The 63,784-nt window shown below is 43.8% G+C and overlaps 2 protein-coding genes and 1 pseudogene across 2 annotated transcripts; 2 read left to right on the forward strand and 1 right to left on the reverse strand.

Moving 5' to 3' along the window:
- Positions 1-11,701: 11,701 nt before the first annotated feature.
- LOC121853875 (LIM domain-binding protein 3-like) lies at positions 11,702-13,335 on the forward strand. Its single transcript, XM_042348252.1, has 2 exons — positions 11,702-11,732; positions 12,221-13,335. Exons 1-2 carry the CDS (start codon positions 11,715-11,717, stop codon positions 13,097-13,099), a joined length of 897 nt encoding a protein of 298 aa, XP_042204186.1. The 5' UTR covers positions 11,702-11,714; the 3' UTR covers positions 13,100-13,335.
- Positions 13,336-18,539: 5,204 nt separating this feature from the next.
- LOC121853837 lies at positions 18,540-20,076 on the reverse strand (annotated as a pseudogene).
- Positions 20,077-32,552: 12,476 nt separating this feature from the next.
- Positions 32,553-34,432, forward strand: LOC121853805 (leucine-rich repeat extensin-like protein 3). Its single transcript, XM_042348178.1, has 2 exons — positions 32,553-32,596; positions 33,028-34,432. Exons 1-2 carry the CDS (start codon positions 32,579-32,581, stop codon positions 34,126-34,128), a joined length of 1,119 nt encoding a protein of 372 aa, XP_042204112.1. The 5' UTR covers positions 32,553-32,578; the 3' UTR covers positions 34,129-34,432.
- Positions 34,433-63,784: the final 29,352 nt, after the last annotated feature.

Consider the following 63,784-nt stretch of genomic DNA (forward strand, 5'->3'; position numbering starts at 1 on the left):
AAAAGTCCAGAAACATCATAGAAGAAAAGTGTCTTGAATGTGAAAATAATAGTTGCAAAGATAAAATTCAAAGATTCTTATGTTGTCTGAAAGTAAAATTATAATGGATATTTTGACAATTAAAACTAACTGCTAGCTACTGATGTTTTGGATGTCAATGATATATATCAATGATGTTAGAAATTAATTGAATTTTGGGGGCTGATATTGACTTGTCGTGTAATTTGTTTTGATGGATCTTTTCTTAAATATTTTCAATGCTGAGTTTGGATATGCTATTCATTTCTTAAGCAAATGCTTCGTTTAGTAACTTTAGTAGATAATTAGTCCCTAGACACTACTTCATCCTTATTGGCGGGTGAAATGGTATGGCAGCTCTCATCTACGTTCGATGTTGTCGTCCGCCATTGTTTCAGTGCAGCAATCAAACTGCTCGGCCTGAGCGTATCCTTATGTCAAACAAACTTAAATTGCACCATTTCAGTAATTTCTCTCTGCATAATATGGCATGGAGGAGGGACTGGCTAGGAAGTTTGGTAGGTTCCTTTGGTTAGGTTGGTGCCGTCTACTAACAATGTTTCAGCTGCTTGTGTTTCCTATCGACTAAGATTAGGTTAAGGTTGATTTAGAAATATCCTCATTTTAACAAATTTTTCAAACTACCCTGTACACTGCAAAACACAGTGGAGTTTAGGTACTACCGATAGTATTGGTTCAATTTAAATAAAGTAATTTAAAAGAGTGATTTAAAGAGCATTTTTAATTGGCAATTCTAACACATTAAGGCATCATAAACACCATAAATGCATATTTTCATGACTAGTAATAGTAAATGAGTGTACTGACCACAGTCATATGTGTTCGTTTTCTTGCTGTTTAAGTATGCCTGAGACGTCCGTTTTTCTGTCATGTATTTTCTGTTACATGTCACATGTATACCTGCTTCAGCTGAAACATTAAAATCCATTGAGAGAGTGTTGAAAGCTTCAACTGTATGCCTTTTGTAAAATTGTCAAGTAAGTTCATTGTAGAGTTTGCAAGGGTGAGTGAGCATCTTGTTTCTGCCTGGGGATCGTGCACAAAAGTCGTGTCCACTACCCAGCCACAGTGAGTTTTGAATATGCCAGTCTGAAGTTTCAAACAGCTGGGAGAAATGCTATTGTCGTAACAGATGTCGCACTGTAGTGTGTGTGGTGGGGTGGAGGTGGGGGCTGAATGAGACAGGTTTATTTATTATTTATACCACCATAATTTCAAGTTGCCTTTTAACTTCGTTTTTGTCTTACAGTTGTTTCTTTATGGTTATGAAAGAACAGGTGCAGTGCCTGGGTGCTTATTGCCGCTCAGGTCACAATGATACTAAAATGGAATATATTAAGGATAAAAGAAATGCAAGGATCAGGGTGAAGGGCCTTTCATTAAGGTTTTACTCAGCGACCAAGTCACAATTTTGTTGTTAGTCCGACAAAGAGATTATGGTATTTATTTATATTCCACCCACCCTTTGCTTAATAAATATTTGTGATAATATGCAATATTATATAATTATATACTTATGTTAAAAAGAGTGGTAAAGTTATCAGTATTGTAAAATAATATTCAGACTTAATCTGAGTTCCAATTCTTCCAAGTTCCAGTGTTTAAACATCCCACCACAATATAAGCTTTATATTTTGGAGTGTGCTCAGTTACTGTTAATATTGTGTGCTGAACATCATGAGCATTTCAATAATGGTAGCAATTGTAACTATATAATTATATTGTGTTATAAGACAACACATTCCACGTCGTGTCACACAGATCATTGTATACCACACAATACATAATTTGTGGCTGTTAAGTTACTTTGTTATGAATTTTCATGCCATATAGTTTAAGACATCATCATATGATGTGGATTTAAGATAACACTGTAGGTGAGTTAATATATATTAATTGTATTCACAAACAATAATAAAATCCAAACAATACACCAATACACACATCTTATTATTTTGTCCAGCCATCCATTGCATTCAGGACTTCATCAAGGCGATTAGAGGAGTCGACCAGCTTCAGGCACACCCTTGTCGTCGACGATACTCTCCCACACGTCAGAGCTTTGGCCTCTATTGCTGCACAGGTTCGCTGCTCCCCAATATCCCAATCACGTCATCGTGCCCAAATATGTTCAATCGGATTAATATCACATCCTAGTGTTGGCCAGTTGATGACCTCAATTTCAGGGTGATCCTGGAGGTCCTTCACTATGTTGCTGGTATGAATGGGACTGTTGTCATGAACCAGCCTGGTAGTGGGGGCTGGAACTGCCATAGCCCAGACTGTGGGAATTAGCACTTGCTTCAGGATGTCTACATACTGCTCACCAGTGAAACGGCCATTGATCTTGACCAGTTCACCTGGCCCATGTGCCCACATCCACCCCCAAAATGACACTGACACCTACCACTCACTGCGCAATGTTTTATGAATGAGTTTCTCAGTAGCGGTGTTGGGGGCCGCCAGCGCTGCCTTGCTTCGGCTCCCACTGACCTGAACACCGTTTCATCGGTAAATATAATGGTCTCCAGTATTCTTCTATGTGGGATATCCTTTCAATATACTGTCCGTAACTGGCAAGATTATCGCCCGAGTCCTCCTAAACAGACTTCTTCCTGAAGCGGAAAACTTCCTCCCAGAATCTCAATTTGGCTTTAGACCATCACGTCACCACTGACATGATCTTTGCTGCCCTCCAGATACAGAAAAATTGCAGAGAACAGAGTCGTGACCTGTATATGGCCTTCATCGACCTAACCAAGGTATTTGACGGTCAACAGGGAAACCCTCAGCAGACGCTCAGCCGTCTTGGCTGCCCACCAAAATTCATCACCACTGTGAAGCAACTCCATGATGTCATGAACGGCAGTGTCTTGCACAATGGCACCACAGTTGTAAATACGATACAAATCGACATGGGTACTACCTTATTGTACACTGCTTGAGGTATGGTTGGATAACAAGAGGGTAGGATTGTCTGTGTGTGCATCTACGTTCTTGAGTTGCTGGTGGAGGCTGTGGTAACCATGGCATAGGAACCGGGAGCCACACCCATCACGTGGTGGCGCCCTCCTCATGTGTTGCCTCGTCCATCAATGCTGACCTGAGCCACCACCGCACTTTTAAGCAAATAGATAGTCACCCTCCCTACCTCTTGTGTTACTTAGCTACAGGGTTGTATGTTCCGATACACGTGGCCTGTATCACTATATTATCCAATTATAGAGACTGATATAATACATAATTGGTCTTCCCTACTTATAGTGTAATTTTACATCATGCTCGTACATGAGCATATACCTTGTTTTTATAACTAAATACTCCTTACCTACAAGTAACCTATAGAAGTTTACACACTCACATTTGAGCCTCTTGCTTGTATATACTGTACAGTAGATATCAGTATACACATTGCTTTTACTATCGTATGTCTTGACTTAAAGATATACATGCTAGTTGTATGCTAGTGTCCAAGTACCATTAATTATATATATTTCCGCTCGTATACATAGTTAACTATGTATTTCTGTATACCTGGAGTCCTAGAGCAGTATGGAAGTACGAATACTCTTCTTGTTGTATCTATTTAGTTCCGGAGATGACATATTTTATCACCATTACTACGGTTATACGTGATTACTTGTAAGAAGTTTCACGCCCGTATTTTGGGAAGAGAATGACGAAGAAAACTAATAGGAATACCAAGACACAAGAAAACTAACTAATTAATGCAGATCACATACACTAAGTCCTTTAGCCACCCACTTTCAAATCATGACACCATTTGACAGCACCGAAACCCTGACCTGAGGAGAAGGTGTGGAAGTGCCCGTGTGAGAGGAAGACGCCGACCCCCAAGGGCACCTCTCTCCTGCAGAAGTAGGGGAAGATATGCACGGTATTTTTTAGAGTTGTAGTGGACTAAGACTTTAAATTTGTTTCTCGGTAACCTTGTTATGACAGGTACAGAGACGTCATGATGAAGGAAACACATCAAATATTTTTAACGAATATTAATATAATTTTATGTTGATGTGATGTATTACCGAGATTTGGCAACTAAGGTTTTTAAGCGCGTATTTTATTCAATTTAGTACACTCACTCGTCATTAACACTAATGAACTAAGAGAGATTCATTTCTCTGGTGACTCTGTTGAGAAAAGGCTTAAGAAATATTAGGAAAAGGAGACTTAGAAAATATAAAGAATTCTTAAGGGAATACAAAATAATAATACAAAGATATAACATAAAGATATATTTGCTTCATACAGGTACATTGAAACGATTATAAAAATAAATAAAATTATTAAAAAATTGAATGATCGAATAAAACACGGAAAATAGACATGCTAGATTACGCGAGGTGATAAACCGCACGGCAACCTCCGATCTGCGTCACCTGTTCACTACAAATGGCTGAGCATGAAATTGATTCCAGGTGATACAGGAAGAACACGCTGTAGATTAACGTGACTCATCCCAAGGTCAGGTCATCACTTGTATGTGACTGAAGCAACACGTTGCGATCGATCGATGTGAAATGGTGGGGGAGGGGATCTGAAGCATCTAGTTTGGAGAAAATTATGATCAAGAAAGAGAGTATTGGGACCTTCCTCTCCTTCACCCTGATCTTAATATTTAGAACTGCCTGAATCACTTGGTTATTTTTAGGAACTTTGTTTTTGTAGGGTGAAAGGAAGTCTCTTTAAGGAGTGAGAATAAATGGAATATTGTTAACATTTCCTTAAACTTTGTTGAAAATCGACAAATGAAACTGACAAAGAGAGAGTGAGTACAGTACCCTGTCGCGGTAAGCATTTTAATGAACATATTCTAAATCTAACAATTCCAAAAAATGAGGCGAAAGTCACCAGGTCAGACCATCGACAGTAAGGTTACTCCTGGCTGATCCAACTTACTAAGACTCTAACGATAATCTCCAGGATACAAGTCACAAAGGTTCACATAATGAATATTCTTCTTACCTGATGATGTTATGTTATGGATCTGACCCCAGGCCTTCAGGTATGTTTCTTGCCTTATTCACGCCGTGTCTCAACCTGCACTATATCATACACGTATAATATTCAGAATTACATCGTATTGGTCCAATTATTAAAACAAATACCCAAAATTTTACTAACTCCACTATTATAGTTAAGTGATGTATTGTACGACACATTAAATAATGTATAACATCCCAAAAGAAAGAGAATCGTGCTGTTTATTCATTACCTCTTGATCTCTTTCTTTAAAATACGGTCTCACTCATTCCTTAAAACACGGTCCACCTATTCCCTTAAAACACGGTCTCCACCATTCCTTAAAACACGGTCTCACCATTCCTTAAAACACGGTCTCACTCATTCCTTAGAACACGGTCTCACACATTCCTTAAAACATGGTCTCACCTATTCCTTAAAACACGGTCTCACTCATTCCTTAGACACGGTCTCACTCATTCCTTAAACACGGTCTCCTCATTCCTTAAAACACGGTCTCCTCATTCCTTAAAACACGGTCTCCTCTCATTCCTTAAACACGGTCTCACTCATTCCTTAAAACACGGTCTCACTCATTCCTTAAAACACGGTCTCACATTCCTTAAAACACGGTCTCACTCATTCCTTAAAACACGGTCTCCTCATTCCTTAAAACACGGTCTCCTCATTCCTTAAAACACGGTCTCACACATTCCTTAAAACATGGTCTCACTCATTCCTTAAACACGGTCTCCTCATTTCTTAAACACGGTCTCACTCATTCTTTAAAACACGGTCTCACTCATTCCTTAAAAACGGTCTCACTCATTCTTTAAAACACGGTCTCCTCATCCTTAAAACACGGTCTCCACTCATTTCCAGGTATATGAATCTATCGGCGGTTAACATCAGAATCTATAGTAATGAACATGTCTCCGTGTACACTCCTTGGTGTGGGTAGTCACGACTGCCGGGAGGCGTGCATTAAGGCAGGAGGAAGCGGTAAGGAGGGCAGGAGGGATAGGGGGTGGTGGTCGTGGACGAGGCGAAGAGATGACCGTGGGTGAGATTCAAGGAATGGAAGAAGAAGGAGGCGAAGATATGACCGTGGAGGAGACAGGAAGAGTGGAGGTGGACGAGCAAGATGGCCGTGGAGGTAGGGACGGGAGGAGGTGGAGGAGGCGAATAAATAGCAGTGGAAGAGACAAGGGAAGGGAGTGGAGGTGGCGAGAGACGGTCATGGAAGAGAAATAGGGTGGAGATGGAGGAAGAATGAAGTGGTGGTGGTGGTTGATCTACATTCTTGAGAACAACCAAAATGCCTAACAAAATGGAAAGATAAGATGGCAAGTAATGTAATTAGTGTTCCGGTATCGTAGTTTGACCTCACTAACTCGCCCACTACCAACACTGTGTGAAAACTGAACCTTGATATCTGCCAGGGAATATATTTGTTAGGCCATCCTAAAATAAATAGAGATGTTCCTTGATATTCTTCTTTCCTTCCTCCTCCCTCATGTGTGTCTTGATGAGGCAAACACTTGGCTGATAGTTATCCTCCTCCTCCTTATCATCATCATCATCATCATCACATGTTGTGACCATATTTTAACAGCATGATGAAGGAGCAATTACTGCTGATTAAATCTCATTCAACCAATCAAGGCCATTCAGGTGATGAAAATGTGACGACTCAAGCACCATAGTGTGTGTGTGTCAGGCTGGGTGTGTCACATTGCACTGGGTTCAAGGTTGTAGAGAGTGAATGTGATTATAATGTAGAATGACACTGCAATTCAAATAGAGTGACCTTATTTTAATGAGCAATGAATTTTGTTTTGTTTATTAGAAGAATGTGAACAGAGCTCAGATGTAGAATAATACTTAGTCTTAATACTGTATTCGTGAAGGTGAATAACACTGCTTTTAATGTAGAAGGAAGCCGCAATTGAATTAAGAACGTCAATGAACTGTTTATAGAGTTACAGTACATTATAATCTCCATGTTAAAGATAGTGGATATAAATTATCAGGTCAATATGCACACTATAATACACAAAGAGAAACACTCACACATAAATACAGAAACACGTACGTTTACACACACAAACTTCACACTGGTAAATAAACAAAGAAAAAACATAGACGTATGTACAGTACACTCAGTCCTACACACCAACACACACACACATACACGCAATCTTCTTGAGGCCTTGATAAACTATCTCTGTACAATAGGGGCGTAGTGAGAGAGACTGAACTGTCACACGCCCTGTAGATGAAAAATACTACTTTCCTGCGCCCACCATACCCACATTAGGCTATGCTCTCTAAAAGAAACCTCCTTCATACGCTCACTGACCCTGACCAAGACAATCCTCACCCTGAACCGCCCATCCTCTTGTACTACTGTAATGTTCATCGTCACTGTCATATTATTACCTAACCAATGGTGATGGCAGACCGCCTCAGTGTGTGTGTGTGTGAGTTGAATATAGGTGTTGAGTGTGTGGGTGTTAAGTGGTGTGGTATGTGTGTGTGTGTGTGTGTGTGTATGTGGATGGGTGGGCAGGTTTTGAGTGTTTGTATGTAGTGTGGGTCTGTGTTCAGTGTGTATATGTTGAATGTATGGCTTATATGGGTGTCGCGTGTGTCTTGGGTGTGAGATTGTGTTTAGTGTGAGATTATGTTGAGTGTGTCCATGTGTTGGGTTTGTGCGTGTTGAGTGTGTGGTTGTTGAGCGTATATCTACAGAATTGAGTGCAAGGTGTTGAGTACATGTATGTGTTGGTGTGTTGGTTTAATGCGTGGGTGTGTCAGTGCGTGAGTGTGTGTTTTGAAGCTCATTCCTCAAAGATCGGGTCAAAAACATCCTCCAAGATAAGGAAGGTCAACCTCACTCAGATACGTAATGAAACCGAATAATGATAATAAAGATGATACATCAAATAATAATAATAATAATAATAATAATAATAATAATAATAATAATAATAATAAAATTTTAGAGTGAATAAGATGTGATACTTAATTCATGTATTTTCCAGAAGTCATTGTAAAGGTTTCAATTAAACCACCGACATTTTATCATCACTACAAGCTTGGAGTTGTAATCAGAAGTTGCAGTTATTCAGAGGTCTATACTCTAAGGTTAAAGCAACAGATTACCAGACGTGTGAGGCGTTATGTAACATGGATGTAGTGCCTTTGGCTAGTTCACCAATATTGACACGTCCTTACTCCCTGACCACCACGCTGAGTTTGGCTAGTTATCTGGGTGTTGATTTACGTCGTCACTACCACACCACAACACCACACTATACCACAACACCACACCACTCTACACCCACAACACCACACTACATCACAGCACCACACTACGCCACAACGCAATACTACACCACAACACCATACTACATCTCAACACCACAACACCATACTTCACCTCAACACTGCGCTACACCTCAACACCACACACTACACCACAACACCACACCCCACCACAACACCATACTACCCAAAACACCACACTACACCATAGCACCACACCACAACACCACACTATACCACAACACCACACCACCACACTACACCACAACACCACACTACATCACAGCACCACACTACGCCACAACGCAATACTACACCACAACACCATACTACATCTCAACACCACAACACCATACTTCACCTCAACACTGCGCTACACCTCAACACCACACTACACCACAACACCACACCCCACCACAACACCATACTACACCAAAACACCACACTACACCATAGCACCACACAACACCACAATAATACACCACAGCACAACACTACACCACAATGCTACACGACAACACCATACTAAACCACAACACCACACTACAACACAACACCATACTACACCACAACACCACACTACACCACCACACCACACTACGCCACAACGCAATACTACACCACAGCACCATACTACATCTCAACACCACAACACCATACTACACCTCAACACTGCACTACACCTCAACACTTTACTACACCACAACACCACACTACACCACAACACCACACTACACTACAACACCACACTGCAACACCACAGTACACCACAACATCACACTACACCACAACATTACACTACACCACAACACCACACTACAACACCACACCACCACACCACACCACACCACAACACACACTACACCACAACACCACTACACGCCACAACGCAATACTACACCACAACACCACACTACACAACACCGCACTACACCACCACACCACAAAAACCACACCACACCACCACACTACACCACCACACCACACTACACCACAACACCACACTACACCACAATACCACAACACCACACTACACCACAACACCACACTACACTACACTACAGTACTCTGCACTACCACACTACACCACTACGGTGCACCACACCACCACAGTATTATTCCACCATCACTCCTGACCAGTTCTGATTGCCTTGCTTGGTCAGATTAGCTGGTCTTGCATGGCCATTGTCAGATGAAGTGAGAGAATTGTTTGGCCATTGTGAGTATGTAATGTAGTGTAATGTAATGTAATGTAATGTTATGTATGTATGTAGGCTATGTATGTATGTATGTATGTATGTATGTATGTATGTATGTATGTATGTATGTATGTATGTATGTATGTATGTATGTATGTATGTATGTATGTATGTGTTAACTTGTGTCTCAGTGTAGAGGGATTTTTTCAGGTCTAATTGCAGAACTATCACGCCGTTCACCCCCCTGCCCCACCCCTTGCCCTACCCTTCTGCTTCACCCCCTGCCTCACACCTCTGCCCCACCCCACTGCACCTTCCCTCCTGCCCTCTTATGGTTACTGCTGATTTAGTCTTGGCAGCCTTAAGCGTGTTCGTATTTACAAACATTCACTACTATACCACGGGCAAGATGTCTGGAAGCTTGTACTGTCGCCGCTAAATATGAGTTGGATCGCTATTTACGGTATTATTGAAATCTAGAGCATTGAGATCTCTACATTATACCGGGTGTAAACATGTTTGTGTGAATGTTGATCATCGGATGTGGAACTCTTCTTGAACGAATTATTGCGTCTTAATACCGGTTGCTTTTCCGAAATAGCCCCGTAGTGAATTAGTGAAAAGCTCTGATTTTGATATATTATTACGATGATATTTATGTATATACGTATACATATATATATTTATCAATCTTACCGCTGGTGAAAGGTTATTACTTTAAACCTTTCAGAGTCGAATTTTGAAGATTTTGTACAAATATTTACTGCATTTAATCATAATCATTCAAAATTCAGGGTCAGTGTCAAAAGTTTTTTCCTTCACTGAAGTGCACGTAAAAGTTTCACTGCAACTTTTGTTATTACCCTTTAACATATACTTTCCATTCATATCAGCATCATGTCACCCAAGGTACAGATTCTGAAACTCACTCTAAATATGCTTAATCAATTAAATATCGCAAGATCAAAGGTCATTCAGCTGACATTGAACTAGTGTCTTCAAGATGAATAAGTAGTCATCCTCATTATATTACAATTGAACAGATTAGACATAGGCGTTCATCAGTACCTGGCACCATATCCAGTCTCCTGAAGAAGCAGCGGCAGCAGGTGTGAGGTATTTGAACAGCAGGTATGGCTGGCTGACCGTACAAACCAAAGAGTGGTGTTCCTCCAGCTGGGCTTTGTTGTACGCGGTGTGGGTAGTGTCAATAAAAAAAATTTGCCGAGCGCTGTCGATTGTGTCTAAACAATTTTGGGGCGGATTTAGGGAGAGGGAAAAAACTACGAGTGTTGGAGGGAAAGATAAAGAGAGAAAGGTGCTAACAACTAAAATTGACAACAGAATCTGGTATGAAAGAGGTGAAGGCGAACTACTACAGCGGTAAACGTATAGATCATTAAGGAACATAATATGTGGCGTTCATACAACAGGATGATGGTTAGCGCTGCTGAGAGTGACTGTGTAGACCCTTTGTTAATTCTCGTTCTCTATTTAGTTATGTGTTGAAACAATTATTAATATTTTGTTCAATAAAACTGTTATTGAAAATGTTATCCGTTCATAACAAATGCTATTGTTTAAGGTTTGAGTTTTATCTTATATAATTATATGGATTCTGTGTACAGTAACAGCTTTCTCCTTATCCAATTGTCACTCTGACATTATTATCAAAGATTCTTACACGCGAAGCATACTTTAGCTGCTGGACACAGAAACGACAAGATATTGTAGTTTCCCCCGAGTCAATTCTCCACCAGTCCGGATATACTAACAGAATAACACCCAAGAATGCCCAATGGGTGTTGGGTGTGGTCATCTCTACCTTCTCCACTAAGAGCGAGGCCTTGGTCCTGAAAGTAAAGTTTCTTATGAATTATAACGCTAACAAATATGCTATCTAATAATATGATTTGAATCATCCATATAAGAAAAGGACTGCTATAATCTCTTCTGCGTTAATATTTTTGGTATCTGTCAGCTGTAAACTAACTGATGAAGAGAAACATCTTGTCGACAACACGGGTGGCGAGTCGGGTCACGCGGTAGCCCAGTCGGAGGGCGCTCAGGGTTGCCCAAGAAGAGATGGTGAAGGACAGCGGTATATAAGCCATGGAGTCGACCAGGATCCTTACAGTTCTTTCTCTGAACTCTCGAAGGAACATGAATCTCAAGGCACTGGTAATTAATTCACCCCTGTTGGTCGCAGGAAACTTAATCAAAACAGAAAGCAAAGTTTGGAATCTCGCTGCCTGAATAATAATTATTGCTTAAATGAAGTATTTTCGGTGAAATGTCATCATTTTGGGGGATTTAAAAGTTCTTGCTAATTTAGCATCCGAGATAAAATATGAATTTTTCCATAGAATCGTATCTTATTATTTATTATTGATCCTTTAATTTGAGAATGGTATATCTAAACAAAAAGAATAGCTTTTTAAAAAATAGTTTAGCCTCATCATTGGTCAGACATAAAAAACAAAATTACCTCATTTATCTCGCACTCTTTCTTCTTATTTTCTGCCTTCCAATTTTTATATATAAATATTTTTGCCTTCTCTAATTTGATTTGCCCAAATCACCGTTACCCACCTAATCTTACAATGAAGAAAAAACCCTCACAATACATAATCCAAAACTCGAGTAAATCGATCTTCATATGTGTACAGATCCTGCTGTCGGTGGTGGCGGCAGCTGCTGCTTCATCATCCAGCCACGTGAGAATCAGTCTGGGGAATGGTGGCAGCATCCAGTACAGCAACGGCCATGGGACGTCTCAACCTGCTGCTTCCTACCACCCAACAACACCCGCTCCTTCATACAAACCTACGCCAGCCCCATCATACACACCAGCCCCGTCTTACACACCTGCCCCGTCTTATACGCCTGCCCCGTCTTATACACCTGCCCCAACCTATCGCCCAAAGCCAGTCTACAACCCCGCCCCAACATATCGCCCTGCCCCATCCTACCGCCCCGCCCCATCCTACCACCCCTCCCCATCCTACCACCCCGCCCCGTCCTACAAGCACCCCGAGCCTGCCGTGCCCGCCTGTGCTGACCTGACCAACTCTACCTGGTGCCTCGAGGACGAGGAGTATCCAGAGTACGAGATCAAGCACGCCATCCAGTACCACTTGGACAAGTTCAACTCCCTGTACGCCGACGTGGCCGAACTTGACACGGAACTCTCTGTAGAGCGTCCCAACACCCTGGAAGAGGAGACTTACCTCTGTCCCTCAGAGACCTCCTACATCCGCCCCCTCCGTGCCCAGAACACCGACGGCAAGTGGCGCGTCATCGTCAACAACATTAATGTCCACTACAAGACCTTCACTCAGACCACCCGCGTAGAGGAGTGTCTCACTGCTGGTGAAGACTGTCCCAAAGTGCCTGTATGTTACGAGTCCAAGTGCCTGCAGAAGTCCATCTACCACCGCTTCCTCGTCTACGACTACTATGATCAGTACTTCCCCTTCGCCATTGAATCTTTCAAGCTGCCCGCCAGCTGTGCCTGTCTACTGGGCGCCTACACTATCGACCACTAAATGTTTTAAAATACGAGAGATATATTATCCGTATTTAATCTTAGTAAATAACGAATGTGACTGTTTTATACATGGAAAAATTCATATCATAACTCGTGTTCTGTGATACTCATTTGTCCCTGTGTGTGCAGCATGTCGGCGGTTCGTGAAGAAAGCAGTTCTCTAGTCATCCAACATCTCTCGCATCTGCACTCATAGTTTTTTATAAAATATAATAAATTTATATATGCATTTGACAGCTTGTTTTACCTCACACCATCCACATGTATCTAATTACTCTGAAATGTAACAAGACATACTTACATTTTATTAGTGGACCATGGAGGGGAGGGGAGCAAGTGGATGGGAAATAAATGATTTATTCTTAATGCTTGGGGTGCAGCGGCCTAGTGGATACAGCGTTAGCCTCCTTTCCTTCGAGTTGCTGGTTCGATTCCGGGGACTTCCAGTCTGCCAGGTAGTAAATGGGTAACTAACTTTTAAAGTTGATTGGCGTCGGCCACGCTGCCTTCTTACGTACCAAAGGCTTAAGGTAGCGGCACGCTGGGCACTTTTCTCCAATATGTTGCCCAATTTGCTGGCCGCTGGCCTGAGGGCCCAGCAAGCAGCAAGATTTCTGCTGTTGCGAGAAATGGACAACGGGTTGGCGGGGATCTTTGCTGGTCGGATTAGTGTTCAAATGAGCTTCATATAATGTCAAGTAAAAATTTAAATAAATGATGAAACAATAATAATTTAAAATATAACATATACACGGTGACATACATCTATTTATTCGTCACTGTAAACCTTCTTTAGCATTATTAAGTCATTATTCAGGATCTTCTTTGACCAGCCAGCCGCCGCCACTTTTAAAGAAACTTCACGATACACCCACTGTCTTTTCTTTAGCTTTTGCAGACGCCACACTTGCTTCGCCAGTTGAAAAAAATATAGCACAATCCTGCAAATTATCAACTGTAGTAGCGGGATCCATGGCGAACCTTGTCTAGGCGCTTTGTTGTTGTTTTCGTTGTGTTGAGTAGATGCGCCAACAAAACATCCCAGTGTGACGCAAAAGTTTCTGTTTTGCTGGCCGGTGGACCGTGTTTGCCAAACATGTTTGGAAGAAAGTGCCCAGTGTGCTGCATTCATTGTCCTTAATGGTCGGTCATGCCGATGGAACCGTCCCACTTTCACATTTCATTTAAATTGAATGAACAAATATATATGATAAGTCAGACACGCACTTTAGATTGTCTTTCTGGTACAAGTGAAAACACTGGGGATGACGGTTGTGTCGTTCAGGTGATATGACTGAAAATTTAGATAAAAGCAAAATAACAGGTGCCATTTGCTGTTACTGAAGATACTGCGGTAAGGATGTTTATAGAGAGACGAGCGAAACTGACCTATGATGTAATGAACCGTGTTTCCATGACGCTGGTTAGGAACAGTGTGTGTGAGTGTTCCATGATTCTCAGTGATGGGCTATAGACACCTGCTGTATAATACTAGTCAGACACTACTTGGTAATCTGATGATAAAGTTTAAGTATAGTTACGGCATTTGGTAGTGAACGACGCCTTAAATGAAACAGAAAGAGTTGACAATGTATGAACGAAATTTCTGTCAAAGTTATAGCAACAAAAAAATCTATCCCTGGGTTTTATGAGAAAATTGTTAGTACACAGAAATCAGCGTCTCTCTCTCTCTCTCTCTCTCTCGACAAAGTAGAGTGCAGTAAGGTAAGGGTGGTCATTGTATCCGACACCTGCTGTGGAACACTTCCCTTCACCCCTGTTTAAAGTGACCCTGAGTCTCTCCTCTCAGTATGTTGAACAAGTCATCTGTTTAACGAGCTACGTGTGAATCTCTCTCTCTCTCTCTCTCTCTCTCTCTCTCTCTCTCTCTCTCTCTCATTTTCATTGCAAACAGGGACGCTTTGTGTGTGTGTGTGTGTGTGTGTGTGTGTGTGTGTGTGTGATCTAGAGAGTGGAGGCTTGAATGGCCGTCTCGCTGGATTAGTATGATGGCTTTGGGAGAACTGATATCTGCATGAGCTAACGATGGTGGATGAGTGGACAGGTGAAAGGGTCGCTGAAGGAGAGGATGGGTGGGTGAGATGAGGGGGCGGGTGAAGGTGTGTAGGTGGAGGGGTGTATTGTTGGGTGAGGTGATAGGGCGGGTGAAGATGTGTAGGTGTATTGTTGGATGAGAGGATGGGCGGGTGAGGTGAGAGGACGGGTGAAGGTGTGTAGGTGGAGGGGTATATGGTTGGATGAGAGGATGGACGGGTGAGGTGAGAGGACGGGTGAAGGTGTGTAGGTGTATGGTTAGATGAGAGGATGAACGGGTGAGGTGTGGGTGCGGCTGAAGGTGTGTAGGTGGAGGCGTTGGATGAGATGAGGTTGCGAGTGAAGGTTTGTAGGTGGAGGGGGTGTATTGTTGGGTGAGGTGATAGGGCGGGTGAAGGTGTAAGTGGAGGGGTGGAAAGAATTTAAATCACTTCTTGGCCTGGCTGGGCTGGGTCAAGAAAGCGGGGGGGTGGTTGGGGAGGGATCCACCTCGCCTCATTTCACGGTGCTGGGCCTCAGATCACGAGCGACGGTCCGCCCTTCACATACCTCCAGCAGGGGATGAATATACACTTCACTGTAATAGCCTCATGTACTTGATGCTTCACAAGTTCCTTTACATTCTTTGTGATTATGTTTACGGCCATATATTTTTCATTGTAGGTATAATTGGTGGTTGTACAAGGTTAAATATGTGTAGAAGTTTCATTGGGGATGGTGTCTGTTGTGTTCGGTGTACATTACAAAGTCCAGTGGCTTCATTTTGTACAGTGAAGAGAGAATGACAGGCCACAAACTTGCTGTAGGTCTAGTGGTTATACCGTTGGGAAATTTTTGCTCTCTTCTCCCTTAGGTTGTTAGTTGTTCTGATCATTAACAAGATGGATGAAGGAAACTAGGTCAGGTTTGGTTTAGAAAAATACAACAACAAAGCACACACACACACACACACTCAAACACACTCACACACACTCAAACACATTCACACTCACACACACACACACACACACACACACACAGGAGACGTCTTTTTAACCATGTAAGATTCTTTAATTCTATGAGTGTACGTCAGAGGCATCAAGGTGACTCCAGATGTGTTATAATCCAGTCCAACGGATGTCGTCACTCAGAATACCCTTCATACAGTCCAACGGATGTCGTCACTCAGAATACCCTCCATACAGTCCAACAGATTTCGTCACTCAGAATACCCTTCATACAGTCCAACAGATGACGTCACTCAGAACTACACACTCACGAGGGACGATGAATGGTGTAACTTAAACAAAGTCACAAACTCTCAAAATGTTTTCCACTAAAATTCCAGCAACAATCTAAAATAACAACAATAACAATGCCCATCAGACGCTCCCGGGGTTATCATCTGAGCTGTTCTGATGGCGAGATATGTCCTAGAGTATTCTTTTTTTGGTGGCTCTATGACTGGTAAAAGACATTGTCATAAGATACTGAATCATTTCATTCTATCAGTGTTACATAAGAGGGTCGGTAGATGCAGCGTCTTTAAACAGGAGGAAACCCTTTGTATTGTTCTTGTGTACTCGTATAGTGGAGGTCTGGAGGAGGAGGGTAGTAAGAGCAGTTCCTCCTCTACCATCTCCTTACTTTTCACTTAACACTTAACACACACACTCCATCAGGCCGTCGGGTTAGCGTATAAAATATTAAGCTACGAGTGACGTAACAAGAAACAAACATAATTAATTCAAGTACGAAGTTGCTCCTTACTTTATTAGTCCCACCTAGTCCTGTTTTTATCAAAGCTATTTGTCTTTATACTAACTCCCTGTCTGTTCACGTTTACATTTTGGCATTGAATATCTCTTATTTGACTTTCATGTCCAGTGTTATGGTGTGATCTTACGGTAACTGTTGGGTTTATGGTAGATCTAACATTCGCCGAGTATAGAGAGATGTAAAGACTTTGATATAATGGTTTTAAGGTAACGCTGTAGCCAAATAGGCGGCATTTAGCACACGCAGTTTTTTCTCATACTTGTCTGTGATGATGTTGACGGATCCTGTGTGCAAGAGGAGCAGGCAAGTGGCCACTCAGGCTGAAGCAAACACTGAACTCACGGTGGTTGCTCACTCAGGTGTGGTCAGCAAACACACGCCGGTAAGCTGACGTCATCCTGTGTACCCTGCGTGACAGTTGGTAACAACGATGAAGATGACCTGCTCTAAGAGTGTGTTGCCATCTACTGTCATGTAAATGATGCCAAAATAGAAGAGGACAATGATCTCAGATATAAACATGGCACTTATGTTTATATGTGTTTTTTTCTGTCTCTCCCAGCCATACCTCCAGAACGGATGCAGTTAGAGTTCTGAAACTTTACACACATTGTACATGGTCCCCAAGGTTGTGTACCTTGGTATTACGGACCCCCGGGTAGTCCGGGCAAAATTGAAAAATCTTCCCGACTAACGTATCACCACGGCGATTACCTGAGGTAGTTTACACGTGTCAGGGACGGCAAACCGTGACAGTCAGAGTTATACATACAGTGTGTACCTCACACGACCGAAACCGGGTACTTTTTGCTAGTGTGTGTGTGTGTGTGTGTGTGTGTGTGCGCATCCCAGAAGTGTCAGTAAAGAGGAATTTGGGGGAATTTGTTGACAGTAGCCGACCCCCACCTTGGAGGGTGTAGTGTAGCCCTCTCATTAAAAACAAATCTATTTTTCTTGTCTATTTGTTATGTGCGACCACATTGTTTAATCACAGAGCTGAAATCTGGAATGGTAACTTTTTGCACGTGCACTTAATTTGGCTATGAGCGGACATAGATTATAATGGCTGTTCTTCCCATGAAGATCATCGTCATCATATTGAAACCGTTCGTGACAACTCCTGGGTGAACCATGGACTGTTGCCGGGGTAATGTGGCTACAACCATACTGTTTAACTAAGTCAAAAACAAATCCGGACAATGCCGAGTATCCCAGGTATTATTTCAGTAAATAACAGTGAAGCCTTGAGAGAGCTGCAGCAAGATACAGCACGGTTCGTGCCAAACTTCATAAGACTCATTAAGAACAATATTGTCTCTTCCAGGAATCCTCATGGGAACCTAAAGGAGAAGAACTCATCGTGAACTTCTTAATGTAGCTCCACCTCGCACTGTTCAGCGTCTGTCAGCATTTGGAAACAGGCTTAACGTACATGTTTACAAAACCATGAAAAGTAGGTCAGCAGCCGGTACACTTGTTCCCCAGTTACGTACTTACATATCTTTCATACAAAGAATACAAAGGAAATATTGAAAGGTGCCTCATTAGTAGATTATTGATAAACATTTTGTGTTTCAGTTTATTTAATCATTAATCTTGTTAGGAATAAGTGCAAATGCAAGAGTTGTTGGATGATTGACTACAGAACTGCTTTCTTCACGAGCCGCCGCCATGCTACACACACAGGGACTAACGAGCATCACAAAGTCATTATTCACAGTCTCGGACAAAAGTTCGCTCTCCGTGGTGAAACTGAATCACGGGAATTAGTCTCCAAACTTTACTTACCCTGACTGTTTTCTGGTGCAGGTGTTCTGCCTTATCTCATTTGGGATCGATGCTGCTTCATTTTGGGAGGGAGCAAACTTTTGACCCCGACTGTACAAAACACAAGCTATAAATACATAAGTACAACTATAAATACAAAGTAAATGTTATCGTCAATTACTTCCTGTCATTTATTCGTTACATACTTCTTAGTGGTCGATGGTGTAGGCGCCCAGCAGACAGGCACAGCTGGCGGGCAGCTTGAAGGTCTCGATGGCGAAAGGGGAAGTACTGATCATAGGGGTCGTAGACGAGGAAGCGGTGGTAGATGGACTTCTGCAGGCACTTGGACTCGTAACATACAGGCACTTTGGGACAGTCTTCACCGGCAGTGAGACACTCCTCTATGCGGGTGGTCTGAGTGAAGGTCTTGTAGTGGACATTAATGTTGTTGACGATGACGCGCCACTTGCTGTCGGTGTTCTGGGCACGGAGGGGGCGGATGTAGGAGGTCTCTGAGGGGCGGAGGTAAGTCTCCTCTTCCAGGGTGTTGGGACGCTCTACAGAGAGTTCCGCGTCAAGTTCGGCCACGTCGGCGTACAGAGAGTTGAACTTGTCCAAGTGGTACTGGATGGCGTGCTTGATCTCGTACTCTGGGTACTCCTCGTCCTCGAGGCACCAGGTAGAGTTGGTCAGGTCAGCACAGGCGGGCACGGCAGGCTCGGGGTACTTGTAGGACGGGGCGGGGTGGTTGGATGGGGCGGGGTTGTAGGATGGGGCGGGGTAGTAGACAGGCTTGGGATGGTAAGATGGGGCTGGATGGTAGGAGGTGACCATTGCTGTACTCAATATTCCCTCCATTGCCCAGGTTGACCTTAACATGGCTGGAGGAATCGGCGACTGCGACCCCCACCACAAACAACACAGTCTGTGAAAAACAGTATGGAACATTCTGCATTCCTTAATTTCTACTAAGAATCTAAGCATTATAATATCAGTAGTCGTAATAACAGCATGCAATATCAATTTACATCACAACTAACGAATACCGTAAAATGTAAAAAAAAATGATTGCGTTAATCGATAAAACAAAATCAGATATTTAATTTTCGTTGTATAAGGAAAAATACATATGTACAGCGTAAATATTTTTTATCAATCCTCTTAAATTTTTACTCAGACGATTTACATCTTTTGACATTTTTATCGTTAATATCCTCATAAACCCTAATTATCTTTATTGGTAAAGCTGAGCTGTTGTTCTTACTCGTCTGTGATCACTAATGTTGTCTCACAAGTGTTCTCAACTAAGTGAACACACACAACACTCACCAAAGCCCCGAGAGACATTACTGTTCCAGCTGTGGTCGTGTAATGTGGCTCTACTCGTGCCATCATGGCTATATACCCGTGTGTGTGTGTCCTGTGACCTCTCATCTGTAGCCTTGAGACGACACCTAAAGCCTATCTGATGGTACTTACTGTATGTCATCGGTGATGAAAGGCGGACACATCTTCGGCTCTTGTCCTTACACGACTGTGTGCCTCGTCTGGTGCTTCTGGTGTTGTTGGTGTATACAGATACTGTTTTTTTCTTAAGACACTTAATTTGTTCTGGAGTGCGTTTCCTGAGTGTGGTGACGGTAGTTACTTCATGTGGGTGGAGAGGGCAGGGCATGACCGCACCCATCTGGGAACTGCAGTAGGGCAAGGTACGCACGCTCGTACACACATCAGGTAGGTCCAGATACATATTAGAGCAGTAGAACAGGTCCAGAGTCTATTAGTAGGTAAGCGACTCGAGTTGTGTATGGTCCACATGGATGTCCACCACGCCCAGGTATGTGGGAGGACGGCGTCTTGGCCCTTCTCCCAGGCTGGCGTGGCCCCATGGTATGTCAGGACAGGTCATCTCATTAAGCCAAAGCCACGCCCTGTCCAGCCAGTACAACGCTCGTGTGGCATATCCTATTACTTTACTTATAAGGTGGCGCTCCCTAGGTGATGGAAACACTCTCTCTCTCTCTCTCTCTCTCTCTCTCTCTCTCTCTCTCTCTCTCTCTCTCTCTCTCTACTACTACTTACATGGATGAGTATAGTGATACCTATTATACTTGTTTAGTAAATGGAACACTTAATGAATGGATTTATATAATGCTTAAGAGAACAGGCTGATGATGGAAGAAGTAATAATACCTCTCACGGTGAAGTTCCTCGACAAATACTCCACTGTTTGCTGAGTCAGTCACCAGAACGTACTTAGTGTATGTAATAAATTTATTCGCGGAAGACAAGACTAAGAAATTTATATAATCTTTTAGTTGGAAATATTAGAGCAACAAGTCTTTCTCGCCTCAATATTGTGACTCTTCTTGTATTACTTTCTTTCTCTTCTACAATATTCTCTATCTCCGCTTCAATATTCTCTATCTCCGCTACAATATTCTCTATCTCCGCTTCAATATTCTCTATCTCCGCTACAATATTCTCTATCTCCGCTTCAATATTCTCTATCTCCGCTACAATATTCTCTATCTCCGCTTCAATATTCTCTCTACTCTTCAATATTCTCTATCTCCGCTTCAATATTCTCTATCTCGCTTCAATATTCTCTTCCTCACTTCTATTCTCTCTCTCCTCTTCAATATTCTCTATCTCCCTTCAATATTCTCTATCTCCGCTACAATATTCTCTATCTCCCTTCAATATTCTCTCTCTCCTCTTCAATATTCTCTATCTCCGCTTCAATATTCTCTATCTCCCTTCAATATTCTCTATTTCCTCTTCAATATTCTCTATCTCCGCTACAATATTCTATCTCCTCTTCAATATTCTCTATCTCCTTCAATACTCTCTTCTCCCATTCTCTATCTGCTACAATATTCTCTATCTCCGCTTCAATATTCTCTCTCTCCTCTTCAATATTCTCTATCTCCTTCAATATTCTCTATCTCCTTCAATATTCTCTCTCTCCTCTTCAATATTCTCTATCTCTCTTCAATATTCTCTATCTCCTTCTTCTTCTTCTCTCCTCTTCAATATTCTCTATCTCCCTTCAATATTCTCTATCTCCCTTCAATATTCTCTATCTCCTTCAATATTCTCTCTCTCCTCTTCAATATTCTCTATCTCCTCTTCAATATTCTTCTCCTTCAATGTTCTCTATCCCCTTCAATATTCTCTATCTCCGCTTCAATATTCTCTATCTCTGCAATATTCTCTCTCTCCTCTTCAATATTCTCTATCTCCGCTACTATTCTCTATCTCGCACAATATTCTCTATCTCTCCTCTTCAATATTCTCTATCTCCCTTCAATATTCTCTATCCCCTTCAATATTCTCTATCTCCTTCAATATTCTCTATCTCCGCTTCAATATTCTCTATTTCTCTTCAATATTCTCTATCTCCTTCAATATTCTCTATCTCCTTCAATATTCTCTATCCTCACTACAATATTCTCTATCTCCTTCAATATTCTCTCTCTCTCTTCTCTCCTTCTAATATTCTCTATCTCCGCTTCAATATTCTCTCTCTCCTCTTCAATATTCTCTATCTCACTTCAATGTTCTCTATCCCCTTCAATATTCTCTATCTCCGCTTCAATATTCTCTCTCTCTCTTCATTCTTCTATCTCCGCTACAATATTCTCTATCTCCTTCTAATATTCTCTATCTCCTCTTCAATATTCTCTATCCCCTTCAATATTCTCTATCCCTTCAATATTCTCTATCCCGCTTCAATATTCTCTATCTCGCTTCAATATTCTCTATCTAATGTTCTCCTATGCTTCAATATTCTCTATCTCGCTACAATATTCTCTATCTCGCTACAATATTCTCTATCTCCGCTTCAATATTCTCTATCTCCCTACAATATTCTCTCTCTCTTCTTCAATATTCTCTATCTCCGCTTCAATATTCTCTATCTCCCGCTAATATTCTCTATCTCCGCTTCAATATTCTCTCTCCTCTTCAATATTCTCTATCTCGCTCAATGTTCTCTCTATCCCTTCAATATTCTCTATCTCACTTACAATATTCTCTCTCTCTTCAATATTCTCTATCTCACTTTCAATATTCTCTATCTCGCTTTAATATTCTCTATCTTCACTACAATATTCTCTATCTCCTCTAATATTCTCTCTCTCCTTTCAATATTCTATCTCCATTCAATATTCTCTATCTCCGCTACAATATTCTTTATCTCGCTTTAATAATCTCTCTCCTCTTCATATTCTCTATCTCCTTCAATGTTCTCTATCCCCTTCAATATTCTCTATCTCTCTAATATTCTCTCTCTCCTCTTCAATATTCTCTATCTCCGCTACAATATTCTCTATCTCCTTCAATATTCTCTCTCTCTCTTCAATATTCTCTATCTCGCTTCAATATTCTCTCTCTCCTAATATTCTCTCTATCTCACAATATTCTCTATCTCCTTTCTAATATTCTCTATCTCACCTTCCACATATTCTCTATCTCCGCTGCAATATTCTCTATCTCCTTCATATTTCTCTCTCTTTTCAATATTCTCTTCTCACTTCAATATTCTCTCTCTCCTCTTCAATATTCTCTATCTCCGCTACAATATTCTCTCTCCTTTAATATTCTCTCTCTCTCTTCAATATTCTCTATCTCCTGTCAATATTCTCTATCTCGCTTCTAATATTCTCTATCCCCTTTAATATTCTCTCTCCTCTTCAATATTCTCTATCTCCGCTTCAATATTCTCCTATCTCCTTTAATATTCTCTATCTCCGCTTCAATATTCTCTCTCTCTCTTCAATATTCTATCTCTTTTCACAATATTCTCTATCCACTTCAATATTCTCTCTCTCCTCTTCAATATTCTCTATCTCCTTTAATATCTCTCTTAGCTTCAATATTCTCTATCTCCACTTCAATGTTCTCTATCTCGCTTCAATATTCTCTATCCCCTTCAATATTCTCTTCTCCTTCAATATTCTCTATCTCCGCTTCAATATTCTCTATCTCGCTTCAATATTCTCTATCTCCTCTTCAATATTCTCTATCTCCTTCAATATTCTCTATCCTTCAATATTCTCTATCTCCTTCATATTCTATATCTCCTTTTCAATATTCTCTATCTCCTTCAATATTCTCTATCTCCTCTTCAATATTCTCTATCTCCTTCAATATTCTCTCCCCTTCAATATTCTCTATCTCCCTTCAATATTCTCTATCCCCTTTCATATTCTCTCTCTCTTCAATATTCTCTATCTCCTTCAATATTCTCTATCCCCTTCAATATTCTCTATCTCCCTTCAATATTCTCTCTCTCTTCAATATTCTCTATCTCCGCTTCAATATTCTCTATCTCCTCTTCAATATTCTCTATCTCCTTCAATATTCTCTATCTCGCTTCAATATTCTCTATCTCCTCTTCACTTCTCTCCTTCTCCTCTTCAATATTCTCTGTTTTCTCTTCAGTACTCACTTCCTCCTCTTCAATACTCACTTCCTCCTCTCCCACTACTCCTCCTCTTCCTCCTCTCCCTACCCCCTCTCTTCATTCCTCCACCCACCACTACTCCTCCTCTTCCTCCTCTCCCTACTCCCTCCTCTTCCTCCCTCCCTCCTCTTCTCCTCCCCTACTCCTCCTCTTCACTCCTCCCACCCACCACTCCTCCTCTTCCTCCCTAACCACCCTACTCCTCCTCTTCCTCCTCCTCCCTGCTCCTCCTCTTCCTCCTCTCCCTCCTCCTCTTCACTCCTCTCCCTACTCCTCCTCTTCCTCCTCTCCACCACTACTCCTCCTCTTCACTCCTCTCCCCTCTCCTCCTCTTCCTCCTCCCCACCCCCTCCTCCTCTTCCTCCTCCCCTCCCTCCTCTTCCTCCTCTTCCCCTACTCCTCCTCTCCACTCTCTCCCTGCTCCTCCCTCTTCCTCCCTCTCCCTACTCCTCCTCTTCACTCCTCACCCACTCTCCTCCTCTTCCCTCCTCCACCCTACTCTCCTCCTCTTCCTCCCTCCACTACTCCTCTCTTCCTCCCTCCCCTACTCCTCCTCTTCCTCCTCATCCACTACTCCTCCTCTTCCTCCCTCCACTACTCCTCCTCTTCCTCCTCCTCCTACTCCTCCTCTTCCTCCTCTCCCTACTCCTCCTCTTCCTCTCCCCACCCTACTCCTCCTCTTCCTCCCCTCCCACCTACTCCTCCTCTTCCTCCCTCCCCTTTCTCCTCCCTCTTCCTCCTCCTCCCACCCTACTCCTCCTCCCTCCTCCACCACTACCCCTCCTCTTCCTCCTCTCCCACCTCCCCTCCTCTTCTCCCTCCCTACTCCTCCTCTTCCTCCTCACCCACCACTCCTCCTCTTCCTCCTCCCACCACCACCTACTCCTCCTCTTCCTCCCTCTCCCTACTCCTCCTCTTCTCCTCTCCCTACTCCTCATCTTCACTCCTCACCACTACTCCTCCTCTTCACTCTCTACCTACTCCTCCTCTTCCTCCCTCCCTCTCCTCCTCTTCCTCCTCCCTACTCCTCCTCTTCACCTCCTCACTACCTCTACTCCCTCCTCTTCCTCCTCACCACCTCTCCTCCTCTTCCTCCTCTCCCTACTCCTCCTCTTCATTCCTCCCACTACTCCTCCTCTTCCTCCCTCCCTCTCCTCCTCTTCCTCCTCACCTACTCCTCCTCTTCCTCCTCACCCTACTCTCCTCTTCCTCCTCCTCTCCTCCTCTTCACACCTCCACCCCTACTCCCCCTCTTCCTCCTCTCCCACTACTCCTCCTCCTCTCTTCTTCCTCCTCACCTACTCTCTCTTCCTCTCCACCACTACTCCTCCTCCCTCTTCTCCCACCTACTCCTCCCCTCTTCCTCCCCTCACCCCTACTCCTCCTCTTCACTCCACCACTACCCCTCCTCTTCCCTCCTCCCCTTTCTCTTCTCTTCCTCCTCACCCACCTCCTCCTCTTCCCTCCTCACCACTACTCCTCTCTTACTCCTCTCCCACTACTCCTCCTCTTCCTCCTCCCCACCTCCCCTCCTCTTCCTCCTCCCCACCCACTACTCCCTCCTCTTCCTCTCCCCTACTCCTCCTCTTCACTCCTCCACCCTACTCCTCCTCTTACTCTTCTCCCACTACCTCCTCTTCCTCCTCACCACTACTCCTCCTCTTCCTCCTCACCCTACTCCTCCTCTTCCTCCCTCCTCTCTCCTCCTCTTCCTCTTCTCCCTACCCCTCTCTTCCTCCCCTCACCCTTCTCCTCCTCTTCCTCCTCCCACCACTCTCCTCCTCTTCCTCTCCCCTACTCCTCCTCTTCCTCTTCTCCCTACCCCTCCCTCTTCCTCCTCACCCACCTACTCCTCCTCTTCCTCTTCTCCACCACCCCTCCTCTTCCTCCTCCCCTACTCCTCCTCTTCCTCCTCACCACTACTCCTCCTCTTCCTCCTCCCTACTCTCCTCCTCTTCCTCCTCTACCTACCCCTCCTCTTCCCCTCTCCACCCTACTGCTCCTCTTCACTCCTCACCCTACTCCTCCTCTTCCTCCTCCTCACCACTACTCCTCCTCTTCTCTCCTCCACCACCTACTCCTCCTCTTCCTCCTCACCACCTCTCCTCTCTTCCTCTCACCCACCTACTCCTCCTCTTCCTCCTCACCACTACTCCTCCTCTTCACTCCCTCACCTACTCCTCCTCTTCCTCCCTCACCCTCTCCTCCTCTTCCTCCTCACCCTACTCTCCTCTTCACTCTTCTCCACTACTCATCCTCTTCACTCTCCCCCTTTCTCCTCCTCTTCACTCTTCTCCCCTACCCCTCCTCTTCACTCCTCACCACTACTGCTCCTCTTCACTCGACGTCACTTCACCCAACATACCAGTCGGTAAATACTGTACATCATAAATATAGTTCGTTTAACAATAAAGCCCCGCTGTTAATTCACCGGTAAGTACAATGAATCATAAATGCATAAACTCGTAATATCAAGATTCTGTCGATATTCCCTTAAGGTTTCTGTAAGTCGGATTTAATACCGTCCCAGGAAGCACACCTAAAGCCTCTAGCACGTTCTGGGGTTGATGATATTGAGAGATTCGCTGGATGTAACGTTATTAGTTATCGATTTCATGGTATTCTGTACAAGGTAAACTTTTTTACAACTTGCTAGTAGTGTGTGTGTGTGTGTGTGTGTGTGTGTGTGTGTGTGCAGTTTCCTCCGTCATGTTGCCTCAAATAATCTGGTTAATCACAACCTGTTGACTGGCTGGGAACTGGATGAGTCTCCCTTCGTCAACCGTTTTTTTGTCTGCTCATCCTACCAGGTCAAGGTTACCGGTAGCGAGACAAGTCATCCCGGTAATGAACGTCCTAGTATTTTTATATTTTTTTGCCTCCTCCTGAACTATTAAAATGTATACAGCACTCCATATAGCTGGATGGTAATGTTCTGCTATGGTGAACAAGCCGGGAGGGAGGTAGTGAAGGAGGGCCGGGAGGGAGGAGTGAAGGAGGAGCCGGGAGGGAGGGTAGTGAAGGAGGAGCCGGGAGGAGGGTAGTGAAGGAGAACCGGGAGGAGGGTAGTGAAGGAGAGCCGGAAGGAGTGTGGTGAAGGAGGAAGCCGGGAGGAGGGTAGTGAAGGAGGAGCCGGGAGGAGGTGGGAAGGAGGAGCCGGGAGGAGGGTAGTGAAGGAGGAGCCGGCGGTGAGGGAGGAAGGAGGCCGAGGAGGGTGGTGAAGGAGGCGGAAGAGGTGGTGAGGAGGAGCCGGAAGGAGGTGTGAAGGAAGCCGGAAGAGTGTAGTGGAGGAGGAGCCAGGAGGAGGGTGGTGAAGGAGGGGTAGTGAAGGAGGAGCCGGGAGGAGGGGTGAGTGAAGGAGGAGCCGGAAGGGAGGGTAGTGAAGGAGGAGCCGGAGGGTGTGGTGAGCAACGGGAGGGTGGTGAGGAGGAGGAGGGAGGAGTGGTGAAGGAGGAGCCGGGAGGAGGGAGGAAGGGAAGGGAGCCGGGAGGAGGAGGAGTGAAGGAGGAGGCCGGAAGGGAGGGTAGTGAAGGAGGAGCCAGGGAGGGGAGGAGTAGTGAAGGAGGAGCCGGAGGAGTAGTGAAGGAGGAGCCGGAAGGGAGGGTAGTGAGGAGGAGCCGGAAGGGAGTGAGGAGGAGGAGGAGGAGGGGAGGAGGTGAGTGAGGAGGAAGGAGGAGGGTAGTGAAGGAGGAGCCGGAGGAGTGGAGGAGGCCGGAGGAGTAGTGAAGGAGGAGCCGGAAGGAGGAGTGAGTGAAGGAGGAGCCGGAAGGGAGGGTAGTGAAGGAGGAGCCGGAAGGAGGGTGTGAGGAGGAGCCGGAAGGGAGGAGGAGTGCAGTGAAGGAGGAGCCGGAAGGAGTGTAGTGAAGGAAGGAGGGCCGGAAGGGAGGGAGTGAAGGAGGAGGAGGAAGGAGGAGTGTGAGGAGGAGGAGGGGAGGAGGAAGGTAGGAGCCGGGAGGGAGTAGTGAAGGAGGACCGGGAGGGAGGAGGAGGAATGTTGAGGAGCCGGGAGGGAGGAAGGGTTGTGAAGGAGGAGCCGGGAGGGAGGGAGGGTAGTGAAGGAGGAGCCGGGAGTGTGTGTTGATCTTGTGGCTGGTGACACACGCTCTTCCTTCTTATACCGTCTGGAACATTTAGGACATTTTTTTTTTCATATTTAGAGGCAGGTAGATAGGTAGGTAGGTAGGTAGGTGGATGGACGGATGAACAGATGGAGAGAGAGAGAGAGAGAGCTCCATTTAGATTCAACATCACCCAAATGACGAGACAAAGGAAAAAAGTTTTAAGCTTGTACTCACCCTCTCACCCATACCTGACGACCACACAATATACGACCGCTACTATTCATCTCCTTCACTCGTCACAAGAACCTCTTATACCTGCCCTGTGGTTGGGGGTTTCTTGGTCTTCTTTATCTGTCTCTTGTTCCCTTAATAAGGCCGCGCCGCTCTTCCCCTATGTGAAATATTTACTTACCTATAGCTATTCACCTGACACTCGTAGTCCTAACAGAGGGTAGAGTATTCTGTCGCTCTGAACAGTGGCCACACAGAGGTAGTGGAACGAGAAGGTTTTACTCCTCTTGCTCTGCCCCCAGCCACACCTCCTGCCCTGCCGCCCCAACTCCTTTTGTTGACCATGGAGAAATACTCTCTCTCTCTCTCTCTCTCTCTCTCTCTCTCTCTCTCTCTCTCTCTCTCTCTCTCTCTCTCTCTCTCTCATATGTATATTTTTTTTAGTTTAACAAATTTATTGACAAAGCTTGTAGTACAGTTTGCCTTATATATAAACACTAAAACTGACACCAGGAAGATTTAATGTGAAAAAGATTGAATGTTTAGATGTTTAGTCTCTTTTTATTGTTAGCAAAGAGCTCTTCAAGTCTGCCGATGTGTCTCTTTCTATAAGCGAGTTTTTGTCTTCGTATTTCTCTCCTTATCCATTCATTATCTTTAATCTCTCCTCTCCCACACACACTACCATTTTTTTCCTTTATTCCTCGTGACTCCTCCACACTCCCCCTAACTACTGTATACTCTCACGCAACTCCGCAAACGCATACTTCATATTTCTACTCCCTTTCCACCTACTTCACACTCCTCACATACCTCCAGCTTTCACTCTCTTTCCATCCACTTCATGCTCCTTCTCCCTTGTATACCACTAACCTAACCTAACCTAACTTCCACTCTCTTCCCACCCACGTCTCCACCTTCCCAAAGCTTCCGACCCCATTCTCTTCTAAGCCACCCATTACACTCTTCCGCCCTCATTCCAAACCTCCACCTTCTACCCACTCTCCTCCACCCCTTCACACCACACACTCCTCTACCCTTCCCCAATAGATTATTCCCATGCCTTCATCCTTTTACTCTCTCCCTTCTTCACCTCGTCCTCTCACCCCTTCCTCCTCCCACACCCATCTTCCTCCTCCCACCCTCACCTCGACCTACCACCCTCACCATCTCCTCCTTCTCCCACCCACACCTTGTCCTCCCACCCTCACTACTGCTGCATCACGACGCCTCAGGGAAGATGCCTCGCCCCCTTCTCCCACCTCCCTTTCATCTCCCTGCCCTATTTCCTTAATTTCTCTTTTCATTCTCATTTTTGTCTCTTCTCTGTTTCATTCTCTCTTTTCTTCTTTTTATTACTCGTCTCCCCTTCTATCTATCACCCCTCTTCCCTCCTCATAAATGCCTCCTTCCTCTCTCTCTCATTCCTCTCTTCCTCTGTTCTCTCAATATTTCTCATTTCTCCCCCTCTCTCCTCTCCCTCTCTCCTTTCTACAAGAGAGGTCTTCGCCGAGGACACTGTTGTGGTTGCGTAAGGCACTAAACAGTCGTGGGCAGAAGTAGAGCGGTGGAGGATTAGCTCTTGTCAGCCACTCCCTCATGTGTCGGGTGTCCCTCACGACCTGTTGTTGTTACCCCAAGGTGTCTCCCTGCGTCCCCCCCCCCCTCCCCCACCCTCTGTGTTTATTACTTTTCCTTTTTTTTTTACTTGCATCCTCTTCGCCATTGATCGGCTCGTTAGCCTCTTGGATGGTCGGTCACGTCTCTTACGTACCGTTGACAAGTACTGGGCATGTACTGGCTACAGAATGCATCTGTATCCTGTACCTGCACCAGTGTTGGTCAAGTCTGGTCTTGAATGAGGTCACATTCGGTGCCGTCACGACACTGTGTCAGATCGTTCCAAGAGTTTATAATTATAAAATCGTTGTCGAAACTGCTGTTGTAATTACCTATTTGGCTACTGCTACTGCTATATGTCTCAAAGATCGAAAAACAACCACAACTCGATGTGGTTGTTTGGAAAATAACCAGAAAGCGAAATTTCACTAACCTAACCTTGATATAGTAGGCGGCATCAACAAACTGAGGCGTATATCATCTGTATTTATTGTGTATAAGGATCAACTCTATCTCTCTCTTGTTATTTTGGTAAGAGACGCTAATGTAAGAAGTTTTATCCCTTATTATTATATTAAAAAATTTCTCTTTCGCTCTTCCCTCCTGTCTTCTCTGTTTCTTCTTTCCTCTCTGTCTTTCTCTCTTCCTCTCTCAACTACAGTAAGTTTTCCTCTGTAAGATTAACGTTTGGGATTAAATTTTATTATAATGACTTCTTTTTTTATAACGGAAAATTATTTGATTTTCCTTGTGTTCAGAGTAGTAAGATTTTTAACAGGGCAATATAATTAGTATCTTAAACCGCTACAGCTACAGTATTAAATTAAAATCCCTTTTTAATTTTACCTGACTAACCATATATCATCCCAGTAGAGGTATATGGAAAGTCTATATGGATTGTATACACCCCAAGGCGGATTCACTGTTGACGAACGATGGTGCAAGTCATAGCAGTAGAGACCCGGTGATGCGTGGAGGAGGAGGGAAAGTATAAGGGTAGATGGGTAGATATATATACATTACTGGGAACGATATTAGAAACGGAGGAATGGGTGATGGGCAAGGAGGAGTAAAGACTGAATAAAAAGCGAGAATAGATGAATAAATGCAAGTAAAATAAAGATAAAAAGAGAGGTTTAGAATTATAGAAAGGTATAGAAGTCGAAGTAAGAAGCAGGGAGGAAAATAACACATAAAGGAATAGAAATAAGACAAGAAACAGATAAAAATGGGAGAGAAGAGACCGGATATGAAGGAAGAATTATACAAAGAGAAGGGGGAAGAATGCTTTGAGTAGGAATGAAAGAAAGATCAGATTAAGATGATGGAACAGCGGTGCGATGAAGAAGAGAAGAAGGAAAGCCGGATTAGTCATTGCGAGACGAATTGGGTCAAAGCCGGATAAGAAGACAGGATCAGATAAATAAGGAATATGGAGAGACCGGTGAAAGAAAAAGCCGGATTAGATAGGAAAATCAAATGAAGGAAGAGGGGGAGGAGGAGGAGGAGGAGGAGGAAAAACCTAGTGTGAAGTAAGGGTCGGTGGTCTTAAGGCAGGATGGGTCGAGGTCCCCCACTATTACTGTACACGGCCAGGGAGGGAAGGGGAAGTCGACCCTTAACTAAACAACAGTGTTTACTGGGCTGTTATAGCTAGCTGTTAAGTCAGGGTTGTCTCTCGAGTGCTTGATGTCTTGTGTGTGTGTGTGTGTGTGTGTGTACACTTTTCAATGGCCAAATAATTGTTATTCATTTGCAAGGGTCTGGAGGCAAAGAGCAGTGTGCGGTATTGAAGACGTCATAGCACCACCCACTGCCTGCCATCTTCCTCTCACCAGATATAACACTACTTTTTTACCCTCCGTTAAACAAAAACAAACAAAATGTATACCAGTGACTCAGAAAAGTCAACAAACTGATTTATATTGTTCTTGAAGTAGTAATTTCGTTCACGTTATTAAACTAAACTGAAGGTACAAAAAAAGAGGGAACTTCATGTGCAAATTGTTTATCATATGTTGATCATGGAGGCTGTGTAACTAACAATATCCTGGAAATACGAGTACATAGAGTAGACTCAATAAAATAAAGAAATACATCACGACGCTCAAGGAGTGTTATAGAACCGGGAATTGTTCGATAAGTTACTGTTATAAGCTCCCCTAAGGTGACTTAAGCTGACAAGGACTTTTAGAAAATTAGGTGGGTAAGATTTTGTTCACTTTATTATATTAAGTGTGGGATTTTGTTCATTGCAGTTTTCTGGGGGAATTTTGTTTTAAAGGGTTTATTCCAGTGTAGTTTTCTTATCCGATGGTATTTTGTTCTTTGGGGGTTTCTGTCCGTGTATGATTACCAAGAGACGATGGACAATAGGCAGACCCGGCGATGACCTGACCTCCTGTACCTCTCACCTAAGCGGGGCGGACCTAACCTCGCTCTATATATACCGGGATGCTCGCAGGCTACTCCTCAGTTCTCATCTCTCCCTCGCACAGAGAAGGTCGCTCTCATGGCTCTCTGTGTCCTGGTAAGATATATTCTAACACCCAGGTAATATCCCTTATATATTCTCCTATACGACATAGTATAGAGGACGGAATTAATTTCTCATAACGAAATGTTTGAGTATTAACGTTGGTTCTTTTTAATATTGTAAAGCGGTGACACACTCAAACACTATTATTAGTTATTTTTATTCTGGGAGCATATTTCTGAGACTATCCCAAAAAGCAATGTAAATTAGAAACAATATGCAGCGAAATCAGTAAACAGTAAGTGTCATGTTAATCACATTTAATTACCATAATACAGTAGCCTCTGATGTATAGTAGATCAGAAATGACAATATAATGTAGAAAATAATCATACACATATATACAAGTTTATTTACGCTGTAAGATATGAGTACAGTACATCTTATCTTGGTCATGGAACCAGTAATATTTTTTTTTTTTTTAGACTTTAGTGGCTCTGGTTGGCGCCACGTGTGCCAGCTCAGTCAGTCACGTGTCCATCAGGCTCGGCGACAGAGCTCCCATCACCTACGAGGTCAGTCCTGATGCCGCGCCCCACCGCCCACCACCTACCCGACAATATCCAGCACTTGCCCCTGCTTACCCCACCCCTCCACCCACGAGGTACACCACCGCTGCCCCCACCCCCTCCCGCATAGCTTACACTCCACCAGCACTGACCTACCCTACCCCCACCACTCCTGACACTCCCATCTATCCACCCCCGATCACTCCTGCCCGTGCAACCTACCCTCCACCCACCACTCCTGCCCCTGCCACCTACCCTCTACCCACCAATCCTGCCCCTGCCACCTACCCTCCACCCATCACTCCTGCACCATCCACATATGCTCCTACCACCAGCCAGGAACCCACAACATATGCTTCCCCTCCCACTACTAAGGCCTCTATCTATCACCCTCAGCCCTACTATCAGCCACGCCCAGCCTACCATCCTAAGCCCGTCTACCGCCCAGCCCCGTCCTACAACCCCGCCCCATCCTACCACCCCGCCCCGTCCTACAAGCACCCCGAGCCTGCCGTGCCCGCCTGTGCTGACCTGACCAACTCTACCTGGTGCCTCGAGGACGAGGCGTACCCAGAGTACGAGATCAAGCACGCCATCCAGTACCACTTGGACAAGTTCAACTCCCTGTACGCCGACGTGGCCGAACTTGACGCGGAACTCTCTGTAGAGCGTCCCAACACCCTGGAAGAGGAGACTTACCTCTGCCCCTCAGAGACCTCCTACATCCGTCCCCTCCGTGCCCAGAACACCGACGGCAAGTGGCGCGTCATCGTCAACAACATTAACGTCCACTACAAGACCTTCACTCAGACCACCCGCGTAGAGGAGTGTCTCACTGCCGGTGACGACTGTCCCAAAGTGCCTGTATGTTACGAGTCCAAGTGCCTGCAGAAGTCCATCTACCACCGCTTCCTCGTCTACGACTCCTATGATCAGTACTTCCCCTTCGCCATCGAGACCTTCAAGCTGCCCGCCAGCTGTGCCTGTCTGCTGGGTGCCTACACCATCGACCACTAAGGCCGACGAAACTCTTCTCTGCATCCTCAGTTTTATCAAACGAGTATACTATATCTGAAAATAAACGAAGGTGACATTATTCATATGACTGTAGTTAATGGTACGTAAAGAAAGCAGTTCTCTAGTCATCTGTCTGTGATATCATGCCGTTTGTATTTAGTTGAGTTTATTCATATACAAGAAATCTCAGTGCAATATAATGTAATGTAGACTGATACTATCTATTTTCATTTAGAATAAGTTTCTATATTTCTGTTCATTTTTGTGTTTGTACTTCTCTAAATATACACTCCTGACTTTTGAATACTTGTTTGCTATCAGAAACCTGAGTTCCAACAAAGTCTCCTTCACAGATTTGGAGACGTGGTCCCAAGAACTGCCCCCAGTTGCTTGTAAACTTCCCGACTTTCACTTTCTTTCATTATCATCTCAAAACCCAAGAAACTTACCCATGTAAACCCAACGTATTAAAGGAAGTCTCATTTCTCATTAAGGTACAGACAATAGAGTTCGTCTCGGTTATCTCTTAAATTTCATGTAAAATATTGTGAACAAACAAGTTCATAATCTTACGACCCACAACATAGATCAAAGTTCGTCCATGGCTGTGTGGTCTCGCCCGGGCCACTGCTAACTTGGAAGGATCTTGCGGCTCAATTTTCCTCATTACTTCATCGTACTACAGTCATCTCTGCGTTATTGTTGACGTCACTCACTGGCGTCTTATACAGTGATGCTGGAAGACTCGGAACTTGTGCTCTTTCCCGTTGTCAGGCGAGTCTTAAAGGAAACGCGTCAGGTTGTTGTTGCTGAGCTGCGCTGACCAAGCTTGACCTCGCCTGCTCCCCAGAGGAAATGTCAACTCACCAATTGATTCATACTCATGGGTGAATGACTTGGTGAATATATGGGTAATATACATTGTCGAAGTTACTTACTCTTAGGTGCTTTACTCACCATTAGCTGGTTACATCTACCTGAACCGCGGGCCACATTAAATAGAATTTCTCAATCACTCGGCGGGCCGCACAAATACATGGTTTGGGCCGCGGGTTGCCCTTGCCTGATATAAAGCTTTAAAACTTATTGATGTTATTCCCAAATACAGATAACCTCTTTTTTATTGCTATAATTTGATAAGAGTTACTTAACAGAGAGGTAAAATTTGCCTCCTCATTTATGATTTCGTGTACCGTCATAACCAAACGATTCTTAAATTAGATTAAAGGAAGGTCAGGTTAGCAATATTATTCATTTTGGTTTGTATTACGAGGGTGCTCTTATATACCGCCAAAGATCATACTCATGAATTTTACTCGTCTCTGGAACTTCTCAAAACCCACTAATCTTTGCGTCTACAAACATGAAGGACAAAGATCGTGAGTTTTACTGTGCCAAAGGGAGTACACAGCACCACAGGAGGCGTGACGGTGTACACAGGAGGTGTGGTCGTGTACACAAACTGTCAACAACTGGCTCAAGGTCAGAGAAAGTTCTTTGTCGTGTAACCTGGAATTAAATTCATTAGGTTAATTATTGTGGTTGTTCTTGACTAATACTCTACCAACCACAACTGACGATTGTTCCTTTTACTTATATAAATGCAAATCACTAACGACTTCAAAGTGTCATAGTTATCATCCCTTAAACAGTTATGTTGACAGCATTAGTTACTATTATGACGTTGTACCGTTATCACAGACACCACACAGCTCATCCTCAACCTTTGATTGTCTCCCAACTGATAATCGTATTTCATAATCCTAAAAATTCCTGAGTTTCATCAAGGTATAAAACAATGAATCAGTGAATACATGAACATATAAAATTATAAAAAATGTAAATAAATACAGATACATTCCCACGTCCTAATAACAACAAGGTATTTATGTTTTGTTTTAGTCAATAGATTCAAGTTCACGCGTGTGAAGTACAATAGAGGCTGTGGGAGGGGAAGGGAGGCAAGCGGGCGTAATAAGGTGTCGGGGTCGAGCGAGCAGAACGTTTTTGTTTACCTCTGTTGCCCAAGGTCTGTGTTGATGAGATTCGGTGGTTATGTGAGAGAGTTGGCCCGGTGCGTGGGGGGGTGGCAGGGGGGTAGTGTGAGGGAGGAGAAAGATGTAAATATGATGAATCAGAAGGAGACGTGAAGGGAGAGACGGTAGGGAAGAGTAGGCAGGGAGGAGGAGTTGGCAGGGAGAATTAGGAGGAAGGAGAGATAAGGAGTTGGGTGGGAGAGTTGATATAGATGAGAGACAAGGAGAAGTAAAGAGGAAGGAGTGATATGGAGGAGAGACAGGAAGGAGTAGTGAGGGAGAAATGTTAAGGTTGAAAAACAAGGAGGAAATATAGGGAGAGAGGGAGGAAGAGAAGACTCAGACGAAGTGAGTTTATGAAATGAAGTACAGATTCTAATCAAACACACAAATCAACAGTGTTTTTTTTTACTGTTTCACTGACGGGTGGGTGTGTAGACGACTTGGCCATGGTTCACCAACGAAATACCTCAGAATATAACCAATTGACCTCTCACATGCCATGGAGCGTAGGAGAGAGGAGAAAAATTATAATGTAAACAAGGATTTCATAATATGCAAGAGTTTTGCTATGGTAGTTGACTCGTGTTTATATTCATACAAGCAAGTTCAGAGTGTACTGTACAAGAGGTGTGATGAATAGATGAATTAAAAAACTTAGGTTTATTTTACCTAAGATGCCTGCACTCATTCACATCCACATATTATTCCACATCACCACTCAACATACTCACCACGCTACCACAACAACACACACACACACACACACATACTCGAAATCGAGAATGACGATCATCTCGCTATGATAAAATTATCTGAGTTGTTAAGGATGTCACCTTCGTTTGTGAGCGCTGAGGTGACTAAAGAGGCCGCCGATACGGGACCGGCAGTGTCGTCCACAGATGTTGCACGTATGGAGGGCTACAACTAGTGCAGGACGGGGGATGACAGCGTCTTTCCGGCGTTGGTGCTTGTCTGCCTCGTTATGCAGTCGGGCTAACTCGAAATTATTGACATCTTCTCGTGTGGTGCTCCTCCAAGCGTTACGGTGTGGAGTAATCGTCTCCCAGGTGACGGGATCTTTCGACTATCCTTATACCTTTTCAGTTGCCCGCCACCGTTACGTTTACTATTCGTTAGGTGACTGTAAAGTGGCTGTTTTGGCAGTCTACTATCGTCCATGCGGGTAACATGGCATGTCTAACGTAGTAGTTCATAGATAATGGTAGCCTCGATGCTCCTGCAGTTGGTGTCAGCGAGAATACTGGCATTTGTACTCTTGTCTTTCCAACGAACTCGAAGGATGGAAAGTAGACTGCGTTGGTGAAAGTTTTCATGTGTCTTGAGGTGCCTCCTGTATGTGACCCATGTCTTGCTGCCATATAGCAGGGTGGGGAGGACCACTGCTCCTATATATGTGCAACTTTGTAGATAATTTCAGCTCCCTACAGCTGAAGACACGGGGATGGAGTCTGCCAAAGTCTTGAGATGCACATATGATCCGACGTTGAATCTCTTCATCGATATTCGCGGTGGTGGACGGGTGGGAGCCGAGATACTGAAAGCGGGTAACATTAGAGAGGGTAATACCGTTAAGCTGGATCTCTCTCTCTCTCTCTCTCTCTCTCTCTCTCTCTCTCTCCCTCCCTCCTCCTCCTCCTCCCTCCTCCCTCCTCCCTCCCTCTCTCCTCTCCTCTCTCTCTCTCTCTCTCTATCTCTCTCTCTCTTATTAGTTATGGTCATTTATTACACATGAATTGATCATTTTATACATCATTCTAGAAAAAATAAACCGACATTAACTATTTGTCTTGAGATCATAACAATAACAATTTATAACAACCACAAATTTTACTCACATTATATTCATCTTTACAAATACATATAATAGTTTAGGTCAGCCTTCACGGTCGGATAAACATTACTAGTATATTTCTTTATGCATGTAAGATATATATCACTTGAAGTACAGCATAGGTGTATAATATCCTTAAAAATAAATTATATATCATTTTTATTAATTATTTCCATTGTTTTAGAATATACTTATGTTTTAGAATGTACTTTTGTGATCCAATCTATTTCACACAACTCCCCAACACACCAGCTTCATGACACACCTTCAGGTACCACAGGTGAACACAGGTAAAAAGTACACGTCTTATTATACACCTGTCTCCTGCTCCTTCTTCTTCCCTCCGGAGCCAATGTGGAGGCGAGAGTATAATAACAATGAGCCTCGTTGATAGTAAGAGTATTAGAAATCACGTTTGTAATCTGTTGTTAATAATATTGCTGTTACATCATACGCTTCCACTCCTCTCGCTGAGTTTCTCAACACTTGTGGTTCCTTTCTCCTCTCCTTTATGCTCCCTTCTCCTCCCTTATCATCCCTTCTATTCACTTCTATTTCCATATACCTGCTTCTCCTCCCCACCACTCCCTTCTCCTCCCTCCTACTCCCTCTTACTCCATTCTTCTCCCTTCATCCCCATTTCACCCCATGATCCTCTATCCACCTCCCCTCCCCTCCCCAACCATCCCCTCCCAGCACTCATCCAACCACAACTTGCCTTTCCTTGCCTCCCTCTCTCGAGCTCTTTCTACAATCAGATCACTGCACCATTAAATTATCCAGTAATAATAGGTCTAGACTTTAGAGGATAGACTTAAAGATATTAAGGGAGGGAATAGACCAGCTTGGGGCGAGAACGATCATGGGTGTATGGAACAGAGATGGACAGAGGAGGGTGATGGAATGGCAATGTTGTACAAGGTGATGTGACTCTTAGATAACATTGGAAGGGTTTGATTGTAATAATAATAATAATAATAATAATAATAATAATAATAATTAATGGTTTATTGAAAGAGCATGGCATCCAAGAAGGCTAAAAATATACAGTTAAATGAGTGGAGAATGGGTCACTTGATTGACAAATGATATACAAGTAACATAAGTGATACGAATATGATATATAATGACAAGGTGGGGAGAATGTTAGACTACAGGGCATTTCAACATAGTAATAGTGCAAAAAAGGTAAGATTGGCTGGGAGTGAACACACTGGTTGATTACGAATTGTTGATTATTTTTACAAGATTGGGACTAGGTTGTTATCTTAGAGATCAGTACGTGCTCGTATGGATTGCATGCGGTTGTGGTGTCGAACATCAATTCGGGGATGAAGGACCTCGGATGGAAGTAGGAGCCAGTGTCGAGGATGGTGCAGAGACGTCTCATCTTCTCACCAAATTTGCAGATGAGGTCGTGGTGATGGTCAGAGAGAACCGAGAGGGTCGGTGTGTTGAGCACTTCTTGATATGTGGAGTAGGAAGGGGAGAGAATAATCTTGCATGCCCTCGTCTGCACTTTTTCTCGGTGTTTTCGTTGGGTGGCATTTAGGGAGGAAGACCAGGCAGGGGAAGTATGAATATTGAGTAATCACTGAGGAGCTCGGACGCAGGAACTCCGAGGGACTTGATTCGGCGGAGGAGGTGGAGACGGAAACTGGAAGATTTGACAATTGTTCTGGCGGTGTTTTCTAATATAGTTTATCTATAGTGACGCCGATGAGCTTTATAGAGTCCACAACCTGGAGTGTGTTGGGACCCAAAGTAATGGAGGGAGGTGGGACAAGGTCAGACGAGAGGTTGATGTGCATAACCATGGTCTTAGTTTGGTTGATGGTGACATGGTTGTTGGTGGCCCAATACCGGAGACTCTTCAATATATTCTGGGGTGGCGGTGGTTGGGAGCCGAGTTGTTCACACTGATCCCAATGGTGGAACGGTCGACATATTTCCAGTGAGCGGAGGTTTCTCTTCGGGCATCATTGATGAGCGTAAGAAAGCAGAACGGTCCTATCTTGGTGCCTTGGGGGGCGCCACAGGTGTGTGTGTGTGCGTGTCTTAATGTTTGGTCACATGCGTATGCTTATGCAAGAGAGTGTGTGTGTTCACTACCATATAAGCCTCTATACTCAGAGGTTAATTACAAATGTTGTAGCGAGACAGAAGCGACAGGTGCCAGGGACGATAAACTCTAGGGGGCGAGGGAGCTATATATCACACGACGACTAGCAGCAGCAGAACAGACACCAGCTACTACTGCTACATATACATTACTTCTATGTCCTTATAAGTCACACCAGAACGTGCATATTAATAACACACACACACACACAAACGTTTTCAAACAAACATACAAACAAACGAACAAACACCACGTGGGGCCCCTCATAACACCATCTGTGAGGGAGTTACTACACCACGTGAGGCCCCTCATAACACCATGTGTGAGGTAATTACTACACCACGTGAGGTCCCTCATAACACCATCTGTGCGGGAATTACTACACCACGTCAGGTCCCTCGTAACACCATCTGGGAGAGAGTTAGTACACTACGTGTTTGCTGTTCAACACCTTCATTAATCTGTATGTTCACTGTATGTTCCTTTACCTTTCTCTAATGAAGGCTTTTGTTAAACCACCAATGTATGTAATAAGTCATTTATGTCCAATGTATATTTTCAGCCTTCGGGCTGCATAACTTTTTCAATAAACCGTCAATTATTATTATTATTATTATTATTAAACAAACAAGTACTCCATCTTCATAATGATAAGCGTTTAAAGTCTAGTTATAATAAAAGAAAACCGGACACCTAGTCAGTGTCAGCACAAGGTGTTATGTGCTGATGCGTCATGGTGGTTGGTGGTGGTGGTGGTAGTGGGGTAGTGGTAGTGAGGGTAGGGTAGGGTAGAAGTGGTGATGGTGGTGGTATTAGTGGTGATTTTAGCAGTAATGGTGATGGTAGTAGTGGTGGTGGTGATGATGTTGGTGATGGTATTAGTGGTGGTGTTGGTGATGGTAGTAGTGGTGGTGACGGTGTTGGTGATGGTAGTAGTGTTGGTGATGATAGTAGTAGGGTAGAAGTGGTTGTGATGGTGGTGATAGAGGCTACGGGAGTATTCGGTCTTTACCCCTTTGGTATACACCTGTTATTGTATCTCCTGAAGCCAACATTCAGGTAGGAAGGATTTCAACCTAAAGAATCATTAATTGTTTTTATCACCTGATCTATTAGTCTAATAATTAATTAATATGTTCAGGTATATAACTTCACATGATCGTAAGTAACACACGTTTATCATATTTTGTACAACTATTTGGAATGAACGTTGTTAATATTTGTTTGTTATCCATTATTTTTGTCAATATAAAGTTACAGTTATATAATTTTCTATAGGTTTTTACCAGGTGGAGTTGGTTGTTATGGTTGTGTGTGTGTGTGTGTGATGGAATGCAAAAGTGGGTTAATTATATTTTAATTAGGTAATGTGCAGTGCTCTTGTCTGTTACCTGAGGAACAAAGTGACTTTATAATAACATCTAATAATTAAAAAGAACATTTTACGAATTTTTATGTTTATCATCTACACTGGCCACTTATTACTTCTTCCTACCATCAACAACACTTCCTTAAACTCTTCTTCCTAAGGTAAAAAAAAAAAAGTTGTTTGGTTGGGTCAGGATTAAAGATGGTTCCTCCCAGGTAAACAAAAAACCACGAGAAGTTGAAAGGAAGTTGCAATTCTCTTTATGACCTCAAGGGTGTGGTCTCTCCTCCTCATACAAGCTTTCCTTTATTATTCGTTTCTGTTAGTCTTTACAACATTTAAATTTAGCTCTGCGATGGAGTCTCTGAACGAATTCAAAGAGACGTGAGTGAAGGTAAAAGCAACGCAGTAACAGGTTTGCATAACGCTTCACAACCTCGATAATATGACCTTCTCTAGTGTCAATCATGCAGTATATTCAAACATTCTCTCATAAAGTTATATTAATGTTAACTTGATGTATTATTCCTTCAATAAATGTACATCATGGGATATAATTTTAGCTTTGTATTATCTTCCATTAGTTAAATATAACGGCAGCAGCAGGAGAGTTAATTTAAACATATTTTATGAATGGGCTAACATCTGAGTTATGTTTCTGGCTGGTCATAAGTAGAGAGAATCTAAATAATTTACAGTTAAGACATACCTTTAGCCTATGTTAGTGACCACAATTTACATACAGTAAGTGTAAAGCTGTCAGACAAGTATTATGATGAACACACACACACACACACACACACACACACACACACACACACTGCTATTGTAACCTTTGATTTGAGGCGACCACAACTTGTACTGTATAATAATAAATGTTAACAGGACGAATATCAAACATCATTATCACCTCGTCGTGCTTGTGTCTTCTATCTGATGCAACATTTATATCATTATACTGTTGGAAATTGAAGTCCTCTGACCCACACGGCGAATATCAGCGACTTTAAGAGAGAACAACTACCTGTAATAGTCTACCCTCGGACACCAGAATCGAATATCTCCAGATAAAATAAATGTTGTGAGGTAGAGATTATTTACATCAGCTGCCGAACGTGATCAGAGTCCTTTGTCTTCTATGTGTGTTGTTATGTAATGCTCTGAGCATGGAGAGAGAGAGAGAGAGAGCGCACCAACTTTCCTCCCCTCACATTACCTGGGAGCGGCCACACCACCACCAGCATCTGTCGTACATTAATGAGGCCTCTTTCTCAACCTCGACTGATGACTGTAAATACGGGTCACACAGACCACACTTGACCCTGAAGCCCAACCCTCCACCTCCCCTCCTTCCTTCCCTCAACCCTGTCACCGCGTTTCCACCAATCATAGAACAACACGGTCAAAAAGGGGGAGGGGCGAGGTGGATGAAAAAACGAAATGATAGGGAGAAGGACGACTACAAGATAATTAGAGGTTGTAATGCCAAATATGTGATGCTCCAGATACAAGTTAAATAAAACAGGTCTGAGAGTATTAATGTCGTCATCAAGAATAACAAATCAACACTTAGAGAGAGACAAACTTGCAGTGGTGAATAAGGGAACTGATTCACTAAAAGAGAGATCAAGAATTTTTAGATAGTAATTTTTTTTATAGATAATTGAGATGCATTTACAGTATGTCTTCAGGAAATTTTTTTTTAAAAATGTATAAATAAGAATAGTTTAGGAATAAAGTAATTAGAATTAAACTCAAACGAAGAAATTTACGAAGTGCTTAGGGTAATTTCTACATATGAATATGATGAAGATAAATGCCGCGTTAGTCATCTTGTATAACAGGTTTCAGACACATTATCACTGTAGCGTTATTTTGTTGGTATATGTTAGAAAGCTTTCATAGTTGAGGTGAGTCAGACCTGGTAGTGTATGTGACCACCATTGTGCAAAGATGGTTGGCGTGTGTGACAGTACTATTTTTCTGTACGTATACCAAATATGCTTATTTTTATATGTACTCACACACACAGGCGCGACGAAAGAAAGAAAGAGAGAGAGAGAGAGAGAGAGAGAGAGAGAGAGAGAGAGAGAGAGAGAGACTTGTTGGCAGTATACAGCAAATCACTCTACAAGTCTTGGCAAGGCCTTTGTTCACCATTAGCAGCACTCGAATTTGGCAAAACCCCATTCATTGAGACATTGCAACCAGGCCTTATGCAAACTCATATACATACCGCTAGCGTGTACCAGAACCACCCAAGAGACAGTTGCAATTTCCCCGCTGTACCATTACTGTAGTATGGATACTAAGAGTGGTAAATGAAGTAAACCTTTTTGACACAGTATTATGCTAATGATTTCATCGTCTATCACTTTTTTTATTTATTTTTATTACATTTATTATTGGTTTTGTTTTTTCTTCATTGGGTTAATCGTTTCACACACACACACACACACACACTCCCACTACGCACACACACTTTCCCACCACACATACACTCACTGGACAACCATGTTACCTCAGTGGTCGTCTAGGAATTAGCATATTAGGTCACCTGTCTGACTTTCTTTCACCTCTTATTTATACAGAGAAAAAGTGTAATAAATGAAGACATAGAAGAGCGTAATAATTAAGTGGTAAAGGGAGAGAGAGAGTATTAAACGAACCAATGACCATTAGCACGGGAGGTGAGAATTGTTTCCACTATACCACTACAATCGATTTTATTTGGTATAGGATATGTAAGTGACTCAGATTTTAAGATATGCCATAGAACTCAAAGTGTCTAATGTATATATATATATATGTATGTATGTATGTAATGTATATATGTATGCAATGTATGTATGTATGGTATGTATGCATGTATGTATGCATGTATGTATAAAGACACTGGAATGTACGTGCTTTTACACACACACACACACACACACGCGCGCACGCGCGCGCACATTGTTATCATTTACACATAAAAACACAAGCACACACGCGAGTCACATAATAATTTACATAAAATATAAAGACATACAAACTCTCACTGACCAAAGTACACGCAGAAACTTTCTCACATTTCACCTACAGACACACAGAATTGGACACGCGCATACAGTCGCAAGTTAATACAGGTACATCCAGACAGCCACACATTTTCAAACAAGAGCAAATCACACACACACACACACACACACACACATTTGCATATATAATTGAATACGTATAAACAAACATACAGCTCTTTTCTGATTTTTCTTTTTCTTTCACTCTCTCTCTTTTTCTCTTACAGATTACATCAGCTGTGCCAAAATTAATTCCTATATTTAAATGACCACACTAGTATTTGGTGTATTAATGTGCTATGATACCACTGTATAGATTTTTAATAAGAGTCAGGAGAGATACAATAAACAAGAAGGACGAATATACTGTATAAACTGGATTAAGATTTACGATAATTAAACCTCTGTGCAGTTTGTCACCTTCTGGGCAAATTTTTCTTTCATAAGAGTGATTGTTCATTCAAGGTGAAGCCAGGTGTTGCGTCACAGACCAACACACCGCCATAGCCTCAGTGGTGACGTCATGTTGTTTGTTAATTGTTTTGTTGAGAAAATTTTTGGTAGAAGTTCTTAATATATGTGTGTGTGTGTGTGTGTGTAGTTGTAAGTATAATATTTATTATTCCTACAGTTGGAGGGAAAGTGTTTCATTCCTTGTAACAGGTGTGGTGGCCCAGTAGTGTCAACCTTGTGTGTGTTTACATCAGACGCTGACGCCTGCAGACACGCAGGAAACAAGGCTGCTCCGGGTGCTTCTCTTGTTGTCTCAGCCGCTCTTATTAGTCTTGTTGGTCAGTGAGGAAATGACAGAATCTCCAGCAAATGACAGCGGGAACAGGGTTATAGGTTAAGCAAGTAGGTCATAGTTTTTAACCTCAGGTCCTGGTAAACTGTATGATTGTCATTGATGAGAAAATACTTAAATACTGAGATAACTAATACTGATAAAAGACTTACAACTGGATCACAGGCTCAACACCCTATACATCTGTCAGGGTTCATTATTATTAGTGATATGTACTTGAGTACACACACATACACGCACACGCACACACGCACACGCACACAAACACTACTACTACTTTGCTGTCACTCGGAATCGATTATGGCTATCATCCAGCTATAATACAATGATATGAGTTATTAGGGATGTCATCTACTGTAGGTTAGTGAGTTTTGAGGTGACTAAAGAGACTGATATGGGACCCGCAACGTCGTTCACATTCGTTGCACAAGTGGAGGGCTCCATCTACTGTGGGAAGGGCGGTGGCAGCGTCTTTCCGGTGTAATGGCCCCTGTCTCGTCAACAGAAGTATTATACAAATGGGTTACTTACATCTGATTTATATTCAGATTCATCCTCTATAACTTTCCACTGGCCATGAGGTGACATGTTCAATGCACGTGATGAGGTGTGCCCACGGGAAGCTGCGTCATACTATGCTGAGTAAAGGCATAAGTAGCCGGCTCTCTGGCCACCTAAAGCGAGCAGTAGTTTGATATCCTTGACTAGAGGACGACGTTATTTGAGAGCCGCAGTGGATGACTCCGTCTTCCCTCGACGGGGAACGCCGTACCCATACCGTTCTCCCTCGATGGGTCACTACTCAAAGTCACTCACATCAACTAATATCAAACGGACGTTGATTCACGTTTATATTACATAAACGCCGTCCTTTCTCATTCACTCATAAATAGTGGAACTTACGGTTGATATACACTCAGGAATTATAAACAATACTTTTATAATAAAACAAGAAACTTCAATTGGGTTTCGTTACCAAAAGCCCAATTATATTATATGTGTACCAACCTGGTTAGCTGGGGAATTAACCAACGTAACACCGGCGTTGGCGCTTGTCTGCCTCCGTTTGCAGTCGGGCTAACTCGAAAGTATTCACACCTTCTCGTGTGGTGCTCCTCCAAGCGTTACGATGAGGAGTAATCGACTCCCAGGTGACAGGGGTCGATTTAACATTTTTTCAGGTTTGTCTTTCGACTATTCTTATACCTTTTCAATTGCCCTCCGGCGTTAAGTTTACTATTCGTTAGGTGAATGTAAATTAGCTGCTTTGGCAGTCTACTGTCGTCCATGCGGATAAAATGGCCAGTCCAAACGTAGTTGTTCATGGATAAATAATGGTAGCCTCGATGCTCCTACAGTTGATGTCAGCAAGAATACTGGTTTTTGTTCTCTTGTCTTCCCAGCGAACTCGGAGGATGGAACGTAGACTACGTTGGTAAAAGTTTTCGAGTGCCTTGAGGTGCCTCCTGTATGTGACCCATGTCTCACTGCCATATAGCAGGGAGGGGAGGACCACTGCTCTATATACGTTCAGCTTTGCAGGTAATTTCTGCTCCCTACAGCTGAAGACACGATTTCGGAATAGGCCAAAGGCTTGAGAAGCACATCTGATCCGAAGCTGAATCTCTTCATCGATGTCTGCTGTGGTGGACAGGTGGGAGACGAGATACCGAAAGTGGGCAATATTAGAGAGGGTAGTACCGTTAAACTAGGTGGATGGTGGAGGTGTGTCTGAACCAGGGGCAGGTTGAAAGAGAATCTGAATCTTACGTACATTCACCTCAAGGCCAAAGTGTGCATATGCGCCTGTGTAGGTGTTCAGGATCGCCTGTAGGTTGTGTTCAGTGTAAGCACCAGGGGTAAGGGCCTCTGCATACTAAAGTTCAGTAATGAAAGCTGCTGACACCTTTGTTCTTACCTGGAGTCGTTTTATGTTGAAAAGACCTCCCTTCATCCGGTACTCGATGTCCACCCCGCTGGCTAAATTGGCACTGGCACGAGTAAGGAAGGCAGCCAAGAAGATGGAAAAGAGAGTTGGTGCCAGTACACACCCTTGTTTGGATGGGGAAGAACTCTGACTGGGTGCCGTTGTGCAGGACACTGCCATTTATGCCATCGTGGAGTTACCTCACAATGGCGATGAATTTTGGTGGGCAGCCAAAACGACTGAGGATCAAACGGAGGGTTTCCCTGTTGACCGAGTCGAAGACCTTGGTTATGTCGGTGAAGGCCATGTACAGGTCACAATGATGTTTTCTGCACTTTTCCTGTATCTGGCGGGCAACAAAGATCATGTCAGTGGTGCCACATAGTGGTCTAGACCCACATTGAGATTCTGGGAGGAAGTTTTCCGCCTCGGGAAGAAGTCTGTTTAGGAGGACTCGGGCGATAATCTTGCCAGCTACGGAGAGCAGCGAGATCCCACTGTAGTTGCCACAGTCTGAAAGGTCTCCCTTGTTCTTATACATATTGACAATGGAGGCGTCCTTAGGAGCTTCTGGAATTTCCTCCTTTTCCCATATATTCTCCAGGAGATAATGGAGACAGCTGGTAAGCAGAGGTCCTGCTTTATACACCTCGACTGGGATTCCATCAGGCCCTGAGGCTTAGTTATTTTTCATCTGTTTGATGGCAGTAGATACCTCATCCAGGGATGGAGGATAGCTGAGGTGGGTCAGCTCTGGATGCTGAGGGACATGCTAGGTAGTCAGGATATCCACATCGGTGTTTCAGTTGAGCAATGAATGGTAGTGCTCTTTCCAACGCTGAAGAAGGACTTCATCGGCTTTAATTATGAGCTTACCGTCAGATGAGCGGGGGGGCTGCACCACGAGTAAATGGCCCATAAAATGTTTTAGTGGAAATAAAAAAAATGCGCATCTTGTGCTGATCAGCAAGTTTTTGTGCTTCACATGCTTTAATTTTAAGCCAGTCGTTCTTTAGATTGCGAGGTTCCCACTGGGCTGCCGCTTTCTTCTTGCAGAAGGTATCAGCTTTGGTCCGAGACTGAGGGATGTTATGCCAGTCAGTGAAAGCAGCATGTTTATCATCGATGAGTACTTTGAATGCCGGGTCATTTTCATCAAACCAGTCCTGGTGTATTCTTTTGATCTGGCCGAGGGTCTCTGCAGGTTTTTGTCATAACAGTGTTATGAGTATCCCATTCGGCACTAGGATTCACGTTGTTTGCTGTTGGGTTGTTTATAAGCCTATGTTCGAGCTGCTGTCTGAAAGCATGTGCTACTGCTGTTCCTCCAGACTCTTAGCATTAAAACCTCTTCTGGAGGCTTGCTGCCTTCGCCGTTTTGGGGCGACGTGAAGTGAGAGCTTGGATCTATCAAGTCGCTGATCAGTGTCACAGTGATCTGAGCCACGCATGGCACGGGTGATGAGGACATCTCGGCGATCTCTTTCTCTGACAATGATGTAGTCAATGAGATGCCAGTGTTTTGATTGTGGGTGTTGCCACGAAACCTTGAACTTGTTGGCCTGCCTGAACAAGGTATTGGTGATAATGAGGTTATGTGCAGCACACTTGCTGAGGGGTAGTCCGTTGGTATTACACTTGCCTAGTCCATTTCTCCCTATGGTTCCCTGCCAAATGTTAGCATCCTATCCAACTCAGGCATTGAAGTTGACAAGGAGCACAACCTTGTCTCTTCTGGCGATAGAGGTTAGCACTCTGTCGAGGTCGGCATGAAAGCCTCCTTGATGTCATCCTCTGCATTCAGTGTTGGGGCATATGCACTGATGAAGAAGGTATGACGTGAGTGATTCAGTGGGACTTGAAGCGTCATGAGGCGCTCGCTGGTCCCAATAGGCATTTCAGTTAGCGGATGGCAAAGCCAACTCCATAGATGCAGTTTCTCTCATAAGCAGGCTTACCCTTCCAGAAGAAGGTGTAGCCAAACCCTCGTTCTGTGAGTTGGCCCTCTTCTAGGAGCCGGGACTCAGTGATGGCTGTTATGTCGATGTTATACCTAGCGAGCTCTTTTGCCACAAGGGCAGTTCTTCTTTCAGGATGTGCATTTGTGCCAGTATCCAGAAGGGTCCTGACATCCCATGCAGCGACCTTAAGAGGATGCATGGTTTGTTTTTTGTTTTGATTTGTGATTTTGGTTGTGTTTTCGACTGCATAAGGATGACCTTGGTGGGTATGTTTGGCCTTCCAGTTTGGGTTTTTAGGCAGGCTATGTTTAGGGCACCTTTTCTAGCCCCCTCCCCAGGTGGGGTGAGCAGAGCGACTCCCAGAAAGGGCTGCTCACTCGCACAGACAGTACTGGATTGCACTGCTGCCTAGATTCCAGTGCATAAACGACCATCTTATCTGTGCCACTGTTACGAGTTGGGGATTTAGAATATAGTTATACGTCTACCCAGATCCCAACAGGTAACAAAAAAAACAAAAAAACAAAGACAATCGGACTATAAAAGGGTAGACAAAGGATGCGAGTTTTCGTTGTGTATAATAGAGTACCATAAATCCCTTAACAAAATATTCAGCTTATAAATTACCCTTAACCAAACTTAACCTAAACATTAACAGTATATACATATTAATACAACATAAACAATTTTGAAGCAAGTGGACGTGGGGGAGGCAATACAAGATACAAATACTTAAGTGAGGAGCTGAGATGGCTGACGAGTAAGGCTGAGTATTGTAGAAGACGGTAGGTAGTCACTGCACCGTAGGTTTAGAGGATAGATGATCCTGTGGTCACTTCCCAGAGCCAAGTGCTCTCTCCTCGAATTGGAGCTCACAAAGAAGACTTGGAGGAAGTGACGCAACAACCAGGATATGGAGAAGGGAAACCCCGGAGTGTTAACTAAGACGAGTCATACTCGTATCTCGTCCCTAGATGGCGTTGCTCGTGGTGCTGGGTGGATAGATCAGGACAATAGATGGCGTGGTTCGTAGTGCTGGGTGGAGGGGTTCGTAACACACCCCCCCTCCAAAGACCTCCGTAGCGCGGGCGCGAAGGAGGTGATCACCTGGTGCGTCTGGAGAGAAGCTGCTGCATTTCCACTGTAGCTCGGGATAAGGAGTCCGCAATCAGGTTGTCCACCCACTTTATGTGCCGGACTTGTAGATTATAGGGCTGGGTGAGGAGAGCCCAGCGGAGGATTTGCTGGTTGGAGGTCTTGTTGGTTTGGATGAACGTGAGTGGGTTATGGTCGGTGAAGACTAGGGTTGTTTGTGGGCAAGACTGGAGGTAACATTCAAACTTCTTTATTGCCAACACCAGAGCCAGGGCCTCCTTCTCTATGGTCGAGTAGTTGGTCTGATGTTTTTTCAACTTGGCGGAGTAATATGCCACAGGGTGAAGAACATCAGTGGTTGGGGTCGGGTTGTAGGAGCACAGCCCCCACTCCGACACCACTAGCGTCGATTTGCAGATGGAAGGGCGAGGTGTAGTCAGGGGGGTGGACTACAGGCTTGGAGGCAAGGAAGGCTTTGAGGCGGTGGAAAGACTGGTCGCACCTCTGGTTCCAGATGTAAGGGACCGCAGAACTGGTAAGGTCTGTGAGGGGTCCGGCCACGCTGGAGAAGTTACTGCAGAACCGACGGTAGTAGCCGCACATCCCCAGGAAGCGCATGAGTTCCTTCCTCGTCCTTGGAGTGGGGAAGGACAAGATGGCTCTAACGTTTGCGTCCTTGGGTCTCACCATACCATGCCCAACGATATGTCCCAGGTAAGTCACTGATGCCCGGCCAAAAGCAGATTTAGCCAGGTTTATGGTGAATCCAGTCTCTTGCAGTCGTGCAAACAGTATCTCCAAACGCACCAGATGTTCGTCCCAGCTGTCCGACACCACCACCAGGTCATCCAGGTAGGCGAACGTCCCACCTAGGTCCTGAATAAGGTAGTTGATGGCCCTCTGGAATGTGGCCGGAGCATTAGAAAAGCCAAACGCCATAACCAAATATTGAAAAAGACCAAATGGAGTTATAAATGCCGAGATTATTTTTGCCCTATCCGTGAGTCCCACTTGATAATATCCTTTCAACAGGTCCACGGTACTGATAAATTTGGCACAGCCTATGCTGTCTATTATATCTTCAATCAAAGGTAAAGGGTAGGAGTCTGAGACAGTGACCTGGTTCACTTTACGATAATCGGTACAGAAACGAAAAGTGCTATCGGGTTTTGGAATGAGAAGGCAAGGTGAAGCCCAGGGGGAGGTACTAGGCTCAGCTAAGTTATGTTTTAACAAAAAATCTACCTCCTTTTTCATAATCTCTCTTTTTTGTGGATTTAGTCGATATGCTGATTGCCTAATGGGTTGTACATCATCTGAGATTAGCTTAATATCATGTTTAAGTATATTGCAAAACCCTGGGAGGTCTGACGTGACTTTAGGAAATGTTGATAATAACTTAGTGAGATCTTTTGCTTGAGATGGATTCAGAACAGAAAAATACTCATCCAAGTTGTTGAGTATGTGACTGTTAGCAGGGTTTTCTTTAGGTAGAGGGAAGTCTAAATTCTCCAATAGGTCCATGTCATCTGTCTCCGGCTCCGGCCCTGACAAAACCGTATGCAATACAGGTTGACTTATAGCCTCTGGGATGTCTTCCTCTGACTGCCTGGAATGGTAAAGTTTCATGAGATTAATGTGAACAAGTTGTGAATCTTTTCTGCGATCAGGAGTATGGATTATATAGTTGAGGGGAGATAGTTTATTAGCATCGACTTGAAAGTTTTGATGGAACCGTTCCAAGCAACCTTGGGACGGTGGGTGGTAAGCCGAAGATGTACAATGGTCCACACTGGGGTCTTTCATCACCTGTTTGAACAAAGATGGATCAGATTGTTGGGCTGTAATGAGCTCATCCTTACTAATGGTCTTATTGTACAGATCTTCTGTGGGTAGTAAGATATTGGAGGTGGTTTCAGATGAAGAGGGCCCATTTCGCACACTCTGTGACCGGGTGACAGCACAAGATGGGAAAAGATGAGGAATAGTTTCTTTAAGGTCAGTGGTGGAGTTGACAGGTAAGGGAGAGTCGACTGTCTTTATGTTAGGAACCACTAGATCTCCTACCAAGTCATTACCCAATAATAAATGAATGCCGCACACAGGCATTGGGTCTTTCCTAATGGCTATTTGCACTTCCCCAGTAATCAAGGGACATTGGAGGTGCACTTTAGCTAAAGGATAGGAAGAATGGGATGAGAGATCTGAAATTAGAACACTCTCATTAGTAAATGCGGTAGATATATCAGGAATGACGTTAAACAGGAGGATAGATTGTGCTGCGCCCGTATCACGTAGTATACGAATAGGGAAAGAACGAGACCCCTCTATGATTGAAATTTTTCCCTCATAGGTGAAAGAAGAGAAGAGATCCTGATGGGGCCTTTCCACATTGGTGGTTGCTATTGGTTTGGATTTGGGATCCAGGGAACTACTTTTAGCAATTCGACACTTTGGGTGTTTACAACTCTGGATTGTATGGCCTGGGTTTTTACAGTAAGAACAAGTAAGCTTGGTTGCATCAGGGGGAGTAGGTGTGGGACCTTTCGACCTACCACTCACGCCCCAAAGATTATCATCAGAGGAGGACCTAACATGTCGGGAAGTACCACGTTCTCTACTGCCCAGTGACTCCACCAGCAAAGCGTAGGCATCAGCCAGCTCAGCAGCACGCCCTAGATTAACCTCTCCACGCTCCTCCACATGCTTCAAGATGTGAAATGGTATCTTGCTCTTCCACTCCTCCAGGACTACCAAGTTTAACAAATCCTGAAATGTGGAGGTCTCTGTAGCCTCTAACCACTTCTTAAAAAACCTAAGCTTTTCTTGAGCAAACTCAACAAAGGTGTGGGAAAATGGTTTGGTTAATTTACGAAACTTCTGCCGGTATCCATCTGGCGTGATAGCATAAGAGGTGAGGATATTCTTTTTTACGTTATCATAGTCATCAGTCTGGTCTAAACAGTTATAAACTCTACGAGCCTTACCATATAATTTAGGAACTAACACTGACACCCACTGGTCCTTTGGCCACTCATTCTTCCCGGCTATTTTCTCAAAAGTCCTAAATGACCCGTCCATATCGGATTCATCAAACCCGGGAACAAGGGAAGAAGCAGTAGCAGGGTTAAAAGCAGCTAGTTTCTCTTTTAATGCCACTTCTTTTGATTTAAACTCCGATGTTAAGGCGACTTCTGTCTCTCTCACCTGTAGTTCTTTCAGTCTAACCTCCTGCTCCAACTTGGCCTGTTCCATCCTTTCCTCATGCTCCAACTTGGCCTGTTCCGACATTCCCTCATGTCCTCGTCGCCACTCGTCCGTCGCCAGAGGACTTTTGGGGGCATATGGGTTTTGATGATGATGAGAGGTATGATGAACTGAATGATGGCTGCACGTGAGTTGATTTATGTGGCGAAGCAGTAGAGCAGGCTGCAACCACACAGCTTGACTGTCCCTTTTTCTGATCTAGTGGTGCAAGTGTTGCAACTACTGGGAAAAGGGAGAGTCGCAATGGACTGCCGATAGCCTAGTTTGTTGGGTTTCGCCTTAGTAGCCTGTCCATCAAACATTGCCTTCGTGCGCCGGTAGTCGTTGGGTTTCCACGGTGGTCCTCTTCCGCCTACACCGCCGTTGGGATCTTGTTGGAGCTCTGTAAGCACGTCTGCCTGATGAGAGGATCCACCACAGATTTTTCGTTCGGGGTTTACTCCCGTAGCCTTATACTTGCCAAGGTTAATCAGCAAGGCAGCAGGGCGGTGGTTGGTAGGCGCCAGGACGTATCCACATGCCAGTGGGCCTATGCGCAGTCCCTCTGGGGCCACTGCTACTCCGAGATCCCCTGCTGATCTATTCTGGGCCCTCGAGGCACCCAGTTACTGTGTGTTGTCACGAGGAGGCACAGCAGGAGTCTTGATGGTGAGCATTGCTGTGTACTGGCAGGGGAAGACTTATGCAAGTTGCTTCCTCGTTCTCCACGAGGGCTAGGCAGTGGCGGCAGTTGAAAGCGAGAGGGAGCAAGCAGTGCTTGCACCTTAACACTAATATAATACTGCCATTTTAGATGTATTTCACCACCTTGTGTGTGGCGCGCGCGCACACACACACACACACACACACACACACTCATCATTTGTCCCTGATATATCTGCTTTCTCAACGATTGGACTTGCAATTTTTACGTTTCAGTTGTCATGCTCTCTTGTCAGTCGCTTCACTATCATGTTGTGTAATTTGTAAATGACAGTCGTGCGTCTCCTATACTCTGTCTTGATCAAGGACGCCAAGTTTGTCAATGATATTGGTAATTTGTCTCATTATGTGTGGTTAGGTAAAAGTCAGTGGGCGATTGGCAGGTAATTGGGAGCTGGAGACTGCAAGCTGATGATATGATTTTGAGTCTTTGTCTCTCTGTTTATCTGTCTTTGTATATTACTTTATCTGTTATTCTGGTTGTTTCTTTCATTCTGCTTGCCTGCCTGCCTGCCTGCCTGCACGCGCGTGTGTGTGTGTGTGTGTGTGTGTGTGTGTGTGTTCGTAATAATAATAATAATAATAATAATAATAATAATAATAATAATAATAATAATAATAATAATAATAATAATAATAATAAACGGTTTATTGAAAAAGTTCTGCAGCCCGAAAGCCGAAAATATGCATTGGACATACAGTAAATTACTTATTACATACATTGACATTGGTGGTTTAACAAAAGTTTTCATTAGAGAATGGTAAATGAACAAACAGTGAACATTCAGATTAATTAATGTTTACAGTGGAGGTCATGTAGATCTTGTGCGCCGAGGTGTTGAACAGCAAACACGTAGTGTAGTAACTCCCTCACAGATGGCGTTATGAGGGGCATCACGTGGTGTAGTAGTTCCATCACAGGTGGTGCTATGAGGGGCCTGACGTGGTGTAGTAACTCCCTCACAGATGGTGTTGAGGGGCATCACGTGGTGTAGTAACTCCCTCCCTCACAGATGGTGTTATGAGGGGCCTGACGTGGTGTAGTAATTCCCTCACAGATGGTATTATGACTAGCATCACGTGGTGTAGTAATTCCTTCACAGATGGTGTTATGAGGGGCCTTGACGTGGTGTAGTAACTCCCTCACAGATGGTGTTATGAGGGGCCTGACGTGGTGTAGTAATTCCCTCACAGATGGTGTTATGAGGGGCCTGACGTGGTGTAGTAATTCCCTCACAGATGGTGTTATGAGGGGCCTGACGTGGTGTAGTAATTCCCTCACAGATGGTGTTATGAGGGGCCTGACGTGGTGTAGTAATTCCCTCACAGATGGTGTTATGAGGGTCTTGACGTGGTGTAGTAACTTCCTCACAGATGGTGTTATGAGGGTCTTGACGTGGTGTCGTAACTCCCTCACAGATGGTGTTATGAGGGGCCTGACGTGGTGTGGTAATTCCCTTGCAGGCGGTGTTATGATGAACCTCACATGATGCTGTAGCAACTCATTCACTACGTGGTGTCGAAGCATCATGGGTATTAAAAGTGCCTACAGTAAATGCTAGTGTAAGGTCACACCTTTACTGATTCAAAAGCAGAGAGTGAGAGTGGGTGGCTTGTCCTCGTGGTGATGACAGGTGTGGCCGGCCCCGTTTATTTTTATTTTTTATTTTTTTTTTTTAGGTTAAGGTGGGGAATGAATGGAAGGCATGCTGGGGCTCAAGGCACAGCCAGACATGAGGGATAGAGAAGTCACAACATATAGTCGTGGGGGAAAGGTTGGAAAAGAAGTTTAATGAGTTAAACAGAGGGGGACGACACCCCCTGTCTTGCATATTACAGAGTTTGTTGGCTAACTAAGCTAACCTAGAATTTAGGATGAGGTTGCACAATGGTTATTTTAGTAGACAATGACTAGATTGATTTTATAATTACAAGTTTATTAAAATCTTATACTGTATTACGTTATGGACTCACTAGATTGTGCCTTGTTAAATGTAAATTTATATCATCTAAGTTTTAATCTAAGGTGGATCACTGTGGCGGACATACAGTAGATGGGTCGCGGGTTGGGTTGTTGTAGTGCGGGCAGACTCCGGGGCCACCAGGCGTGGGGTCGCCCTCCGTTGATGTCTTCCCCGCGTAGGTGGTCTGGGCTGAGGGTCGTCCAGGAGCTTGTCCCAAACCTTCTTCCCTAGGCGATGGAACCTCAAGTTGAGGGCCTCTATTTTATTTCTTAGGTGTGCCGGCCCCGTAGGAGGTCCTCCGCTCTCCCTTGTATTGGTCAAGAGGTGTTAGGCGGTGCATGCAAGGCTCTACTTAGCCTGTGAATAACCAACTTCTTTTTTGAATCGTATGCTGAAAATAGACGGGCTTCTTGGGAGAGTATTCTTTAATGTGGAGAAGTTTAATGTATGGTTTAGTGTTTTTCCTCACAGCACCTACTAGATGTGAGGACTTTATAGAGTTATTCTTGGTCGAAATGTTTTCCTGTTTATCGTTTTTGTATTCCTCCACTGTCTGTATACACTGTTTGTATTCCTCCACTGTCTGTATACACTGTTTGTATTCCTCCACTGTCTGTATACACTGTTTGTATTCCTCCACTGTCTGTATACACTGTTTGTATTCCTCCACTGTCTGTATACACTATTTGTATCCTGCACTGTCTGTATACACTGTTTGTATTCCTCCACTGTCTGTATACACTGTTTGTATTCCTCCACTGTCTGTATACACTGTTTGTATTCCTCCACTGTCTGTATACACTATTTGTATCCTGCACTGTCTGTATACACTGTTTGTATTCCTCCACTGTCTGTATACACTATTTGTATCCTGCACTGTCTGTATACACTATTTGTATTCCTCCACTGTCTGTATACACTGTTTGTATTCCTGCACTCTCTGTATACACGGTTTGTATTCCTGCACTCAAAGAAACAACATTACTTTTTATCAAGTTCCTTAGTTTCCATCCTCAAATAAATCATTTTTACATCACCGTCACCACGTGGGCGTTATCGGGTGTCTAGACTTTACCTAAATATGTAGCTGTTCAGGTATTTCTGGGCAAACTTGTTAAATCTGCTGTTGTCATAAGGTAAAAGGGATCTTACTTGCCCTTTGAACCGAAACCTGTAATTGTATAGATATGTCTTGCAAAATTCTCTGATTCTGAATTTGTTCAAGAATACTTTATGATAATGTCAGTCTGTCACCTTAGGGAAAGTAGACGCCACTTGTATGCGTTTATGAAAGTCGAACTCATGATATAATTCCCTGATTAGTTACCATGGACACTGACATTAGTCTGAGGGAACATGACATTATCCAGCCCAACCTGAACACCAAATACAGATGATTGGATTTCGCAGATATAAGAAAATAACAACTAAATCAAGAGTTTTATCTGGATCTTACTTTATATCGAGCCCTTCCGTGATCTTTGGGCGAACAGTGTCCTTATAAAGTTCCTCGAAGACCATTGACGCCAATACGGACATGACGACGCCAACACGGACATGAAGCCAACACGAACTTAACGCCAACACGGACATGACGGCGCCAACGATTTCATAACACCCCACAAGTTCATTTTCGGATATAAATATCTCACCTACTCTTAACACGTATCTTGGGGCTGATGGTAAGAAGTGATCTCATCAGTAACTCCTTGAGGAACAATTAATGGTGATAATTAAAGCTATAACCCCGTCAGAGGGATGGCCTAAACTATCACACTTGAAGACTATAAATTGTTGCTTTAATAGACCATCGCCTTCAGTGTTAAATGGCCTTCTCTCAAAGGGTTAGACCATTGTCCTCAAAGGGTTAAACCATTGTCCTCAAAGGGTTAGCCCATCGTCCTTAAAGGGTTAGACCATCGTCCTCAAAGGGCTAGACCCTCATCCCCAAAGGGTTAGACAATTGTTCTCAAGGGGTTAGACCATTGCGTTCAAAGGGTTAAACCTGCGTCCTCAGAGGGTTAGACCATCATCCTCAAAGGGTTAGACCATCGTCCTCAAAGGGCTAAACCCTCATCCTCAAAGGGTTAGACAATTGTTCTCAAGGGGTTAGACCATTGCGTTCAAAGGGTTAAACCTGCGTCCTCAGAGGGTTAGACCATCATCCTCAAAGGGTTAGACCATCGTCCTCAAAGGGCTAAACCCTCATCCTCAAAGGGTTAGACAATTGTTCTCAAGGGGTTAGACCATTGTGCTCAAAGGGTTAAACCCTCGTACTCCAAGGGTTAAACCATCGTCCTCAAAGGGTTGAACCATCGTCCTGAAAGGGTTAAACCATCGTCCTTAAGGGGTTAAACCATCGCCCTCAAATGGTTAGATACACCTCCCTCAGAGAGCGGTGGGACAGGAGAGGGTAAGGACGTAGAGTAAGAAGGGGAAGGAAGGAGGAGGAGAGGAGGAGGAGGAGACAAGAAGATTTGGGAGTTAATGGAAAGTGTGAAGGTGATGGGAGAGCGTATGGTAAAGGCGATGTGGAGAAGGAGGGTGTATAGGTGATGTAAAATAGCTGAAAGAGATTGTAGGAAGCAATAAAATGTGAGATAGGGAAGGAGAGTTCTTTTGCATATCAGATGGTTTCATTCGCCTTGGACCTGTTTCAAAATCCCTTTGATGTCTTGGCCGGCTTCAAGGATAACCTTCCTCACACCTCCCTCTCCCTTCTTCCAAATTAACCACACCCAACCAAGATGGTGATCACTGCTGCAGCGACCTCAGTGTTGACCATGATAACCAAGGCGATGACTTTGGACCATAAACAACTTCTATTACCTCTCCCTTCCTCTCTCTTTGTCCTCATCACCATCATCATCATCATCATCATCATCATCATATGTCTTTCGAACTCAACAGCTTTCTTCCCTAGAAAGCTGGGAAGAAGCTAGGATATACAAATTTTCACGCCAAGAAATCTCGAGAAACTTGATATACGTTGTTTATACATTAAAGGTTGTAGTGTAGGCAACAAGACTCATAACTATGTCAACTTGAGAACTCGTAATAAGAAGTCCAGACCCCGAGGAGGGAGTCGAAGGGGTCTATGAGTACCAAGGCCACACTTTCACTTGGTGTCTATGTATGGGCTGCAGGTGATGTGTTACTGCTGCTACCACACCCTTGACCACTTAATGATGTGTGTGTGTGTGTGTGTGAGAGAGAGAGAGAGAGAGAGTGAGAGAGAGCATGACGTCGATGACTAATACGTGAGTGATCGTTCTCCGCCAGGCGATCGTGATTAACGCCCACCACCACCACGACACTGAACGTCCTCCGCCAAGCGACCGTGACCACACCTCACTTTACTCATCTCCACAATGGCTCTTCACTGAGGAACTTCGGTGAGTCGTCAAAAAATCTTGCTTGAAGGTCATTGTCAATTGCCGGGCTGGACGAGAGGTTGAAGAAAGAGGAATGAAACAAATGCAGATGGGGGAGGTGTGGAGGTGTTGGAGGAAGTGTTGGAGGAGGAGGAAAGAAATAGGTGAAGCAGGTGGTGTTGGAGGAAGTGTTGGGGAGAAGGAATGGAACAGGTGAAAAGGAAGGCGTTGGAAGAGAATGAATGGAACAGGTAAAGGGGGGAGGAAGGTGTGGAGGTGCTGTATGAAATTCTGAAGGAAATGGAAAATATCGGTGTAGTTGGTGGAGAAGAAGAAGAAGGGACAGACGAAGATAGGGAAGCAGAGTAAGAAGGAGAGAGGAGCAGGAGGTGGAGACAAGAAGATTTTGGGGTTAATGAAAAAAGTGAAGGAGAGGGAAGTGTATGGTAAGGGCGGTGTGGGAAAGGAGGGTGTATTGGTGATGTAAAGGAACTGAAGGAGATTATAAGGAGAAGGAAAGTGTGTGGGAGAGGAAAGGAGAGCGTGGAAGAAGGAAGGTGTGAGGGAGGGAAGGAGAATATAGAAAGAAGGAAGGTGTGGTAAAGAAAAAGAGAGTGTGTTGTGAGTGGGAGACGCTGGTGTAGAGGGTGTGTGGTGTAGGTGATGGAGGATAGGGTGAGGGACGTTGGTGTAGAGAGTGTGTGTCAATCTGCCGGGTTATGACTGACAAATTAGTGTAAGGATAAGTTATTATTGGGTTCCATCATTCCGAGGGCATGTAAATTGGTCAGGGCTGCTGTGGTGAATGGGCGGACAGGCGGGGTGTTATTTACTTCCTGCCACACGCACTTACCTGTCTATAAATCATCACTGCACACCCTCACCTGCCTGTAAATCACCACCACACACCCTCACCTGCCTCCACATCTCCACACACCCTCACCTACTTATAAATCACCACTAAAAACCCTCATCTGCCTGTAAATCATCACCACGCACCCTCTACTACCTGTAAATTACCATTACACACCCTCACCTTCCTGTAAATTATCACTACACGCCCTCACCTACTTGTAAATAATCACCACACACCCTCACCTGTCTGTAAGTCATCACTACACACCGTCACCTGCCTCCACAACACCACATACCCTCGCCTGCCTGTAAATCATCAGTACACACCCTCACCTACCTGTAAATCATCACCATACGCCCTCATCTACCTAAAAATCATCACCACACACCCTCACCTGCTTCCACATGGGTCTTGATGCGTGCATATCAAGAAACAGCTGCAAATATTCATGGTGACGTGTAGTCTTTTTGTTTGTGGTGGTGTTGTTTATATTGTTTGAATTGGGTCTGTGTTGTGTTGGGGGTGTGGGTAGATGTGTTCCCTGTGTTGATTTAATGTTTGTGTTATTTCAGCTGGTTCTCTGATTCGTCTGCCATTAACTTGCAGATAATCGAAGAGAGACCGAGCTGTCCCCATCAGTTTTCCAATCTTTTGCCAGAACTCTCGGGGGTTGTGTGTCCTGTGCTCCTGGTCGGCCTCTAACACCATCTGTGAGGTAATTACTACACCACGTGAGGTCCCTCATAACACCATCTGTGAGGTAATTACTACACCACGTGAGGTCCCTCATAACACCATCTGGGAGGGAATTACTACACCACGTGAGGCCCCTCATAACACCATCTGCGAGGGAATTACTACACCACGCCAGGCCCCTCATAACACCATCTGAGGGAACTACTACTACACCACGTGAGTTCCTCCTAACACCATCTGGGAGGGAGTTACTACACTACGAGTTTGCTGTTCAACACCTACATTAATCTGTATGTTCACTGTATGTTCCTTTACCTTTCTCTAATGAAGACTTTTGTTAAACCACCAATGTATGTAATAAGTCATTTATGTCCAATGTATATTTTCAGCCTTCGGGCTGCAGAATTTTTTCAATAAACCGTTAATTATTATTATTATTTATTATTATTAAGACTTGTCCAGTGCGCTCCGTGATCGTGGCGGAGTCTGTGGATGATATGTGTTCTCAGTGCGGAGGTGATGTTTGCTTGTGCAGGTGCAAAGTTGTGCTTGTTCTGTTCAAATCATCGTCTGTAGCAGTGTAGTAGACTGTGTGTTCTTATGGAAGGTTTGAAGAAGTATCTTTTCTTGTGTGTCTTGGTATATGCGTGTCTGCCGCGGTGTTATTTGTGTTAAAAAAGTTGTGACCATGTTTCCTCTATTTTTCCTGTGGGTTGATGGTCTAGGGTGAGTGTGTAGTGTTTTTATGGAAATGTGGATTTAATTGTCCCAATTTACCTGTTGGTATTGGTATTGGGGTGCAGGTTACCTGTAGGGAGCTGTTGGAGAGGTGTAGTGATGGGTATGTGAGCCTGATAAGGGGCCGGGTGAAATGTGTTAAAGTTGAAGGCGCTCCGGGTCGCTACTCGCTCATCCACTCGTTTGGTACGAGCTGTGTGTACTGTTCCAAGCCCCTGCTTCGGCGACTCGTGTGTGGGGTCAGGCCACTACACTGAAATGTGTAAATTCACATTAAAATATGCGATCCATCTTTCAGTAAAAACAGGGTGGTGGACGATGAGATGTCACTTGGGTCACATTTGTTTGTATATCGTGCATGAGGGGCTTTTATTTCGCCTTTCAATTAAGAAATAAGCGCCTTGGATAATTGGTCTCTACCATGGATCTGAGTGTGTAGGAGGTGCTGTGCAGTGCTCTCGTAGACAGGTAATGTTATACTGCAGAACAATTATTGATATATGTCTGCTTTCTTGTTTATATTTCAATTGACACAAGCACTTTAAGCAAAAGTAGAGTATGAAATATATTATGGAAACACTGTGACCACTAATTATATATCAACCGACACAAACTAAATCTTTAGACATTATTATCATAACACAATGAAAACAGTAAATTATATATTTAATAAATACTATATCTGTAGTTATGTAAAAACAATAATAACAAACAAATAAGCATTGGGGGTGTGCCAGCACAAAAAAGGGTATTATTACTACTATTCAATGCCATTCATTCAGCCCAGACTAAGGCGCTGCATTGCCAAACACCTCGTACCCAAGTCCTTACATACTACCCTACTGTAAAATCATCCTTGTTTATTTTATTTTTGTCGTTCCCGAGCACGTTTTTTCCGAATTAGTTTTTTCTATTTCAGCGTCTAAATCCTTTTTTGGTATCTTTTTATTTCATTTTCGTCCATTAAAGACCCATCCCATCTCCTGGGGGGCCTCTTTGCGTTCAAGTCTGTCTTTAAAATCTTTTAAAAAAGCTCTTTTCATTTTCCTCTCCTCCCAGCCGGAGAGGCGGGTGGCGGGAGGAGATTCGCTGCCCTCCTCCTCCTGGCCGGTAGCTGGAGGAGATCCGCTTTCCTTCCGGCTATTATGATTCTTATAATCATTAATTAAGATTATAATCAGATACAGCGTCAACATAATGCCTCCCACGAAGGAGGTTACCCAGGGGAGGGGGGGCGCAGGCTTTGGGGTCACCCCATCCTCTGCTAGAGCTTACTCCAGTATTTTCTTTTGCTTTTCCATTATCACGATATGGACAACATCCCGTAGCAGGGGGAAGTGTTCAAACTGTCCCGCGTTAACCTTTGGCAGTGGCATTATTTTTTGTGAACTGAGTTCGTTTTTTTAAATCCATTTTGGAAAGAAATGGTGCAGTACGTTCCTGAGTATTTCAAGAATGCTTTAATTTTCATACCTCTTTTGTACAGCCGCCTGAATTTATTTTTCGTATAACGTTATCATACATTGAATTTACCACTTTCTTTCTACAACCAAACATGCGAGAAAGCAAACCCCGAAAAAGACGAAAGCCCAACACTTCAAATGCATTTTATACAAAATTATTTTTAATGCCTCGTCAGATTGTGTCTCATATTGTACATGTAGAACATTAGGATATCATCAGGTTGGAATCTAAGTAGTTGACGATGAAGATTATGAACAGCATATAGTGGTAGAATAGATGTAGGTGCTTCTGAGTGAAGTGTAGAAGGTAGTGAAGGTAATAGGCCGAATGAGACATAGAAGGTAGTGAGGGTAACAGGCCGAATGA

The sequence above is a fragment of the Homarus americanus genome, unplaced genomic scaffold (assembly GCF_018991925.1).
Source record: "Homarus americanus isolate GMGI-L3 unplaced genomic scaffold, GMGI_Hamer_2.0 scaffold18703, whole genome shotgun sequence".
Lineage (NCBI taxonomy): Eukaryota > Metazoa > Arthropoda > Malacostraca > Decapoda > Nephropidae > Homarus > Homarus americanus.